At 32.6% G+C, this 67,930-nt stretch overlaps 2 protein-coding genes and 2 pseudogenes across 2 annotated transcripts; 1 reads left to right on the top strand and 3 right to left on the bottom strand.

Moving 5' to 3' along the window:
* Nucleotides 1-10,817: 10,817 nt before the first annotated feature.
* On the bottom strand, nt 10,818-12,668 carry LOC114176634 (cannabidiolic acid synthase-like 1). Its single transcript, XM_028061741.1, has one exon. It carries the CDS (start codon nt 12,634-12,636, stop codon nt 11,029-11,031), a length of 1,608 nt encoding a protein of 535 aa, XP_027917542.1. The 5' UTR covers nt 12,637-12,668; the 3' UTR covers nt 10,818-11,028.
* A 21,348-nt stretch (nt 12,669-34,016) lies between these two features.
* LOC114179235 (cannabidiolic acid synthase-like 2) lies at nt 34,017-35,700 on the bottom strand. Its single transcript, XM_028065497.1, has one exon. The coding sequence runs from the start codon at nt 35,693-35,695 to the stop codon at nt 34,082-34,084; it is 1,614 nt and encodes a 537-aa protein (XP_027921298.1). The 5' UTR covers nt 35,696-35,700; the 3' UTR covers nt 34,017-34,081.
* A 7,640-nt stretch (nt 35,701-43,340) lies between these two features.
* On the bottom strand, nt 43,341-44,903 carry LOC114175061 (annotated as a pseudogene).
* A 14,713-nt stretch (nt 44,904-59,616) lies between these two features.
* LOC114177154 lies at nt 59,617-59,942 on the top strand (annotated as a pseudogene).
* Nucleotides 59,943-67,930: the final 7,988 nt, after the last annotated feature.

Here is a 67,930-nt window from a genome sequence, read left to right as displayed (position 1 = left end):
CACTACAAGGCTAGGCTAGAAGCCATGGCAACCTTGAAGATGAGTGGATGTGTGCCGCCACTTGCTATGCAAGATAAGGCTTAAAAGTATTCACTCCCAAGGGAGGAAACTCTCACAAATGGTTGAGACACAAGAGTGTTTTTACTTCAAAATGTTCAACCCTTTTACAGGTCTAGGAGCACCCCTTATATAGAAGAGTTTAAGGGCCTCTAAGCAAATAAAAGATACCTAAGAATGTCTCTACAAAAACCTAACCCTAGCTTCTAGAAACTAGGTCAAATATAGCACAAAAGGAGACAAAGAATATGTCTCATATGTCTCCAAAAAGTGGCCAAAGTGTGCTAAAAACAAAGGAGACCAAAGGTACATAGGTACACTTGTTTTATACCTTTTACTTTATGCATTTGCTTTACTCTCTCATCCACATCATTAATGCTCCCCAATCATCATGTGCCACCTAGCATTGCTTTCTTACTCCTAATTAACCTACAAAGCAAATAAACATAGATTAGCATGTTGGCTTAAGTCAAGTCAACTATAGTTAACAAGTCAAACATAGTCAAAGGTCAACAAGTCAACTAAAGTTGATTCAACTAAGTCAACTTAGGGAATCAAAAATAACAAACACAAATGAAAGGGATGAAGGATTAGTGAACTTCCTTTCTAAACATGCTTAGTCTTCTTAAGCATGTGCCTTCATCCTTGGTTGGGGTCAATCTTTCATCAATATTCATCTTCTTCATTCATGTTCATCCTTGTCTTCTTTATTTATACTCATTTCCTAAATTCATTATAATTATGTATTTATTTATTTTCGCTTGTATTATTTTGAACGTAAATGTATTGTTTGATTTTAAATATGTCAAAAATAATTTGGTTAATAGTATACATAAATATCCAATTTTATTTTATTTTTTGTTAATGGAGTGTTTGAAATATATGAGGGTTAAATATCATTACGATGTCACTTTCATATACTTACGCGAACAGAGTTTTTTATGTAAAAAAAGAGGCCTTTGAATATAATTTGATTAAGAGAAGTGCCTAGAATATATATCCTTAGAAAAATCTATATTATTGATTTTAACATAACCATTCTCTTCCGATAAATCCCTCAAATTTGTATCAATATTCTTCCGTTGACTTGGATCATATATTTTTTTTTATTAAGAGTAGAATCATCATCTAGTCTCTCAATCTCCTCTTCGTTATCTTGAGAATTAGAATTATCATCATCATTGACTACTTTTCCTACTCTATTGTTGTTTTTGACTATATATTGTTATTATCTTGTTCATTCAAGGAGTACCCACTTGTATTTTCTAATTCATTTTTCTTATTTATTTTTATACATTTACTCATTCTCTTTTTCTGATACAATTAAAGCCTTAATTATCCTCTTCTTATTCTTTTGGATTTTTGAATAACCTATTCAAATTTTCTAATTTTCTATTTGACATCCCTAGTAGTAAGTCTTTTTTTTCCTTAAACTTGAATTATGTTTCTATAGGAAACCCAACAACTTTGAATTATACTCCAATTAATCTATTATCCACAAAAAAAAATACTAAACCTTAATCTAATTAATAGTTTGTAGAAAACTTTTACTTCCTCTTCAAAATATATGCAAAAAAAATGGATAAAAGAAAACATTTCTAATTCTAATTAATACAAATCCAGCAAATAGATAAAAACAACAATAACACAAATAGAAAGAAAAAACATACTAACCAGAAATGAGGATGAAAATATTGGTACACATGCAACATGAGATTCAAGGATTGTAATCTACCAACTAAAAAAAACTCTATAAGAGAAGAAAACATGGAGAAGCAAGATGAGTCACAAAGAGATAAAAGAAGAAAATAGAATCAAGATTGATTATAAGAATCTAAAGATAATTAATCATTCTCTTTCTCATATTCAAAATTATAATTTACCAAAATAATGTTTTAACTCATTAAATATCATTTTTAATACCAATAAAAGTCAACACATACTAATAAAAATTTAATTAAATTTTATTCTCACACACAATGGTGGAACTTGGACAAAAATTTAAGGGGATTCAAGTTATATTTTTATTTATAAGTTATTTTTCTAATTAAAAAAAAGTTTTCATTTCCTCTCATCATTTTCTCTACTCAAAACAAAACATAATAGTAGAATCCAACAAAAAATATGACAATAATATATACGAAAGTGAAACAAAGTTTATCATCAATAATAATATATTAAGAAAAGAAAAAATCACCTTTAGTCATAGTGTTGCTCTACGCTATTTGCTATTTCAATGACTTAAAATCTTCAATAATTGAATCAAAACTAAAGTTTGTTGCAATATCCCTCCACAGTCACTCCGGTCCCTCCGCAGTCATTCTTCTTCTTTTTGAAGCTGGAGAAGGAAGATATCTTAAGAGAGAAACCCTAACTCATAGATCGCCACCACGCTGTCTTGCCTCTATCATTGTTGGGGCTCTAGATTTGGGTTGGCACACGTCCTTCCGCAGTCACTTGTAAAGGAGATCTTAGGAGCAAAACCCAGGCTTGTACCAAACATTCACCTTTCTTCTTTTTCCTTACTCTTCTTGCCCCTCAGATTATTTTTCTTTTTATCTAATTGCTCTGCTCACCTTGTTTATCAGAATGGTGCTACTTACAAATGTTGATGTTGTTGTTATTTCCAAATAAACATGTGTTATTATTCATGTTCAAGTTTGTCTACCCTATTGCTTTGTGCTTCGTTTTGGTGCTGATCGGATACCATGGGATGATTGTCGGTTGTCATGAAATTAGAAGATTTTCGTGATTGACTTTTGGTTTCTCTTTCATAAGGATTTATTGTATGGGATTAATTTGATCTTCAACTTTCATTGTTCCTTTGAAAGGATTTAAGAGTGTGGATAGGAAAAATTCAGGGAAAAGTCTTCATTTTGTATATAAATTATAAGAATAATTTCCTCACTTATATGATTACTCTGTTCATGGCTCTTCCAATCAGTTATCTTCTAGGCTTGTCTTTCAATGATTATATGATATGAGTATGCTTCTTTTTTCATGTGTCTTCTTTTTTCAGGTAACCTCACTTTTATTTTGGCTTTCAAAGTTGGATCCAACTATTTTTTTTGCCTAGTTTAGAAGCATAATTGTTTATCTACTTAGTTGTACTCGTTTCTACATCAAGCTAACTGAATTGTTTTTATAGAATATCAAAACTGTTATGCCAAAGCAATTCTCTACTAATTTTCTTTTTAATTTAGTTCTTTGTTAGTTCTTGGTCCCTATTTTGATGAGCTTGGTTGGGTTACTTGAAGCCTACTCTTTTGTTTCTGTTGTTTTCAACTACAGACTATAATATATTAACTGATGAATTCATGTTTTTTATTATTACTAGATAGTGGAACTTTTGTTATATATAATTATATGGTTGAATGTATTAATCTTTGAATTTTTAAAATTGTTGATAAATTTAGATATGAACATTGTATGTTACATTTGATACTCTTAATTATATATTGTAAGTTTTGTGCATCTGTATTGGTCTTATTTTGAATTTTATGAAAAATTTTAATATGTTCAGGATTGTATTAAGTAGAACAAAAATCAATATGATCAAAAGGATATATTATTACCTACAGATATATTAGTAGGTAAATTATCTACGAATAAATCTATATGTTATTATCTACAGATTTGTCTATATGTAATTACCTACGGATAAATCTGTATGTAATTTAGCTATGACTAGTTTACCTATGAATTTTTGTCTGTATGTAATCCGTAGATAAATCAATTTTACCTACAAATTTTATGTGTTACCTACAGATTTTTACAGTAGGTAATACCACTTTTTCTTATAGTGCTAGTTATGAAATAATTTTATCGTACTATCAATATCATTTATTCTGAGTGAAAGATAGTAGCTAGAGTATGAAATATGTATGACTTTTGGGTATGAGTTATTAATGTACACCATAACCAACCAATGATACATTTCAAATAGTTCTACCTAGTGAAGTTAAACCAAAAAGGAAATATGATCTAGAAGGGAATGTGGGTAGCAATTATATGGTGTATATAGAACAAAGAAATGAAATTATATTTAGAAAAAGCAAACCTGATGTAGAGGAAATTTTATTTATGGCATAGTTGAGAATGTAGGCATATGGAGCAAAAATAACATAGTAACTTTCTCATATTCCAATTAGTATATGTTTGCCCTATGCATTGTATTAGAACTGTTAGGAACAAGGCAATAAAGGAAAGAATAAAGGAGAGAAAAATAGACACAGAGAATTTAACGTGGTTCGGCTACAATGTGTATGCCTACGTCCACGACTACACTAGGAAGTATTTGTATTTTTGGTGTATCTTAAAGCTTTACATAGAGTTTCTTATATAGTAAAATAGAGAACCACATCTCACTATTCTAAGCGATGTGGGACTAAATCAAGCACCATAATTCTAACAATTCTCCCACTAAGGGTTTGATTTACATTACCACCTAGTGTAGTGCCTTCATCATCAATCTTCTCGAAGGCCAGTCGAGGCAATGCAAAGCCTCAACTTAGTTGTTGTGACAGTCTTGGTTAACATATCAGCTGGATTCTCTGCACCAGGAATCTTCAACAAAATCAAATCTCCATCATTTATCAAGTTTCTGATAAAATGATACTTCAATTCAATGTGTTTGCATCTGGAGTGAAGAATTGGATTTTTAGCAAGACAAATGGCACTTTGACTGTCACTGAACAATGAAGGTTCATCTTGCCCTTTTCCTAATTCTTTTAGAAGATTCTTCAACCATATCATCTCTTTTGCTTTTTTGATAGCTATATATTCTGCTTCAGTGGTTGAAAGGGAGACTCTTCCTTGAAGTTTGGACTTCCAACTGATAGCCGTGCCACCCAACGTAAAAATATAACCTGTTGTGCTCTTTCTACCATCCAAATCACCTCCCAAATCTGCATCAGAAAACCCCTGTAAAGTGAGATTACTTCTTTTAAAGGACAAATGCATCTTTGAAGTGCCCTTCAAATATCTCAATATCCACTTCACGCCTTCCCAATGCTCCTTTCCGGGATTGGATAGAAACTTGTTCACAACTCCCACTGCATGTGCTATATCAGGTCTGGTGCAAACCATAGCATACATCAAGCTCCCTACTGCAGATGCATATGGCACTTTAGACATGTGATTTTCTTCTTCCTCTGTCTGAGATGATTGCCTTTTTGAGAACTTTAAGTGAGTTCCCAAAGGTGTATTCCTGGTTTTAGCATTTCCAACATTGAACCTGCTAAGCAATTTTTCAATATATTTTTCCTGAGATAAATTTAGAATACCTTTAGATCTATCCCTGGAAATTCTCATACCAAGAATTTGCTTGGCTGGACCAAGATCCTTCATTTCAAAATTTTCTGACAATTGTTTCTTCAACCTGTCAATTTCTGTCATATTAGCACCAGCAATCAACATGTCATCAACATACAAGGCAAGAATGATATAACTATCAACATATTTCTTCACATAACAACAATGATCTTCTTCACATCTGTGAAATCCTGAGTTTCTCATAAACTCATTAAACTTCTTATACCATTGTCGCGGTGCTTGTTTCAACCCATACAAACTTTTATGAAGCTTGCATACAAGATTCTCTTTGCCTTGTACTTCAAAACCTTTTGGTTGTGCCATAAAGATTTCTTTCTCAAGATCTCCATGTAGGAATGCAGTTTTCACATCTAACTGCTCCAGATGAAGATTTTCTGCAGCTACTATACTCAAGATAACTCTGATGGTAGTCATCTTGACAACAGGAGAGAAAATTTCTGTGAAGTCAATTCCTTGTCTCTGTTGGAACCCTTTCACTACGAGTCTGGCCTTATATCGTTTGCTGCCATCTGGTTCTTCTTTTAACCGATAGACCCACCTATTTTGCAAAACCTTCTTTCCTTCTGGAAGCTTGGTTAAAGACCATGTCTTATTCTTCTGAAGAGACTTTATCTCATCTTCCATTGCTAGCTCCCACTTAATAGATTCACCTCCCTGCATAGCCTCAGCAAAATGCTCTGGCTCACCAGCATCAGTCAACAACAAGTAATGCAATGAAGGGGAGTACCTTTGTGGTGCTACAATGGTTCTGCTAGACCTTCTAGTCGGTAATTCAGGAGTTACTGACTCTACTATCTGTTCAGGTTCTGACCCAAACTCTGACTCGGGCTCTGACTCAGGCTCTACATCTGTATTCTGCCTTCTGTTGGCTACATCACTTTCTGAAACTTCTTCTAATGATACCTGCTCTGGCTTTTTATTTGCATTTGCAAATTCTGCAGTCCTGTCCTTATAGAACATGTTTTCATTAAAAGTAACATTTCTACTTCTGATAATTTTCTTGTTTTGGTCATCCCAAAACCTGTAGCCATACATGTCAGATCCATAGCCAATGAAATAGCATCGCTTTGCCTTAGGGTCCAATTTATCTCTACTATTAGAGTTCAACAAAATATATGAAGCACAACCAAAAACTTTCAGATGTGAAAGGTTTACCTCATTTCCAGACCATACTTCTTCAGGTAACTGATAGCCTAAAGGAACTGATGGTCCTCTGTTTATGAGATAGGCTGCTGTGCTTATTGCATCTGCCCAAAATACCTTGGGTAATCCTGACTGGATTCTCATACATCTTGCTCTCTCATTCAAGGTTCTGTTCATTCTTTCTGCCACACCATTTTGTTCTGGTGTTCCTGGAATCGTCTTGATCATTCTGATCCCATTCTCTGAACAAAACTCCTTGAATTGATTACTGTCATATTCTCCACCATTATCAGACTTCAAACATTTAATCTTTAAACCTGTTTGAGTCTCAACCTCCTGTTTCCACCTTTTAAACACAGAAAAACACATCAGATTTATTCTTAAGAAAATAAACCCATACCTTTCTTGTAGAGTCATCAATGAAGGTTACGTAATACTGTGAACCTCTAAGAGATTTCACTGGAGCTAGCCCCCAAACATCTGTATGCAATAGTGCTAGTCTTTCAACTTTAGAGGACTTACTTGTTTTGGAGAAGCTAACCTTTTTCTGCTTTCCAAAGATACAATGTTCGCAAGGTCCAACGTCAACATGCTTCAAGTTAGGTATTTTACCTTTTGAGACCATGAGCTTCATTCCTTTCTCACTCATATGCCCAAGTCTCTGATGCCACAAAGAGGAACTGTTGCCAACTTCTGCAACTGATATCATATCCTCATCTGCAATCATGTAAAGAGATCCCCGCTTCTTTCCACGAGCAACAACAAGATTACCTTTCATTACTTTCTAGTGTCCATCTCCAAAGGTGGTGTAATGCCCCTCATCATCCAACTGCCCTATAGATATTAAGTTTCTCTTTAAGGCTGGAATATGTCTGACATTCTTCAAAGTCCACACACTTCCATTAGAGGTTCTGATATTGATATCACCTCTTCCTATAATATCAAGAGATTTTCCATCTGCAAGGTAGACCTTCCCAAACTTTCCTGGAACATAGTTAGATAATAGTTCTAAAGAAGGTGTAGTATGAAATGACGCACCTGAGTCCATAATCCATGAATCAATAGAACAATCTAGACTACATAATAGTGCATCTTCAATTTCATCAGTTGCTGCATTTGCTGATTGATCACTATCTTGCCTCTTGTTGTTGTTGTTCTTCCTTGGAGCCCTACATTGATTTGTAAAGTGACCCCTTTTCTAACAATTCCAACAAGTGATATCATTCCGGAATTTTGGTTTTGATTTCTCTCTAGACTTTGATCTGCCTCGGCCTTGATTACGACCTTTTTGGCTACTTCCTCCTCTAGTTTCAGTACTCAATGCTGAACCAGAACTAGAACTGGAAGATTCCCCTGAACTTTTCCTGCGAACATCTTCGCTTAAGATCAGGTCACGGATGTTATCAAGCTTCAACTTACTATTACTTGCAGAATTACTAACTGCAGTAACAGTTGCACTCCAACTTTCCGGAAGAGATGATAATAAAATTAATGCTTTCACCTCATCATCAAATGTTATCTGCACTGATGTCAACTGCGCAATAATTGTATTGAATTCACTAATATGATTAGTAATCGAGTTACCTTCACCCATTTTTAGGTTGACTAGTCTGCGAATCAAATACACTTTATTGGCTGCAGATGGCTTCTCATACATATTTGACAATGCCTTCATCAAATCTACGGTTGTGTTCTCGTTCATGATGTTGAACGCAACATTCTTGGCTAATGTCAATCGGATCACACCGAGTGTCTGTCGATCTAACAAATCCCATTCCGCCTGCTCCATGTCAGTTGGCTTCTGCCCTGTTAAGGGTAGATACAACTTCTTCTGATATAGGTAGTCCTCTATCTACATCTTCCAGAACCCGAAGTCACTGCCATCAAACTTCTCAATCCTCACCTTCCCTTCTTCCAATGCCATTGCTCTTGCTGCTTTGACGAAAGCTCCTGCTGCTTTTGACCAAAGCTCCTGCTGCGGCTTTTGACCAAAGCTCCTGCTGCCTTTGACCAAAGCTCCTGCTGCCTTTGACCAAAGCTTCTGCTGCCTTTGACCAAAGCTCCCACTACTTCTCTAAACTGAGATCCCCAAGAAGAAAAAAATAGAAACCAAATCTTTTCTGATGTGGAAGATCAGACAATGCTGCAACCACAGAGCATACTAAGAAAAATGGCTCTTGATACCAATTGCTAGGAACAAGGCAATAAAGGAAAGAATAAAGGAGAGAAAAATAGACACAGAGAATTTAACGTGGTTCGGCTACAATGTGTATGCCTACGTCCACGACTACACTAGGAAGTATTTGTATTTTTGGTGTATCTTAAAGCTTTACATAGAGTCTCTTATATAGTAAAATAGAGAACCACATCTCACTATTCTAAGCGATGTGGGACTAAATCAAGCACCATAATTCTAACAAGAACATTATTGTGACACGCACTAAAACACCATAGCTAGAACACTTGGTGCACTTTTACGTCAGAAAACAAACAAACAAACAAAACAAACCATCTAAAGGGACTAAATTGATTCAAATAAAGGGCAAAACATAATACATCAAGTATGTAATAACCACGCGAGATGAACTAGCTATGAAATAAAAGAATAGGGTTGATGCGAATAGGAAAATATACAATGTCGTAACCACACATAGCCTAGAGGTTTGCTTTTGCAAAAATTATTATATAGGTGCAAGGACATACACGGACAAATGTTCTACAGGTAAAGTGTATTACCTATGCCACATCAAAGACGCACACAATCACAAAGTGAAGGATCAATATTGATTCTCAACAATAACGAATCTGGAGGATGGAATGAAATGCATCATGAGAAAGGACAATATGCTTAAGTTTCAATCCATTTTAAATTGGAGTTAAACGAACTTGAACAATGGATGCAAGAAATTTTTTTGGAATGCTAACGGCTGCACCACTAAAAGTTGCATTATTGTGGGTAGCACCGCAAAGGGCTCATTAATCTTATAAGAACTTCACATACAAGGGTTACAACAAATACTACTCTTCAACTACAAAGATATAGGTTGCCTTGATATATATTAGAAATACAATTTTTATTGTTGAAATAAGAATGACTAATGCAAGGCAAATCTTATGTGAAAACAAAGAATATTTATCTTTGTTGGGATTAGAAGTGTGAGAATTTGTTGAAATTAAATGTAAAGTATCTTTTTTGAGAGCAACAAACTTTTTTAAGAGTTGAGACACTCCTAGTATTTCATATATATATATATATATATATATATATATATATATATATATATATATATTATACTTTGCTAAAAAAAATAGGTAAGCTTATTTGTTTAAACATAACTACTACAACATGTATTTGGATGAGGGTCATCATTTCCTAGACATATTCAACTTTTTGTAACGTGAGTCAAATGTTTCATGTTCTTAATGACCAATTTCCATTGTTCCAAGATGTCATGCAAAAATAAGTAATGGATAACCTTTATTTATTTTTAGGTTAGATTGTTATTTTTTATTTAACTCTTAATACAAATATTTGGGTTATTTTGTATGTATATCCGGATTAATTTTTCTCTACATTTTAAGTTAAAACCAACTGATTTTGTTTGGATATAGTCTGACAAAACTTTCTCCATAGGTATCCATATATTATACCCATTCACGTCTGCTGTAAATTAGTCCAGTGTAGAAATATGTTTATTTAGGTGAGGTGAAATATCTGACATAAAACTACATCTATGTTAAACTGTTATATGACATAATTAACTCTTAAAGTTCAACGTAAAAAAACCCTTTTGTTTTAGTCCAACGTAACCCATTCACGTCTATTATTGTTGTATCCCCTATCCACAATATTTATGTTACAGCAAAATAAAAAAGTCCTGCTTATGTTCTGAAAGCTCAATTCAGTTGCATGAGCCTGGCTTGTTAGTGTTGGCTGTCTTAGATTCATCTCTAAGGTATTACCGTAATAAAAGTAAGGAAAGGGATAAAATTATAGGAGTCATAATGATTTCCCTAAGGTTTAGGTTAATTCGGTAAGTTGATAAAATACAAAAATAAAGTTAGTTTGGTCGGGTCTTTTTTATTTGTCTCAAATTTCCTTATATAAAAATTTAATTAAAAAACTAATTAATTCTTTTACATGTTAAAATTAATTTATGTACAAATTAATTTATAAAACTTGCAAAAATACAATTTATTTCTATATTTTTATCTTTTAGCATATAAAAGCTTTTTAAATCAAAATTAGTAAAATCTTACCTACAGCTAATAATGTTTCAGTTAAAATTAAATGCTGTATTGTTTTTTATTTCAATTAAAAATGCTAAATACAATTTAGTACAATAAGTAACTTTACTCCGTATATATTAAAAGGTAAACTTTAATATATAGTAGAGTGTAATTAGTTACTTTTTATAAATTAAAAACGTAGATATACATCATTTGTTTTATTTGAAGTGTCGATAATGGAGGGTATACAACTAATTAATAATTTCATTCTTTGGACAGCGTAGGGATACTTTGCTCGTTTCTGAAAAAGTTGTGAGGATCAACCTTGGTCTTCACTGTAGCCAATCTCTTAAAATTGTTACTGAAATACTTGAGACCCCAAATGCTGGCTTGGTGGTAGCTGGTGTAGCCATTGTTATTAACCCCAATGTCAAGGTCTCTGTAATTCACATATGCAGCTCTTGGAGAGTTTGAAACATAAGGTTCCATATATTTATACAATCTTCTAATCCAATTCACGTGCCTTTGTGTAGCTTCGTCCCCTTCCTCTTGCCAAACGACCACATAGTGAATATGAAATATGTATCCAGATCTGTGTGCGAATGGAATTTCAGATTCGGAAATGTTATCCATTTTGCCTCCATAAGGAGCAAATTGAAGCTGAGAATATTGAACCTTATCGTCGTTAAGCCAGCGCCATAACCCTCGTAATCCATCAACAGGAATGGGTTTCCTCACATAATCAGATTTTCCTTTGTATTTCCCTGAACGAATTTGAGTTCTGTTCAGCAAAACTTCAGGGGCTTCATGGCCTGAAGATCCAATCAACGCACCATTCGTGAAGACTGCTGAGCCAATCCAACTCGTCTCAGTACAATCTTTTCGTTTCAAACCCAACTCTGGGAAGTTCTTTTGCATCAATGGAATAAGTTCTTCAACACCTCCTTGAAACATGGCCACAAAATTCGCTTGTAGTGCTAGCTTTCCATGTTGACTTGAATTTGCCCTTGCCAAGTCCATCCTAAGAAATATGCGCTCGTCCAATTTATTCGCTACAAGTTGCCACTTTTCAATGATCTCGGTTGCATTTTCTTCCAATATCCTTTCAACATTGAACACCGTCACGGTTGATGGAACTGGAACTAGTTTTATCTTCCAAGACACGATGACTCCAAAGCTTGCTCCGCCACCTCCTCTGATGGCCCAAAACAGATCCTCACCCATGGCTTTTCTGTCAAGAAGATTACCATTCACGTCTATTATGTGAGCATCAATGACATTATCTGCTGCAAGACCGTACTTACGCATCAAGAATCCATAGCCACCTCCACTGATGTGGCCACCAGCGCCCACACTGTAGCATACACCAGCTGGGAACCCTAGTGTTTTGCTTGCCTGGCTAATCGTGTAGTAAAGTTCACCAAGGGTTGCCCCAACTTGAACCCACGCAGTTCGGTTTTCCACGTCAACTTTGATTTCTCGGAAGTTTAAGAGGTCAAGGATGACAAACGGAACCCGGGCAACGTACGAGAGACCTTCGTAATCATGGCCTCCGCTTCGGGTTCGAATCTGCAGGCCATGGCGTTGGGAACATTTTATTGTGGCTTGAATGTGGGAAACAACCTGTGGTGTCACGATGACAAGTGGTTTTCTTGAGTCGGAGAACCTAAGATTTTGCATGGTAGCATCTAGAACAGAGAAATATGAAGAGTTTGTTTGGGTGTAAAGAACACTGGAGATTGAGTTGGTGTTATGGGGATAACTGTAAAGACATTGAAGAAAGTTTTCATGAGTATCTGCTGAAGAAGGTGTAAATGAAAATAAAAGAGCAATGACAGTAGCGAAGGTATAATAGCAGCTTAGAGTCTTCATTTTGTGGATGGTTTGTTGTTAATATGGAAAGTGAGTTTGAGAAAGTGTGATGCGGGGTCTCTAATTTATAGTAGTTTGGAGTTTAATGCAATCAGCAGTTAAGTTAACCAAATTTTGGCGTATATCCAAAAAACAAAATAAATGCATGCCTAATTCTGCCACATGGGAGGAGACAATTCAATTTTGTGATGTGGCATGAGACTATTCTACAGATTATACGTGGACAAGTTTCACACGATGACATAATAGGAAGAAAAAATGTAACGGATGACCAAACTTGCATTTCATGTATGCTCACGCAATTGAGCAGAGAATGTTGACCTTTCAATTTGAAAATCCCTCGTAAAATTGAACAATTATATTTTTAAGATGCTTTCGGTCTTAAACCTTCATAATCAAAGCAACTTTATACTCTTACTCACCTTTTCTGTCATTTTTAAATATGAAAAATGATATCTTATATTTATATATATATATATATATATATATATATATATATAATTAACCCTTCATAAAAAAATGTAATAAATTAATAATAATAATTATTGTTATTATTATTATTGTCTTACTTAGATATCTTATTATTATATTAAGATTATGAAATAATTATATACAAAATGAAAAAAGGTCAAAGTATCATTACTTTCCCACCATTTTGTTCAGGCGTTTTTTTTTTTATTACAGTGATTTGATAATATATTATTTTATTATTTAATAGTTATTAAAGAAAACTAAGCTAAAAAATATTTTTTAATAGATGTCGGTATGCAGGATTGAGCTTTTCTTAACCACGAAAAAAAGTTGCTTGCACGTAAAAGGCATTAAGGTAGAATGTTCAATAATTTTTTTTTAATTTATTTACAATATTCAAACTTTAATATTATATTTTTCTCATAAGACCCTAGTCTTTATCATTTAAACAACAGATGTTGCATCAATGAAATATTTTCTTACGATGTGAATTTTATAAATTAACAGTTATTGTCAAATCACAATCATGGAAAATATTTCAAGATAAATTTGTGATTAGTTCTTGTTGAATGAGTTGAAACTAAATAGTTTCTTAATGTACCAGCTAATTTTTAATTTCTATCAAATTCGAAAAACTAGAACTCATTACGTTTTTGTAAATTATATATAAAAGGGTGGAAAAAAATTACATGAGATACTTTTGTAAGTTAGAATTTAATAAATATATAAAATAAAAAGCCACCATTAAATCACCTTTTCGTTCCTAGAACAAAATGAAAGGATAGTTACATAGATTTGTTGCAAGGTTTAAATATATGTTTTATTTGTAAAAATAAAGCGTGTGGATCAACTAATATGAAACTAACATATTTTAATTAGTAATCTCAAAAATGATTTTAAGTATATATATATATATATATATATATATATATATATATATATATATATATATATATATATATATATATAATTTATATTGAGAGAATATATATCAAATTATATCATTATTACACCCCACAGGTTTTTTATGGCATATATTTTATTAGTTTATCATAGTTATATATTACCTCGTTGATGTCAAATTTTATTAAAAAATATGATAATAATCAAATGGTTTTTTTATATATTTTAAAAGTTATATATTATTATGTGTTTGATATATAGATAAATAAATAATATATTAAATAATTTTTTATCAAGAAAATAATTTATAAACATAATGAAGAAAAAAAAATTCAAGAGATATATTTAGGATAAATTATCCCGTTAACAATTATTAAATTATATAATAGTTTGTATAAACTACATACTTTAGCAAAAACATATAGAGTCTCATTTCAAGTGTTTTAAACGTGAGCCAAAGAGAAGTGTCTTGTTAGGCATATCTTGCGTGTTGTGTTTCTTATCCTAGGGAAAGATAAAAATTACTTACTTTTATCATGTTTGATAACAACAATCTTGTTACGAACTTCCGATGTACAACTCATACTTTGCCTCGATATCTGTTCAATAATATTTCTAATCACATTATCAAGTTTAGCTTTTTTTAAGATAAAAATAATTGATAAATATATTATATATTTTTTATTTTTATTATATATTTAATTTTCTTCTATTATTATTAAATATTTTGTTTTATTAAATTTTATTTTATTTATACGATGAGAAATTAAATTTTATATATTAAATAAGGTTTTAATAACTCATCAAAACATTTTTTTGTATATTTGTTCGCGTTTTTATATATTGTTTTGGACGTCCAGTTGTATTATTTATTTATAGGATTGTGTTTTGGAGTATATATTTTTTAATTTGAATGATGTTTTGAAATTCATAACTATTTAATTGTTGACACAATTTAATGTTAAGAGAAGAAATAATCAATATTTTTTGTCTTAATCTTATATCTTTTATTCATCTATCTATGAAATTTGGTCGAGATAGACCATCCAATAATTGTACTCCTTTTTTTTTTTCATTTTTCCTTCATTTTCTTCATTTTCTTCATAGGTCTTGACTTAAATCTCCATTGGTTTCGCATTTTTTTATTCTTTTCTTTTATATATTTTGTGGACACGTAGAATTTTATTTTTAAAATCTGGAGTTATCTTTTCGAGAACCACTATAATTTTACTAAGATGTTAAACGTTTGCTTATAAAAATAAAAATATTTAGTTATGGTTAAACTTTAAATTTATTAGAATAAAATATACTTAAATATTATATATAATTAGTTATAAGGTTTTAAGATATTTTAAATATTATATATAATTAAATATTAGTTGTATGAATGTGTTTCTTTTTTCAGTGATTTCGTTTTCTTTTACAATTTTTAACAATAATTTATTTAAATAAATAGATTATTAATTTATGTATTAATAGTCATGTTACTCCTTCTTTGTATGTTTTCAATCTTGCATTCAATCTATTCAATCTAATAGATAAGTTACTCATATACTCTTGTGTTAATCAACCTTTATTTTTGATGTAGTCATTGAGACTTTGAATTGCATTTGATTAATTCTTTGACTTGATTCTTCGGTCTGAATCTTCAACTTTATTTTTCAAGACTTTAATTTTGAATCAGTTAATAATCTTTAGAAAATTTTCTTTATTTTTGTGATTGAGCTCAGATTTGATTTTGAATTTTGCTCTCTCCAACTTCACAAATTGTCCTGTTAAGGAAACTTTGTGCAATTTGACTCTGCATTTGATCGTTAGAGCAATAATATATTTTATTCAATCAAACAGTTTATTCATAAGATATTTATCAATATTAATTTCATTCAAACTTTTGATTTAAAAACTTCCTTCTTTCAAAATTATAACATTTGTTGTAATTCATATCATTGCATCTATGTTTCAAAGACTTGTATCAAAATGTTCATTTACACGAAGAATCAGAAATCAAAAATCTGATTTAGATCATCAAAGCACGCCATAAAAGTGTCAACATTAAAGGTCGTCTTAAACTTAGCCTGTATAATGACTTAAGTTTCTTTGGGTCATTTAACACACCTTGGTCGTTTGACACATAAGCCTTCTAATGACTTAAGTTGTCTTAGATTGTCTAACCTTGGTCATCTAATGCCTTAATGGTCTAACACCTTAGTCACGCTTTACACAATGATCTAGGTTGTCTAGACACTTAGGTCGTTGACATAACACTACTAAAAAAATTCATATTTCATGCCAATTTTATTTTAAATTTTTTTTGTAGGAAATACTTATAAATTTTGTTATGGAAAAAAAATTTGCAAGAAATTGCTGCCAATTTTTTTACAAAATATTTTGTATAAAACACTTTTCGCAATAAATTTTGTAGGAAATATTTGTGAATTTTATATTTTTGTAGGAAATAATTCTTAGAGAAAATAACAAGAAAAAGTCTTTTCTTGCAAATTTTTTTGCAAAAAAATTTGCAAGAAAATTCTTATGTAATACGAGAATTTTTAGTAGTGTAACATTTTGGTCACAAAACATATTGATTAAAATTTATCAAATTAACTAAATTTAATGTAGTATAACTAACTTATGTTGAATCTCACAAGGACGCAATTGTAGAAATGTACCCATTACTAAACATCATTATCTCTAAAAAATAGTAAAGAAAATAAGTTTGTTAGACAATGGATTAATTATGAAACAAAAGAGTGATAAAATAAATTGGAACAAAATAATAAAATTTAAATAAGTAGATTTTTTTTTTAAATAATTATAAAACGAAAGCGTGATTTATAAATTGAAACAAAATAATGAAAAATTCAAATAACTAGAATTTATTAAAATAACGAAAACTCGAGTGCTTTAAACTTAAAATGAAACTGCATCGATTTATAGTGATTACGACAAATCGAATGAAACTGCAAAAGTAAATGAAAATACTAAATTCTAAAATGTTTAATTAAATTTAAACTAAGAACCATAAATAAATGAAGATGCATAGAAGTATTTTGAAAGAAAACTTAAAAATAAAAGAAAAATAACGAAATAAATATAAACTTAAATTAATTTTAAAATTTATTGAAATCCAATGATGAGAAAAGATGAATGCATACAAACAAACGATGAAAATTTTAACAAAAAAGTGAATGTAATATTAAATAAATAAAATGAAAGCAAATATATTGGATACCAATTTTAAAATGATTGCAATGTATTAAAGGTGGTAATAAATGATATGAGTGTAAAGGTTATATATGAGTGAATATTGATAATTGTGATTGAATATAATAAAATAAAATTGTGGATGTAATCGTGAAATACAAGGTAAAAAAGAAGAAGAAAGAGAATCAAGTACTGAGTTTAAATAAAATAGACCGAGAATATATATATATATATATATATATATATATATATATATATATATATATATATATATATATATATATATATATATATATATATATAAACTTTATAATCTTCACTTTATTTTTAGATTTAATAAACAAGGAACTTATCATCAATGCCTCTTATGATCTCATGCACTTTACTTCATCAAATCTATGGCCTCGGGTTCCATTGAACCGAGGCAGAAGGTGGCTCTATGGCTTCAGTTCTTAATCGAGGTCAAAAGCTATGCTCTTTTGGCCTCGCTCCAATATGCTTCGGTTCCCGAATCGGTGCAGAATATTAAAAACAACCGTTGCCAAAGTCCTTTTCTGCACTGGTGTGTGCTAACACGCTTGAGTGGCTAAGGGTGAGCCGATGTAGAAGAGGCACTCGACAAACCCGATGAAACCCCAATTATTGGTGTTGTCATTGGACAAAGCTCGTCGACGTTTGTAAGCGACGGATGAAGGAGTGAAAACTGATGTCGGTTAGGGTTGTGAGCGAAAACTGTGAGTGTTGGTCGTTGAAAATGATTAAATGGAGGATATGGGAATAATGATTGGAGAAAATGAAGAAGATTTGTGAATCTGAAGGTGATGGAGGTGGACAATTAAACTAGTCTAAGAGAATAAAAGACTAAGGGTGTGTTCTTTTGGGAGGAATGATTTGTGAGAGAGGGAAAGGATTGATTTGGGTGGATTTGAGGGTGAAGTTTATGTCATTTTTTTATAGGGATTTAGAGGTGACAACAGTGTTGATTTGAGAGTAAATTTTGTGAAAGTTTATGAAGGATTTGTAAGATTACCAAATTGTTCTTTGTGTTAAAAGTAATATAAAATGATATTTAGATAAGTTGTAATTAATTTTGAATTTTTTTCGATGATGAATAAAATTATTAATATTGTTTATTAATTTAAAAAATAAATATTATAATATATTTGATTTGAAAATTTAAATTTTTTAATTTTTAATATTAAAGCAAAAATAAAATAAAATTAAACATTTGAAATCACAACATTAATAAAGAAGTACACACATGAGAACATATAATATGATCAATAATATAATCAAAGTTAAGCTCCTCCATTCATATAATTTTGCAACCTATTTTAGTGATTTTCTCTAGCATCCCCACAAGACGTCTAGTATGAAGTGGATGTCAACAAAGAAAGTCGTAGCATTGTCTGAATAAGTTGTCATTTGAAATGTTCATGCTTCTTAGTAACTCAAAAATTTGCTCTTCTGTATATTGAGTTGAAGGGGTTCTTGGAATTAGGTTTTATTCCTTATTAAGGAGTGTGTTCGCACATTCAAGAGCTGCAACTTGACGGTTAATAGCTATATTCATTCGTCTTTCAATATTCTGGAATCCATCCGAGTTCAACACGCATAACACAAAATGAAGATAAAAATGATTAAGACATGATAGGAGATGAAATTACTTTGAATTCAATGAATAATGTAAATAAAAAAGTTGAGTTGAAAAATACAAGTTAGTGGAAAGAGTGTTGAATGTCGTCCAATTTGTTAAGGATTTCATTGATATTGAAATTGACTTCATCATAACATTTGTTCATGTCCAGGGTTAAATGTGATAAAATTCTTCCATGTGGTGCACATTTTGTTCCACTCGATGAACATTTTTCTCAATTCGTTGCATTCTTCAATCCATGTGTTCTAATCCATGCATTCTAAATTCCATGTCTTGAACTCCCCCTATATTTAACTAAGAACTTTAACATTTGGGTGGACTTCTGCTTGCTATTGTACTGCATGCAAATGACTTTGTGGTTGTGGTTGTACCTGATCCGGTTGATTTGCATGAACATGATGCCATACATCGTTTACATTAACAATGTTAATCTTTTTCAAAGAATTTGTAGAGAATTGTTGTCTCAACCCTATTGTGGTGCTAACCTCAGCAAAAAAGGCCCATTCCACTGTATTGCATGATTCTGGTTATTAAAATACTGTATGAAGAGATGCTTCACTGCTATTTCTTTTTAGCATACTTTGCATTATATGATGTGCCCAATTAATAGAAATGTTAGTTTTGAGGGCCTATATCATAAAAATGTATTCTTTCATTACTTTTGCAAAATTAGTTAGACGGGATGTCAACCAATGGACCACCACATAATGGAGGAGTCTGTCATTTATTTTTAGAGTTCCCACAATTTTTACATTTTCACCTTGCAGATTTTGTCTAATCATAGTAGCGAATGCCATGTGACGGTCATAGGGGAGGTATTTTGGTATGTTTGGATACAATAATTTTCAACCTTAATACATGAGATGTGCAATATTAAACCAATCATCAGGTTTAAGTTTAATTTTCGTCTCATTAACCTCACTTAATAAGTATTCATTGCCAGATATCTTCGAGTTTGAATATAAAGGCTTTGATGATATCAACATAGTATGGACAGTTCAAAGAAATGAAGTCCAAGTTGGCTTGGAAAGTAAGGTGGTGACGAAAATAAAGCCATGATGTTGCACAAGATTGGCAGTTCATAATTTTAGGTTCCGCAATTCTCCTTATACAGAAACGTCTTTGATCTAGAACATATTCCATTGATGGCAATGTCTGATGAGGAAGGTTTATGTCTATATCTTTATTTTTCCCTTACAACATTTAGATCTTGTTGATGAAGACGCCATATTCAAAACAAAAATGAAAATTACATTTTACATTCAAATTATTGTTATTATAAAAGTAATGTAAATATGAAGGTCCACATAAAGTCATTAACATACAAAATGATAGAAGTCTTTCAAACACAAATTAAGCAAACTTAGTCAAGAAATATAAACAACACAGTTAAGTACTCCCTGTCATCATCTTAACTAACTTATTCCAAATAATATCCGAAGGCAGGTCCATTAGCCGTTTTGTATGCACTAGATTTGCATAGAGGAAATCATAACACTATTCCATTACATTTTCATCGTATATGTTCATGTCGGCTAACGTCTCCCATATGTCGCTTTCTGAGTAATGAAAATTTGTCATGTGTTGCATCATGCCGACTTGCTCCACAAGAATATCATTGCGCTTCTCAATTGCAATGACCTGTCTTTCTATTGTAAATGATATCTTTTCGAAGCGGGAGTTACCCATTCCCATCACATCCATAAACCTATCTAGTTTTTTAGTAAGTTTCTTAAACTTTGAGTTCATAAAATCAACCATTGGTGCTTTTCTTTTAGAGCCTTGTGACGTTGAGGTCCTACATGAGAGAACTGATGGTTGTGATTGAGTAAGCCCAGGATTGTACTCATCCATAGTTGGTGGAGTTGGGTAACTACCTCCATCATGCAAAGGTGGGTCAAGCATGTACTCCATTTGATCATTAAGATTAACCTCTAACGTATGTTGCTCGCAATGACATCGTGCTTTGTAAGACCCGTGGAATTTAATTAATTAAATAAATAATTAATTAATAAAGGCAGGTAGTGGGAGCCTTTATGGCATTTAATACTGACATGTATGATGTGGAAAAGTACTAGCTCAAGTGGTTGAGAGTACTTTATTATATGAGAGGACTTGGGTTTAAGTCCTATGTATGTCATTTGTGTGTTATTTAATTATTATTATTTTAATAATATGTTTGATCAAGTTGAGTGATAATATAATCATAGAATTATATTGATCATCACGAAACATAAATTGGTTAAATGGTTGTGCTTTGATTTGACATGGGAATGGTTAGGGGTTTGAACCTTGGTTAACTCAAATTAAGCTTTCTTTTTGCTAAACTTATTTTTAGCAAAGAGGAGAAGGGTTGGGAACCCTAACAGCCACATGAAGGCAACCTAAGAGGCTGGAAAAACAACTAATGATGGACTTTGAATGACAATTATACCACTTTTAAGATAGAGTCAAAGGAAGAGCATTGGTGATCAAGGGGGAACTCACAATAATTCCAAAATAAGCTAAGAAAACCAGGTTAGGGGAGCTGGACTCCGTTATTTTTATGTGTTGTTATTTTCTTAAGATGTAAGATGAATTGGATGCACATATTCTACTTATTCATGTGATTTTTGTGTTTCTGGAATTTTTCCAGAAACCGCCTGACGGGTGATGAATTACCGCGAGGCAACACATCATTTTTTGCACTGGTTTTGGGTTCCTGAAGAGGAACCGCCTGGCGGCACCTCCCTGGCCGCCAGGCGACACATAGCTGCAACCTAGGTTCTGGGTTTTTGGTTGAATTGTCTGGCGGCAATGAACACCCACCAAGAAACACGAGTGGATTTGACCTAATTTTGGTGTTTTGGGGTTCTGAGTTGCTTCTGTTCGGGGAAAAAGACAATACTAACCATTTGGAAATTATTAGAAGCCAGAATTCGATGTAATATATATACACTAGTGGATTCAATTGAGTGAAAATTGTATGAACTTGTATATTAGGGTTGATGAATTGGGAATTTCTATAAGGGCAGGAATCTAAGGGGAAAATGTGAAGGAATTCGTGAATGGGAAGTGTTAGGGATGAATCGTAATCCTAATAACTAGGATCGTATCCTATGGAGTCTTAAATTGATGGAAATCAGAGTTGTTGCGAAGGGGGTAAGGTTCGCAGGTGCAGGAACCGCCTAGCGGCACCCAATTGGCTGCCAGACACCACACCAGAGCTGTGTGGTGTTCTGATTCATGAAAAATGATATTTTTCATATTTTCACGGAATAGGAACCGCCCGACGTTGGGTTTGTACCGCTAGGTGCCAGGTGGAGTCTGTAGTTCAGTGAATACTAAGGCGCGTGGCGCGTGGTGGCAGAGGAAGTTTCACCAGGCAATAGTTGCAGTGGCAGTGAAGACTAAGGCGCTTAGCACCTGACGGTACGTGTCACCCGCCAGGCGATCTGGAAGCGACAAGCCTGGCGATACATGTCCCCCGCCAGGTGATTTTGCTGCAGCAAATGGATGTTATGCTTGCTATGATGTGTGTGATCTACAAGGCTTCTAGGATATCTTAAAGGTGGGTTTGCTGGTGTTCCTTGAGTTGAGCTCGGAACGTATCCCTTGAGTTGTGGCTCGGGATAGGGGTTAAGCACGTGGCATTCCTTGAGTTGTGGCTCGGCATGGCGGATGAACACGAGGAACTCTTGAGTTGTGACTCGGGTTGGCGAGTGTTGCCGATGTGAGTGTGCTGGTTGTTGCCAATACGGATGGGTCCGAATAGATTGCTCTCCTTAGTAGTAATTGACGAGTTTGGTAGTCTTAGGACGTTATGAATTAAGTTCGTATATGGGAACTCCACCTGGCGTTATGGTGTATGATCTGTAGCATGGTTTCCCGCACGTGCTCTATCCGTTGTGGCCGATAGGTATGGCAGTAAGACACCTTGAGGTACTCATTAGAAAATGTAGAACACAATTAACATGGTGGTGGCCATGTGATGGGATATCAAGGGATGGATTTCCTTTGGTGTGGTTATGTGATTGTATAATTGTGTCATAGATATATATGTTTATTTTGTTAGCTCACCCTATCTGCTTGTGTTTGGCGATGATCGTGTATGCGGTACATAGGAGCAGATGATGTTGCAGATGGATCTGGTGAGGCTTAGCAGTGGAGAGGGGAAAAACTCATGGGAACAGTTTTATTGAGTTTTTATCACTTATGGTTTTGGAATAAAGTTGTAAACTATTATATGACTGTTTTTGATATTGTATTGAATTTTGAAAAATTTGAATTTAGAGTTATCTTTATTATGAAATAAATTATTTGAAATTTTCCTCATTTTTGGGAATTAATTTATAATTAATGAGATTTTATTTTCTTATTTTAATTATTATTTAAACCCGTAATATCCGATCGGGATGTTACATGCTTGACGTGTTGTGCAGATGCCACCCTTTATGGCACGATTGGCTCCCCTTAATTCCTCCATCAGATAATAGTGCCTAATAGTAATTCCCTTCAATTTATCTACAAAAGGATTTGCCTGAAATTGAAGTGAATGACCATAAATAAAAGGAAAGTCAAGTATTCCTAATACGTAAAATAATGTAATCAACAATTTCAATTACGTTTATCAAATCAGACCATACTTCATCCTCTGTTTCAAAACGCTTTGACAATGCAGAGAATAAATCATACATAATGCGCCATCTCTCTTTCAAGACTTTTTATTTCTGTTTTTGACATTGTTTTTTGTCATTCCAACAAACCCTGATTGGTGAAGATGGTGAACTATGTTATTGTATGCTTGTGTTGTCCAGTTGTCATCAACCTTGTTACCTAATTGTGATTCGTCTATCATTGCATTTAGAAGTTATTCATCCATTTCCTTAGTCCATTTTGTGAACTCTCGAGGAACCACATCAAAAGCGGCTAATACTCCCTTTCTTCTTTTCATGTGATAATACCGAGGGCAAACAAATGTTCATGACATGATAGTAATGTAATAATTCATAAACATACAAATTTTTATTGAATTAAGCCATTCTAAACGTGCTTAATTAAGTACATGTAGCTTTTTTTTTTGTAATAAAATCACATCTGATTTGCTATATCATCCCTAATATTACAACCAACCATATAATCATCATCACAGTCCAATTAAGCATTTCATGGTTCATCTAGATGTTCCATCAATCTTATCAATCACATCGCGATCAATCTTATCAGTTAAAGAGTCATCAGTGTTCAAATCTCGTAGGAAATTGTGGAGGATTCTACATGTTAAAATTATATCTGTCATTGTGTCCAAAGCGTAATGAGGCACAGTTCCACTTGCTATGATAGGAAATCGTTTCTTCAACACATCGAATGTTCTCTCAATCACATTTCTTACACACAAATGTTGGGGTGATTAAATAGTTCACATGGATTTTGTGGCCCTCTTCATGTGATATCTTACACCTCTATGCGAAGTGATTATTGTTTTTTTTAGCATGAAACCAACATCTTCAAGATTGTGTTTTTCTAGGATAATGATAACAATTAAGTTATCAATTACCGACAACGTAAACATAATAAAATAGACCAAATAAGGGTATGACCAAAGGATCATCTCTAACAAGAACATCTTTCAATACTCTTGAATTAGATGTTGTTCCCTCTCATCTAGCCAACACATAAGTGAATTTCATATCAAAATCACATACGGCGAAAATGTTTTGAGTTGGCCAGTCCTTCCTACCTTGATACCTAAGAGCCTTAGATCTTAGGACCCTTACTCAAACATGAGTTCCATCTGTGGCCTCTAGACAATCTTATTTCATCCAAATTAAAATTGTAAATGAAGATTGTTGTGTAAGTTGCTAAAAGAAAACAAAAAGTATTATGTGCAATATTACCTTAAAGTACGGGTAGAATCAACTATTGTTCAGGACATGATCTTGTACCTTTGTTCCCGACGATTGAATTAAAAACTCTGACTCCAAAGTTAAGATTGCATCCAACACATTATGAAGATGTCTGCTAACAGTCGAGCTAGAATGATGGAAGAAAAATGACACACTATGATTCTTGATATTATGCCTAATGATGTGTAGAAACTTAGCAACTTGTTCCTCCAATGTGCATCGTACAACATCTTTAACTAACCCAGCTGCCCTTAATCGTTGACATAGGTTAATAAATGTCTTTGGTCCTATTCGAATAATGTCCAGACATTGTTTGTATATACTAGGTATGACATCAACTACTCTCGGTGATAATCTATGTCCAAGACAAAATCCTTAACACTATTTCTTGAAGTAGAATATATATTCAATATATTCAATGCATGCACAACAATGCATAACTATTAAGAATGTTACGTCTAATATATATATATATATATATATATATATATATATATATATATATATATATATATTGTATTCAATTGTCACCTGCTCCTATCGAAAATAGGATTGACCACGGATTCGAGAAATAGCACATGATTTCATAAAACCATATGATTTTCCCGATCTAAATAAAGCAGGTTTTCTATGAAGAAGATTTGTCTAAGCATGTTCTATTCGATACGGGTAGGAGAAGAACCAGACTTGATTTTCTTAAAAAATAGAGAAATCAGAACCAAGTCAAGATGATACGAATCAACCCCTCCTCTTGCGTTCTTGCGCCAAAGATCTTACCATTTCCGAAGTAACTGAAGTTCTATCTATTTTTCCATTTCAATTCAAGGGTTCTTATGTGTTTTCATGCCCCTTCGAGACCCCGCAAAAATGGACAATTTGCTTTTTTTAGGAACATACATATATTCATTACCACTATATATATATATATATATATATATATATATATATATATATATATATATATATATATATATATATATATATATATATAAACAAGGAGGGGGTGAATTGGTATTTCAAGATTTTAACCTTTTTAGACAATTCTTGAAATTGTTTTCAATCTTTACCAAATGCTCTAATCAATTAACAAATGCAGTGTTAATGGACTATTTCAAACACATTAAAGATAACAATAAATGTAAGAAAAGAAAAGGTAACAATTTTTATACTGATTCGATTTAAGATGAAACTAACAACCCTAGCTAGAAGATTTCTAAGAGTTTACAAGATTTTACAAGTTCTCCTTAATAATTCTAAACCCTATGACGTCAAGAACTTGATAACTCTATCAAGAATCACTCTCTAATGCAATGCGACACCAAATTGCATCAAGAACCACTACCTAATGCAATTCTACACACAACATCGAAAAATTGTAATTGTTGGTGTAAGTGTGCAACTATATTGAAGTCGACATGAACAACATCATCTAGCACATCCTCACCATCGAAAAATGACACATATAAATCCTCTTCCATCTAAATTATCCGTATAAAAGATATAAGCATCTTACGTACAAACAAATACAATTAAAGATGAACCAAAAAATGTACATGTTTTATACCATATCAAAAGAAGAAAAAAATGTGATCAAAGTCATTCAAAATGAATACAACTATCATACAATACATATTTATTATAGACAATGAATACCATAGAACTTATACAACTTATGACTTAACTGTATAAACATCTTCACACGCTTTGCAAAAGTCAGATACCACAAACAAACCAAACACACAAACACCTCCTTCCAAGATATGACGTCTAACACCAAAAACGCACAACGAAAATATCACCCAAGACACCAAACAACAAGTGAGATCAAGTTACACACCAAACAAATGAAACACTAGGTTTAAATCAAATAGCAATATATATCATATATTTTCCAAAAATTAAAATATTCCAAGTTCATCACCTCCACATCAAGGTTTAAGTGGCCTTGCTTAAGCACACATCACCATATACCAGTCACAATAATAAACTAGTTCAACCAGTGTAGAACAACAAATAGTCACAACCAATAACCACAACACATATACCAAACACAACAACGTGCATTAAAATCATAATAACTATGAAGCACTACACCATCATACACGACCCAAAACAACTCACCACTACGACATGTCCACCGTTGACACCAAATACACCAACAAAAGCCACCACCACCAACGTCCAACAGAAGCAGACACGACGTCATAAGCCTTCAACTAAGCTGCAGTGAAATCCTTCAGTGCCCAACACAACAACAACTTTCTACAACAAAAAATGCAATCAAAATTTCGAATAGGTTCCATGAAAAAGGGAACCAGGTAAAAGAAGCATGCATGAAAAAGGGAATCGGTTCCAAATGAAAAGGGAATAGGCTTCAATTCAAACGTAATCGATTCCATTGACGTCTTCAAACCACAATCTGGTTGAACTAAACTAGATCCACTTGGCGCACTTTCTTATCTTCGAACCATGCATCTCCTCGACGAACAACAATGGTGGAAACGAGGGAAGGGGTAGGGAAGATCAAACGAAAGGAGAATGGTAAGGCATATAAAAAAAATACATAGAACATCATTTGGTGGCACAAGCACACTCATAGAACTCATCTGGTTACAACTTAAAGATAGGAGAGTGTCTCGGCCTAACGGTTGAGAAGCTTCCTTCTTCCTAGCTCAACTAATACAACACACCAACTACCTTCTTAATGGTTCATTGAATGGGGTTCATTCATGAGGCTCAACAATACATGATCAAAGAAGTCAAGAATCTTTCCTGTTTATGCATCATGAATCTCTCCTGTTGTGAATCGGGAATCTACCTTCTTTACTAACAGATCTCGAGCAATGAAAGAGTGCAACATTTATAATCGTTTCTTATACTAAAATAACGAGAGTTTGTTAGCAAAGTGGTTAGAATCATTCCCAAATCTCATGTAGCAAGCATGATGTTATAACGAGATAAATCTTACAAATCAGCGTTTTTGCCTCGCTTTGCATTTCATAAAAAAAAAATACAATATTTTTCTCAAATCAACGCTTTCAATAACCCATAATCAGGAATTCACTTCTAAAAAACACGATCTAAGGAAAAATATGAATAAAGGTACAAAAATTCATATGAAAGCGAAAGGTGAAAAGAATACGCGAGAAATCAAAATATTATGTATTTTAATTGAAATTTGATAAAGAAAATCCCTTATACTTATACTTACAGGGGTTTAGAAAACCTCTTTCAAGTATTTGTTTTCTAGAGGTTTTTATAACCTCTCTTAAAGAACCCTCGATAAAATAAAAATTTGTTGTTGTTTTGTTGCTGATTATTCTTTAATTTACAATATTCAAAATTTAATAGTATCTTTTTCTGATAAGGTCCTATACTTTTATCACCTTTTCGCTTCTAGAACAACTAAAGAATAGTGACAGAAACCCATACACTTGTTATAAGATTTAGAATATGTTTCTGTGCGGATCAACTAAGATCAAGCTAATATATTTTAGTTAGTTGCCTAAAAAATATTCTCTGTAAAAGATATATATGATTTATATGGAGAGAATGCATCAAATTATATAATTATAACACCGAAGATGGATTTTATAGCAAACTTTTTTTAATTAATCCAACTATTTTAGCATAGTTATATATTACATTGTTGAGGTCAAACTCCATATAAAATGGTAATAATTAAATGATTATTTATATATTTTAAAGCTATATATTATAATATTATAATATATATATATATATATATATATATATATATATATATATATGTGTGTGTGTGTAATAAATGAGGTATTAAATGTTTTTTTATCATTTTTTTTAAAGAAAGATAACAGAGAAAATAAACTACCAATAGATAGATATATTTAGAATAAATTCTGACGTTAAAATGATTGAATTATATAATAGTTTATGTCAGTGCATACTTTGTAGTAGGCACACATTCAATCTCATTCACGTGTTTAAACGAGAGCCTTGTTAGTATCTTGCGTGTCGTGTTTTGTATCCGAGATATAGATTCTGTAAACTTTGAGTTCAGACAATTTCGCTGTGATTAACTCAGAAGTTAAAGTTTATAAGGAAATAAAGTCTATTCGAAGAGAAGAAAAGATGAAGAATAAACTTGTGAATAACACGTTCAAAAGGTCTGAAAAGATAAAAGAGAAGGCGAAAAGAATGAGCGAGAAATTAAAATATTACCTATTTTAACTGAGGTTTAATAAAAAAAGCCTCTGTACTTATCAGGGGTTTACAAAACCTCCTGTAAGCTTGTTTATTGTTTGAGGTTATAGAACGTCTCTTAAATAATCCCTAGAAAAATGACGTTTTTTTTTGTAGTGTGTTGCCTGTCTGTATATGTCTAGGATTCATATATATATACTACGGTTATGCTAAAAACAACAGTCTATTCCTTTGTATTTTTTTTTTAATTTAAAGACTTTGTATTTTTTTTTTTAATTTAAAGACTACGGAAGAATAGGCTATTATATGGTTTGTTCATTAACCGTAGCCTATATTTTGTTATAGACTACAATTTTAGACAGGACCAGTAACCTATTCGTCTGTATTCTTTAATGAAAAGTTACATAAGAATAGACTACAGTTAGCTAACCATATCTATATTTTGTTATAGGCTATGGTTTTGTGTGTAATCAAAACCTATTACTTTGCAGTGTTTTAATAATATTTTTACATGAATTTCAAATGATAATAGGTTATAGATACATAGGGCCGTAGCCTATTTGGTATTACAGACTACTCAGTAATTATATTCTAAATGTCTTGATTTTTTGCTACAGCTTAATATACTATAGTAAGATAATCGTAACATAACGTTTTACAAAACTGTGGTCAAATACAAACATTTTTATTTATTAGGGTTAAACATAGATTTAAACAATATACATGTTTTCCATAACATAAAATTAAATTTATAAATTATGTTACGTATATCGATTTAGAAATAATTAATCTTTTTGTGACACAATACACTATAACAATTTTACATTTTAGCCAACGATAATATTTAAAAGATAATTTGATATTTTCTTATAATAATTTAATAGAAAAATGATTTGTTAATATCCAAATCTTACCACTTTAATTGGCAGCACACGTGGCTTTTTATTTGTAATTTTGTAATTTTCTTTTAAATCATCCATGCTGGTAAAGAGAATCAAAATGAACTATGAACATTTTTGAACAAAAACATTTCTCTCCTTCTCCTCTTCACTTTGCAATCCAGAACTTTGGACCAAAAACCCTTTTCTCTCCTCCTTTTCTTTGGTCTGAACTTTGGAAGCAGTAATCCAAGGTTTTGTTCTTCAATTTTTCTTGTCCTTTACGTGGGCCATATTGGGTCTTATGAAGATGAAGGTTGAAATTGATCTTCTTCCTTGCGAAAGATGGAGCTTTTGTGCCATTGCGTGTGTTTTCATCTTCTCCATCAACAATGTTTAGGGTTTGTAAACCAGGTCTAGGTGCATTTGGGGAAAACTTGTCTGACACATTGTTAAACTTAACTTGCAATTATTGACCAATTAACTTGTTATCCACCAAGGAGTTTTTGCACAAAATAAAATTAATAGATTTTGAAAGTGCAAGAAGAAACACGATTCAATCTCTAACTAAAATGGTGAACCCCACCTGGGCATACTAATACCAAACCACATACCACTTGGATCGACCAACTCTAGGTGCATTTTGTGAATAACTTGCCTAACATATTTTTAAACTTAACTTGCAACTGGAGAGCAATAGATCTATAATCCACGAAGAAATTTTTGCATAACATAAAATTGACATATTTTGAAAGTCCAAAAAGAAACACAAAAGCCCTAATCTCTCGCGAGGAAGAAGATCAATTTTAACCTGTCTCCACAAAATCCACAATGGTAAAGGACTAAAAAAATGAAGAACAAAACTTAGGCTATTGCTTCCAAAGTTTAGACCAAAGAAAAGGAGCATAGAAACGTGTTTGGTTCAACATTTTGGGTTGCAAAGTGAAGAGGAGAAGGTGATAAATGTTTTTTTTTTTTTAAAACAAGCACAATTCAATTTGATTCTCTTTATCACATGGATGACTTAAAAGAAAATTATAAATTATAAATGAAAAACCACGTTTACTGGTGGTAAAAAAAAGTAGCAAGAGTTGGATGTCAATCGTTTTCTGATTTAATAACATGTTTTTTTAGGTTAAATTTGAAACTTACATAATTCTAAAGTTTCAATATTTCGATCACTTTGAAATCATAAATAGGACATTTATTTTATTTTAATTGTAGACACTAGATGGTATATGGAGTTAATTTAATTTCCTTGGTCCGCGGATAGCGTAGGAATACTACTTTGTTCGTTTCTGAAGAAGTTGTGAGGATCGACCTTGGTCTTCACTGTAGCCAATCTCCTGAAATTGTTACCAAAATACTTCACACCCCAAATACCGGCTTGGTCGTAACTGGTGTAGCCATTGTTAGTCACCCCAATGTCATGGTCTCTGTAATTCAGATATGCAGCTCTTGGAGAGTTTGAAACATAAGGTTTCATATATTTATGCACTCTTCTAATGCAATTCATGTACCTTTGTGCAGCCTCAACTCCTTCCTCCCCCCAAACGAACACATAGTGAATATGAAATATGTATCCAGATCTATGTGCGAATGAAATTTCAAAAAAAAAATATATATATATATATATATATATTAAATTTCATGAATTTTTGTTAAATGTATTTTGCAGTCATCTTTCATCTTTAGTTGTATATTTAATTGCAGTTAATAACCACTTTTCATGTAACTTAGACCAATTTGAAATTTTGGCCAAATTTTTATGAAATTTAAGGCTTGTTGTTTAAAATTGATATCTACTAAGGAACTAAAAAAAATGAATGTTATTGAATGAGATACGGACCTTCCATTGAAAATGTGGGATAATTCATCTAGACAGTGCTGAAATTGTTTATACAATTTCATAATATACCTAGGGATTAAAATTGTACTAATAATTTGATAATTGACATTATCAAGTTTTATTTTATTTATTTTTTATATTTTATGTTTTATTTATTTTATTTTTGCATTTATTTGATATTTTAGGTTTTATTTAATAAATTTAGAAAAGATAAGTATTTGGTTTATATTTTGCAAATAAGTCGAAATCTCAAAAGTTTAAGAAGAGTCCAAATTTTAGGTCCAGTCTAACTATGAAAGTCTATAAATTGAGAGTCTGACAAAGGTCAAAACACACACTTAGAGAGAGAAGAAACCTTATCTAAATACTTTTGAGGGTAGAAGGGCATTCTGAAGGCTAAAGGCATTCAAACTTCCTCATTCACGGGGTTGAGTGTAATGTATTCTTAATTCTCTGTAATTCAAATATAATTTATTTTGATTATGAAAAAGAATTATATTTTATGAAGAATTCAGAGAGAATTAAGAATACATTACACCCAATCCCATGAACGAGGGAGTTAGCTACTTTTAGTCATATTGAATACTAGACTGATGTTGAATTTGAATGTCTCCTTCTATTAGAGTGTCTTTCTACCTTCAAGGGTAGAGATATCAAGTTTCTTTCTCTCCAAGTTTATGTCAGGTCCTCAATTTATATACTTTCATAACTGGATTGGGCCTAAGATTTGGACTTGATTTTGTAATTGAATAACTTGTAAGAGATAATCCTTTATATATATATATATATATATATATATATATATATATATATTAATATTTGGAGATTCTATATCTTTAAATTATTCTTCAATTATTCTGATTTATAATTTATGTAACCAACTTTGTGGATATCTGACTATTCAATATTCCACCCATTCTGTTGATAATCTTTCCAAATCTTTGAAATTTTTACTTATTTGTAAAATATAATCCACACATTTATACTTTCCACTTTTATTGAATAAAACTTAAATATCAAATAAAATCTAAAAATAAAATAACAATAAGATATAGAAATAGATAAAATAAAAACATGATAATGTCAATTATCAGTTGCTTATTTTTCTTTCGCAATTACTTATAATTTTGGTGGCATATTTGTAGTGTAATAATCGAACATACTCATATGATTGTGGTTATTATGTCATGTAATAGATAACAACCATCGTTTATGCTCATATTCAAATAAGTTGGACACATTTCAAAATAATAAGAAATTATGTCTTTTTATGTACAAATTAAAACTATTGTCTTTTCTTCAACATTTTAAGAATTCTCAACCATTACATCTACCATTACATCTAGATTCAATTGTGTATATAACAAACACTTATGCAAAATATATTATAACTAATAAATTAGACCAGGTAAACTATGTATCTTTCTATGTAAAATTATTGAAATACATATAATTATTCATTGCTTTGGGTTCTGGAATTATTCTGGTTGTTGTTGTTGTCTCTCTGTATATGTCTAGGATTCATAATTATGTGAAAAAAAACAACACAAAAAAATTAAAAAAAACTTATATATACTACGATTATGCCAAAAACAACCGTCTATTCCTTTGTATTTTTTTAAATTAAAAAACTACGGAAGAGTTGGCTATTATATGGTTTGTTCATTAACTCTAGCCTTCAATTTTAGACAGGACCAGTAATATTCCTGTGTATTTTTTAATTAAAAAATTACATAATAGACTACGGTTTGCTTGTCAACAATAATATATTTTGTTATGGGCTATTGTTCTGTTTGTAATCAAAACCTATTACTCTGCAGTGTTTTAAAAATATTTTTACATAATTGATTGATTTTCAAATGATAATAGGCTATAGTTACACAGGGGCCGTAGCCTATTTGGTATTACAGACTACTCAGTAATCGTATTCTAAATGTCTTTCATTTTTTACTATAGCTTAATATACTATAGTAAGATAATCGTAACATAACGTCTAAAAAAAACTGTGGCCAAAGACCTTCATTGCAATAGTGCTCAATTATCATCATCGGTTAAAACAACACTAATCTGACACTAATATAAACATTTTTATTTATTAATAGGTTAAACATAGATTTAAATAATATACATGTTTTTCATAACGTAAAATTAAATTTATAAATGATGTTACATTTATCGATTTAGAAATAATTAATCTTTTTGTGACACAGTACACTCTAATAATTTTACATTTTAGCCAACGATAATATTTAAAAGAAAACTTGATACTTTCTTATAATGATTTAATAACATGTTTTTTAGGTTAAATTTGAAACATACATAATTCTAAAATTTCAATATTTGGATCACTCTGAAATCATAAATGTAGGACATTTATTTTATTTCAATTGTAGACACTAGATGGTATAGAGTTGATTTAATTTTCTTCCTCCGCGGATAGCGTAGGAATGCTTTGTTCGTTTTTGAAAAAGTTGTGAGGATCAACCTTGGTCTTCACTGTGGCCAATCTCCTGAAATTGTTACCGAAATACTTGACACCCCAAATGCTGGCTTGGTCGTAGCTGGTGTAGCCATTGTTATTAATCCCAATGTCAAGGTCTCTGTAATTCACATATGCAGCTCTTGGAGAGTTTGAAACATAAGGTTCCATATATTTATACACTTTTCTAATCCAATTCATGTACCGTTGTGCAGCCTCATCTCCTTCCTCTTCCCAAACGACCACATAATGAATATGAAATATGTATCCAGATCTGTGCGCGAATGAAATTTCCGAGTCCGAAATCTCATCCATTCTGCCTCCATAAGGGGCGAATTGAAGCTCACCATCTGGAACCTCATAAAGCAACCGCCATAACCCTTGTAATCCTTCAACAGGAATGGGTTTCCTCACATAATCAGATTTTGCTTTGTTTATTCCTGGACGAAATCGAGTTCTGTTCAGCAAAACTTCTGGGGCTTCATTCACTGCAGATCCAACTAACACAGCATTCGCGAACACAACGGAGCCAATCCAACTCGTCTCAGTACAATCTTTTTTGTCCAAACCCAACTCCGGCAAGCTCTTTTGCATCAATGGAATAAGTTCTTCTACACCTCCTTGAAACATGGACACAAAATTCGCTTGTATTGTTTGCTTTCCATGTTCACTTGAATTTGCCTTTTTCACGTCCACCCTAATGAATATGCGCTCGTCCATTTTATTCGCCACAAGCTGCCACTTTTGAATGATCTCGGTTGCATTCTCTTCCAATGTCCTTGCAACATTGAACACTGTCACAGTTGATGGAACTGGAACTAGCTTTATCTTCCAAGCCACGATGACTCCGAAGCTTGCTCCCCCACCTCCCCTAATGGCCCAAAACAGATCTTCACCCATGGCTTTTCTGTCAAGAAGATTACCATTCACATCTATTATGTGAGCATCAATGATATTATCTGCGGCAAGACCGTACTTACGCATCAAGGATCCATAACCACCTCCACTGAAGTGGCCACCAGTGCCTACAGTGGCACACACACCCGCTGGGAACCCTAGCGTTTTGCTTTTCTGGCTAATCGTGTAGTAAAGTTCACCAAGAGTTGCCCCAGCTTGAACCCATGCAGTTCGGTTTTCTACGTCAACTGTGATCTGTTGAAGGTTAAAGAGGTCAAGGATGACAAAGGGAACCTCCGCGACGTACGATAGACCTTCGTAATCATGGCCTCCACTTCGGGTACGAATCTGCAAGCCATGGCGTTGGGAGCAGATTATGGTGGCTTGAATGTGGGAAACGTCGAGTGGCGTGACAATGACTTGGGGTTTTGAGCTTCGGTTGAAGAACCTAGAATTTCGAATGGACATGCCTAAAATAGAGGAGTAGGAAGGGTTGGTTTGTGTGTAAACAACATTGGAGATTGAGTTGGTGATATGGGGATAATTGTAAAGACATTGAACAAAGTTTTTATGAGTATCAACAGAAGGAGGTTCAAATGAAAATAAAATAGCAATGGCAGTAGCGAAGGTAAAATAGGAGCTTAAAAACTTCATTTCTGTGGGTGGTTTTGTTGTTGATATGAGAAGTGCAAAGTCTCTAATTTATACTAGTCTGAGTTTAATTTTAACATCCTTATGTTGGGGCGCCAATTATGTGTTTTGCTTTCACACCGTGAAAACGCAATAAAAGAATTAGTTCTAGTCCTTTTTCTATTTTTAGAATAATGGTATATAATAATTAAAAAAAAACAAAAACTTATAGCATAATTTATATTATTTTATCATTTCATATTTATTAGAGAAAATTCAGCAAAAAGAACTTAATTGCTGCCGTTATGTTGTCGAGCTTTTCATGCATGAAAAAATTGCTTGCAGGTGGAAGCAATTAAATAAGGGATGTTTACTCTTTATTCTTTAATTTACAATATTCAAAATTTAATAGTTTATTTTTCTGATAAGATCCTATTCTTTTATCACTTAAACAACAGATATTACATCATTCAAATATTTTCCAATAATATGAATTTTAGAAATTAACTGTTATCATTACATCACAATCACAATCATGGAAAAGTTTTTTATGATAGTTTTATCAATAATACTATTATTGAATGAGTTAAAATTAAATTAGTTCTTAACTTACCAGTTAATTTTTAATTTTTATCAAATTCGAAATAATAGACTCACTTCATAAGTATTTTTAAACTTTATAATAAAATGGTGGAAAAAAATCATGAGATATCTTTTTTTTTCATTTAGAATTTAATAAGTACATCGAATAAAAAAAAAATACCACCATTAAATCACCTTTTCGCTTCTGGAACAACTAAAGGATAGTAACATAAACTTGTTATAAGATTTAGAATATGTCTCTGTGCGGATCAACTAAGATCAATCTAATATATTTTAATTAGTTATCTAAAAAATGATTCTATGTAAAAGATATTATTTATATGGAGAGAATGTATCAGGTTATATAATTATAACACCGAAGATGGCTTTTATAGCATACTTTTTTGTATTAATCCAACTATTTTAGCATAGTTATATATTACATTCTTGATGTCAAACTCAATAAAAAAAATATGATAGTAATTAAATGGTTATTTATATATTTTACAAGCTATATATATTATAATATATATATAGATAGATATATAGATATATAGATATGTAATAAATGAGGTATTAAATGTTTTTTTATCAATTTTTTTTAAAGAAAGATAATAGAGGAAATAAACTACCAATAGATAGATATATTTAGAATAAATTCTCACGTTAAAGTGATTGAAATATATAATAGTTTATGTTAGTGCATACTTTGTAGTAGCCACACATTCAATCTCATTCACGTGTTTAAACGAGAGCCTTGTTAGTATCTTGCGTGTCGTGTTTTGTATCCGAGATATAGATTCTGTAAACTTTGAATTCAGACGATTTGGTTGTGATTGTATCAGAAGTCAAAGTTTAATAAGGCAATAAAATTATACCACATGGTTCAGTGATAGCATGGTTGTATGGATTTCTATGTCATTATAACTGACTGCATGCATACCTACTTTTGGTATGGTTGTATGGGTCCGTACGACATTATAACTAGCGCTATGCATACCTACTTTTCTAGCTTTCAATAATACAGTTTGTTATTTACAAAAGAACTTTGATTACAAAGACTTCGTATGAACTGTGGGAAAATAAAAGATCCAAAATATCATGTTTTCACCATTTTGTTGGGATACAATGTTTTGTTCTTAACACATATGATAGTTTGGGAAAATTTGAATCCATAAAAGAATTACTTGGATATTTCTAAACCGTCAAAGGTCTATAGTCAAGAAGATATGTATGTAAAATTCAATGACTATAAGCCTTTTGAAAAAAAAAAATTAGAGTAAGAGGATTCTCTTATATTTTGAAATGCAAGTATGTTTAGCAAAAGCTAATGTTGGAGAAATTTTAGACTCTTGATCCATTAACGAACTATAAATTTTTATTAATAATAAAAACTATTTTAAATATCAATAATTTTTAATTTTAAAATATAGTATTTAAATTAGTCAATATAATGACTAATTAATTATATTTTGTCTCTAGATTAATTGTTATTTAATGACTTTTTTTTAGTGTTAGGAGAAAAGAAAACTAAAAATGAAATAAACATTTTAAAAATAGCCAAATAAACTATAGTTAAGAAAAAAATTATCACTTATTTACTCTCATAGATGTCGATTTTTCACAAAATCGCCACTTAATATAATAATCATAATAATCATACTCATTCCAATTGTGTTCTATAAATATATAGATGATGGTGTTAGTATTTGATATCATGTTAGTGTCTCATACCATGTTAGTATTTGATAAAATACAAGTGAGAGAAAGTTAGAAGAGAAATATTTTATTCAAAGTATGAAATGAGTTTGCATATCAATTTATTAGAAACTTATAGAATACAATATCCCATAAGAAGAAAAATTAAAACTTAATATGTATCATCATAAAATGGAATATCTGATAGTAATATAATAGAATAAAATATATGATATCTCTATTAATAGAATTAAAATCAAAATATATATATATATATATAATATCTTCATCATATGGTTTAGACCTTAGTCTAAAATGCTTTCTTTAAATAACACATGATAGATGACGATTTTTAAATCATCAATGAAATCTTCATATAATAGTTTTTCTTTTGGGTTTGTTATTGATGAGTCATTATTTTCTCCTATTCCATTGTCTTATTGTGTCCTTTTTGAGGGTTTTTAGTGCTTAATTGTCTTTTGTTAGTGCATTTTTCTCAATTGGGCTTCATTTGACCATTATTCCGAATTTTGAGTAATTTGACATTAATTGGTCTAATTATTGTTTGTAATTATTTTTAGGTATTATGTGGAGCAAATTTTGGAGCTTGAACATTTATCTTAAGGTCAAGAGAGAGTTGCCACGTGATTTCCACATCATTGCCACGTCTACGCCATGTTAGTTAGCCTATCCACGTCATTGGGCCAGCAATTTCAGCCCATACTGGCATTTTTGTAATTCTGACGACCAGAATGACAATTTTGTAATTTTGCAGCCCTGAGTGGCACTTTTGTAATTAGGAGTGGCAGAATTGATGTGACCACGTTTTAGGTCTTCTCCTTCATGGGCAGCCACCACTCTCTCCCCCATTCTCCATTTTTAGGTTTTTGAGAGAACACCCATTTGGGGGTTTTCATTTTCACTCGTTTCCACACGTTCTTGAGCATTTTTAAACAATTTGCACATTATTGCAGTCTGTTTTCTTTTCATAATGGTGATGTATTTTCGTTTACCTTTGGTTTGTAATTCGAATTTCATGGCTTTCTAACTTAGTGTATTGACTACTTGAAGGAGATGCAATCACCAGTGCAGTAAGGGCTTTTGGCCCCGGTTATTTTCGTTATTCTGCCTCGGTTTTAGACCCGAGGCATATTTGGTCTCGGTTGCAAAGGACCGGAGCCAAATCTGGAACTGAAAATCCCCAAATCGGCTATCCTGATATACTGATTCTCGAGGGTTTAGAACCCTAAATCCAAAATGTTTCGAACTTGCTTTTGAACTCATCGCACTGCCTCTATCTGCATCCTCATACTCTGCTACCATGGTGGAGCACGCGTCTCGGGAGGGTTTTTTTTTTTTGCAGTGACACGCGACTCGCAGTGGTGATTCTGCAACGACAGCGGTAGCGACAGTGGCGGAGGTTTCTGATGGCGGTGTTGATGGTGCAGTCACGCGTGAGTCATAAGTGATGTTCCTTCAGCGACGCGACTCGTGGTGGTTGTCGGAGGTGCGAGACAGATCTGTCTCACAAGACAAAGTAATAGTGATGAGGTTGATGGCGTCGCAACAGAGGTTGTTTGCGTCTTCGCTCGCAGCAATGTCGATCTCTGTCATTGAAGTATGGCTCTGAACGCGTAGCAGCAACCTGGTTTCACGTCGTTGTTGCACACGATGGTGTGACATCGCGCTGGCTCCCGGTCTGGTTGCGTTTTAGGGGAGTTGCGCAGAGGAGAAAAAACTAGTTCGCGATTTGGGTTCGCGCAGAGAAGATGAACAGTGCAAGGTTCGCGAATTTGGAATCCTAAATAAGGTCTATGGCCTCGGTTCCATTAATAACCGAGACATAAAGTCGTATAGGCCTCGGTCCTATTCCACCCGAGGCCAAAGCCTCTGCTGCCAGTGGCAGTTTTGAAATTTTGGGGAACATTGATGAGTTATAGGCCTCAATTGAGTGATAACTGAAGCATATAAACCCTTATAGGCTTCGGTTGGAAAGGGACCCGAGACAAAAAAGTTCAAAAAATTTCAAAAATGCCACCGCGTCCTTATAGGCTTTGGTTCCGCAATAACCGAGGCCTATAAGGTGAGTTAAAAACGCGATTCTGCACTAGTGAATTGAACTTTGAGGTTTTGTTTTGAATTCGTGTTATGCCTCTCTTCATCTTGATTTTGTTATGAATGGTTACTTTTATTCTATTAATGCTTAATTACAGATTGAGTTGGTTGTTCTTGGTTGATTTCATTCATGCTTAATGAATTGGGTTGACTGCCAGAAATGAATGGATGTATGCATTGCTTAATTGCATATTGAAACATGTTTTTAACCCTCACTTAGTGGGTCTGAACAAGTGGATTGGGTGAGACCAAAACCCTAATAACGTGACCTGTGATAAGTGAAATTGCATTCGAATTCAAGGAAGTCAATACTGTTTTTAATCCGTTTTATTAACATTTGCAAAACTTTTTAAATATATTTTCATAATTCTAAAATCTGAATCTGCCACCCCCTCCCCCTTTGTGTTGAATTGCATCTGAAAAGCTCTTTGAATGAAATGTTTGGTCACTAAGAGACGACCTTGGTTGAACTATCGAGTATACTGCATTTTCATGTTTTATTTGGTCAGGTACGACCTCGATCAATTACTGTAGTTTATATATATATATATATATATATATATATATATATATATATTACTACTTTAGTGTATGTATGTGTGTATACATACTTGCATTCGTGTGTGTGTGTGTGAGAGAGAGATATATATAGATGTATAAAGGGGGTTTAATTTTTCCTATAAAAGATTTTATAAGCATAAAAAGAACTTTTAATACATTATTGACATGAGTGTCTATTTGATCGATGCTAATAAAATTTTTTTATTGACATGAGTGTCGGTCTTGTAAGTATTGAAATGGTTGAAATGCCAAGAAGGTTGAAGAGTTGAATTGGCTAATAAAGAATTAAGGTAACTTTTAAAACCTTAAAATATTTTTAAATTTAATCAAATCAGCCACGAAATGAGGATGCAAATGCTACTATAGACAATACACTTTTAACCAATAAAAAATAGAGACAATCGATTGATTTCATAATTCAAATACTGTACTGTGTAAATCAACAAATTAAATCACAAAAATAGTCGACTAAAAAACTAGAAAACTAAGCCTACCAAACATCTTCCTCCAAGGGTCAAAAACCAAACAAAAAGCTCTAAGAATGATCCAATATCAATCTTCAACAGTTGGACTTTTTTATGATCATGAAAGATAGTATACCACTGATATCAAACTATTTTCACACTGAAAATGGCAAGTGTTACCTCTCCTTCGAGAAAAACAAAACTTATATTCAAAATGTTACGAAATTAAACAGGTTGATTTTCAAATCAATCAGTTGATTTCACTTAAGTGAAATTAGTCAATTTCAAAATAAATCAACTGATTGAATATGTAACAATTAAAACTACTGCAACAAACCTTTTAATATGTTAAAAAGTCATTCAATAGATTAAAATACACCATTTAACCTATTGAAAACCAATTTAACAAATTAAAAGACACAAAAAAGACCCTATACATCTACACAATGCTAAATGGTCTACAATAAGAACTCCAATATTCAAGCTTGTTTTCTTCATGAGTAATCCAAATATAGCACACAATCACAAGACTTGATCAACACCTAAAACATCAAATCTTCACATCTTCATCAATTTAACCTTGGGTCCAACATGTTCCAATGCAATGGTTTCATATATCTTCATCAAATCTTTAAGCACAAAATCATCAAAATCATTTGTGCTAACAATTGTAACCGACACTAACTAGTATAGATAAAAAAAATACTAATAGTAGCTTCAATCCAGAAACTGATAAGTAAGATATATTTAAAAAATAAAAAACATTAATGGAAACGTTGACCTAATTGACACCAATTAATTTATCTTTTATTAATACTGGGAAAATAGCGTCAGCTTAACCAACAGTTAATAATATTATTAAAAAATTAAAATATCAATTGAAATGTTTTTGAGAAAGTTATGATCATCAAAATTTTCCATTTTTTCTTAACACACATCTATCCCAAAATTTTCAAAATGATAATATGAGAAGGTGATCGAGTAATGATAAGTGTCTGCATAACATCTATTTTGCATAACAAATTAGGCACTTATCTAAGGTACAAAAATACTTTTCTCAATGAAAATATCAACTCCTATGATTTTTGGATGATAAAATGAGAATCTTAAGATAAATGTCACTCTTTTGCAGAAAAATAAGGGAGAAAGGTGTTGAGTGGCTAAGCCATTCCAATCTAACTCAACCATAATAGTTGAAGATACAGAACACAACCATAAGTCCTGCAACTAAGCCAAAAGAAAGCTACTGAGCCATAAAATTAAAAAGGGGATCAGGAGTAAAAAGAGCTCAATGAACTCAGTAATAGAAGAATCTCAACATTGAACATGGGCTTAATTCAAAACAAAAGGGAATCCAAAACATAAAGCTCGTATGGCTAAGCTGGGAAAAGTTAGCTGAGCACCGCCCATACCAGTCTATAAAATAGTGACCCCTCCTTGATCTACAGGGGCAAGCTAGTAGAGAATAAATTTGTTGTATACCCTTTTCTCTCTAAATTCAATAGATCAATTAGGGTAGAGGGAAAGAGATGGGAAGTTGTAATGGGAGGAGATCTACAATCATCATGAGTAACTAAAAACTCAAAGAGGCAAGGTTATTGTAATTGTTTCGCCCTTCTTTTACGATACGCTTATCTGCTTTATCATTTCTTACTATTGCAATCATATAGCTGCAAATTTTTTGATTAAATTGTGATTATTTCACTGGTTTAAATTGAATTGAGAAACTAATTTGAATTGAGGTCCAACAATCTTGCCAGACCTGTACTGGTGCTAAACTAAGTATCCAGAAGGGATGTTGGGCTTGGGGCAAAGGCTCAAGCTGTAATGCAAGGATTTAGGTAGCTAAGAGTGAGAGATCACCTTGGACTTAATCTTCCTAAGTTCTAGACAACAAAGATGCTTCTAGATTTACCAAAGAGAGTGCTTCGAGAGTAAATATTCTGCACAGTTTGAGATAAAAAGAGGTAATTGTAATTTGACAAAAAGGGGAAGGCAAGAACAATTAACCTTGTCCTATGAACTAAACTTTGATTCTTGTTAAAAATGTGAAATCGCAAAAGTAAACCAATTGTGATAAAATTATTGCTAAACCTTTGCAAGTCCTTCTGGAGAGGACTTTATACAACAACGAAACAGTACACTTGATGAATATATAGGACATCTTGAGTATTTCGATTACTCCGAAAACATAAATATAGGACATCTATTTTATTTCACTTGTAGATACTAGATGGTTTCGATTTAATTTAATTTTCTTCGTCCGCCGAAAGCGTAGGAATGCTTTGTTCGTTTCTGAAAAAGTTTTCAGGATCAATCCTGGTCTTCACTATAGCCAATCTCCTGAAATTGTTACCAAAATACTTGACACCCCAAATACTGGCTTGGTCGTAGCTGGTGTAGCTCTGGGAGAGTTTGAAACATAAGGTTCCATATATTTATACAATCTTCTTATCCAATTCATGTACTTTTGTGCAGCCTCTTCCCCTTCCTCTTCCCAAACGACCACATAGTGAATATGAAATATGTATCGAAATCTGTGTGGAAATGGAAGTTCAGATTCGGAAATCTCATCCATTCTGCCTCCATAAGGCGCGAATTGAAGCTCACCATCTGGAACCTCATAAAGCAACCGCCATAACCCTTGTAATCCTTCAACAGGAATGGGTTTCCTCACATAATCAGATTTTGCTTTGTTTATTCCTGGACGAAATCGAGTTCTGTTCAGCAAAACTTCAGGGGCTTCATTCACTGAAGATCCAACTAAAACAGCATTCGCGAAGATAACTGAACCGATCCAACTAGTCTCAGTACAGTCTTTTCTATCCAAACCCAACTCCGGCAAGCTCTTTTGCATCAATGGAATAAGTTCTTCTACACCTCCTTGAAACATGGACACAAAATTCGCTTGTATTGTTTGCTTTCCATGTTCACTTGAATTTGCCTTTTTCACGTCCACCCTAATGAATATGCGCTCGTCCATTTTATTCGCCACAAGCTGCCACTTTTGAATGATCTCGGTTGCATTCTCTTCCAATGTCCTTGCAACATTGAACACTGTCACAGTTGATGGAACTGGAACTAGCTTTATCTTCCAAGCCACGATGACTCCGAAGCTTGCTCCCCCACCTCCCCTAATGGCCCAAAACAGATCTTCACCCATGGCTTTTCTGTCAAGAAGATTACCATTCACATCTATTATGTGAGCATCAATGATATTATCTGCGGCAAGACCGTACTTACGCATCAAGAATCCATAACCACCTCCACTGAAATGGCCACCAGTGCCTACAGTGGCACACACACCCTGGGAACCCTAGTGTTTTGCTTTTCTGGCTAATCGTGTAGTAAAGTTCACCAAGAGTTGCTCCAGCTTGAACCCATGCAGTTCGGTTTTCTACGTCAACTTTGATTTGTCGAAGGTTTATGAGGTCAAGGACGACAAATGGAACCTCAGCAACGTAGGAGAGACCCTCATAATCATGGCCTCCACTTCGGGTTCGAATCTGCAGGCCATGACGTTGGGAGCACATTATGGTGGCTTGAATGTGGGAAACGTCGAGTGGCGTGACAATGACTTGGGGTTTTTCACTTAAGTTGAAGAACCTAGAATTTCGAATGGACATGTCTAGTATAGAGGAGTATGAAGAGTTGGTTTGTGTGTAGACAGCATTGGAGATTGAGTCGGAGATATGGGGATAGTTGTAAAGACATTGAACAAATTTTTCACGAGTATCAAGTGAAGGAGGTTCAAATGAAAATAACAGAGTAATGGCAGTAGCGAGAGTAAAATACGAGCTTAAATGCTTCATTTTTGTGGATGGTTTGTTCTTGATATGAGAAATGCAATTTGAGAAAGAGGATTGCGGAGTCTCTAATTTATAGCAGCATGTAGTTTTCATACTTTTCTTATATTTTATTCTTTTCTTATATTTTATTAGGACTATGATATTTTAACAATTTTTAAAAAAAAAGTTTTACCTTTTTAACATATATCGATTTTTTTTTCTTCTTTCTTTAAATCGCGTCAAATTTTATGATCTTTTAACATCTTTTTTAAAAAAGTTTCACCTTTTTAACATATACCATTTTTTTTTTCTTTCTTTAAATCACATCAAATTTTTGTTTTACATTGAGGTGTATTGTCATTTGTCAACAATCGTTAAGGAATAATTTTCCATGTTTTATTATGTTAAAAGATTGCGAAATAATTATATAAAAATGGAAATGATTAAAATATCATTACTTTTCTAATACTCCATCATTGCCTTAAGAGTGTGAAAGAATTATATAAAAAATGGAAATGATTAAAATTTTATTACTTTCAAATAATCCATTATTAAATTTAGAGATCATTTGCTGGACTGGTACTGAAATTGTTGATTTTTTTTTTGTGGCCTTTTTTCTGTTTTAAGAATAATATATATAGGAATAGAAAAATAATGAAAATTTATTATATATTATTTTATTATTTCATATTACGAAGAAAAACTCGGCTAAAGAAATATTTTTTAATAGCTGTTGATATGTAGGATCGAGCTTTTTATACAAGATAAAGTTGATTGCAGGTAGAAGGAATCAAATTAAGAGGTGTTCAAAGCTTAGTTTTCTTTATTCTACAACCCAAGTACACGACTTGGGTCGGTATGGACTCAAACTCATAATTGAACGAAAGCAAAAGTAACAACAAAACGGCCAACCTAGGACAGTGTACGGCCAAGAACGACATCCGACAAGTTGAGAAGTAAACGGATTAGATCGCTCTTAAAGACTTAGTAAAAATGGAAGCTCCCGCGTTCAATAGGTCTTAAGGGCCTGGGTTAGGACCCAGGCCCACTCACAGCCCAAGCTAGAGCCCAAGTCAAGGCCCGGCCCATGGGATAATCAAACATTATTAATGCTCTATAAATACGTGTGGACCCCAGTAATTAAAGGTACGTATTCATTAATCACAGATTTGACCTTTTTGAGAGTTTTGACTCACTTGAGCTTCGGAGTCCCTTTTGCAGGTAACCCCTTCTGGGTCCAAACCGACATATACCAACAAGGAATAGGCCAACTGAGGAGACAGCGGACTACATGGTAAGGTGACGTTTGTACCTAACTCGTCTTATTTGTTCACTGTAGGAACAGTAGTATTTTTCTGATAAGATACTAGTCTTCTATGGTCATTTGACCATTATGGTATAAATATAATTGATATTAATTTTTAGGCTTAATTACTCGAATCATACCCATTTTAATTCGAAAATTTCAAAATGGTACCTACTTTGAACTTTGTCTCAATTTAGTACCCAATTTTGATTATTGCATCAATGTAGTACCCTCCGTTAAGTCTTCACAAACGATGTTAACTACCTTGCCACGTGTCAGCTTCTGGATTTTTAAATTTTTTTAATTTTTTAAAATTTTTTTTAAAATTTTTTTAAATTTTTTTAAATTTTTTTAATTTAAAAAAAAAATAAAATTTGCCACGTGTCAAATCCTTGATGTGACATGTGGCAAGGTATCGCCACGTGTCAAGGTATCGCCACGTGTCAAGGTACCTGACAAGTGTCCTTATCTTCCTTTTAACTTAGTCCCACATGTGTCTATTTGTTTCAATTTAGTACCTATATATATTTATTGGTTTCAATTTAGTACCCAATTTATTTATTTTAATTTTGTCTGAATATGTTTTTACAAAATAGAGAAATATTATGCCTTCCTTAAGACCAAATTTATTATTTATATAAATGTTATATTTATATTTGTTATTAAAAATGACTTACAAATATGTTATTCATGACTTTTACCATTAACTTTAATATAAATTTCAATAATCCCTTAATTTTATAACTCATTTTTAGTAACAAATATCAATATAACATTTATATAAATAATAAATTTTGTTTTAAAAGAGATATAATATTTCTCCATTTAAAAAAAAATATTTGAATAAAATTCAAACAAATAAATTGGATACTAAATTGAAACAAATAAACATATATGGGTACTAAATTGTAACAAATAGACACATGTGGGGACTAAGTTGAGATGAAGACAATGACACTTGCCAAGTACCTTGACACGTGGCGATACCTTGCCACGTGTCACTAACAATGCCACGTGTCACATCAAAGATTTGACACGTGGCAACTTTTTTTTTAAATTCGAAAAAAAAAATTAAAAAAAATTAAAAAATCCAGAGGCTAACACGTGGCAAGGTAGTTAACTCCGTTTGTGAAAACTTAACGGAGGGTACTACATTGATGCAATAATCAAAATTGGATATTAAATTGAGACAAAGTTCAAAGTGGATACCATTTTAAAATTTTCAAACCAAAATAAGTATAATCCGAGTAATTAAACATATTTAGAAACATTATCAATATGAACCAGACGTATTAGATTTGTAGGATATCATAAGAACAAGTAGTATGTTATGACTACGACTTTAGGACTTTATTAAGTCAGTCGTACGACTTCAGCCTGATAATAAAATTAATAGAACGGAATATTTTAATTTTTATTATAAAAACGAAGTCCTACGTGAATTGGATTTGGGATAAGAGGTTGTAATTTTTATTCATCATTTATTATATAAATCGTGGTTATTGTATATGACTAATTTGAAATGAAGTTTACAAATTAAATGTTTTCTATTTTTATCTTTTTACTTTAAATGATAGATTTAGTTTTTGTTATGACTGATGCCTATTTTTTTATATTTAATAAATTGTATTAAATTATATAAAATGAACAATGGAACATATTATTAAAAAATTAAAGAAAAAAGGAAAAAATATTATTAAAGAAAAAGAAAAGAAATATTATTAGAGAAAATGATAAAATATATTATAAATTATCATATTAATTTTAAAGTTATACCTAATTGATTAGATTTAAAACTAGTACACATAAAAACTTTGAGTAATAATATATGTAAGGCCCAATTATTTTTGTCTCAATATTTAAGAGTTTGTCTTAAATCAGTAGGCTTAGGACTGACCAATAGGGAGTCAAAGACCCTAAACTGTCCTAACACCCGCATTCATTCCACTTTCAGAAAAGCAGTCTCCCTCTCTTAGAACAACAACGTTTCTCTGCTAGGATTTGAAGTTCATTCAAGTTCAAGTTAGCTTGACCTCATTTCTGCTCATGTAAGTTGTTTGTCAAACCATACTCTTCCACTTTGGTTTAGTTTTCGTGGTCACTGTTAGGGTTCACAGTAGAAACCCTATTATTCTTTCTGTGTCGTTGTTCTCAGCCCTCAAGTATGCTCCTGGAGTTGTTGGGTTTGTTCGCTTAAGTGTTGAAGTGTTCTGCTAGCTCTTTCCAGGTAAGAGAAGCTAAAGCTTACTTATTTAATTCGATTTTTTTCTTGCCTTGCTACTGTTTCACGATTCTTGGGCTGGTGTGCTACTGTGAATGTATGGAATGCCTAGTTATGTTGTTTGGGTATGTATGTATGGCTGATGCAGGGAGAATAGTGGCGAGATTTGATGTTTTCGCCCAAGCGAGTCTGTCTCGCCTAGGCGAGACTAGCAGAACAGGCCCAGGTTCATACTCGAGCTCTCGCTCAAGCGAAGAGCTCTCGTTTTGAGCAAGGTACTATCTTGCTCAAGCGAGAGGGACTCGCCTAAGCGAGAACTCGTGGGAACTTGAGGCACATCACTAAAGTTGTAGCCTAGACGAGGAACCTCACCTTTGGGCGAGGGGTGGTCTCGCTCAAGCGAGGAGGGCTCGCCTAAGCGATAATTCACGAGTTTTGCAGGGCTCTCTGTTGGTAGTCTCGCCTAAGCGAGGACCTATAGCTTGAGCGAAAGATCTCTCTCGCATGAGCGAGGGTCCTTGGCTTGAGTAAGACTGGTGCGGGAATTTGATCCATGGCTGTTCTTTTTCATGCTTTTGGTTGTTAATTGTAAGTTTGGTTTGGATTACCCTATTTAAAGTATGAAGTACATGAATATACATGTAAGATCTGATGGTATGAGCTAGAATATATGAGTTTGGCGTGATATACGTATGAAATGTGGTTGGATGGTTGATGATATATATTGGAGAACTCCTCGTGGTCAACAGGATAATGGAGATTCCGCTACATAGCTCATCTTGGGTCGGACCCAACCTTTTTCTGAATTTACTTTAGGGTTGTAGCCCATGTATTTCTTTGCCCTTTGGGCACTTTCTGTACTATTGTTAAACTCCTTACTTGCATTTTTGTTGGCATCATAGTGTGCCTTGGTTTCTTCCCTTGTTTATTCCGGACAATTGCAAGGAGTGACGTCGATACTCCGCCACTTTTCTCTTTATATTATATTGTGTGATGTTTTGTTTAATTAAGTTTGTTTATTAAATAAGACGTTACAATATACTTTTCTTTTTTCTCTAATAATATTTTGTCCTTCTTTCTTTAATTTTTTTAATAATATATCTTTCATTATTTTATTTTATATTATTTTAATACAACTTATTTAGGATAAAAAAAATTAGACATTAGTCATAAAGAAACTAAATTCATTATTTTCCCTAAAAAATATAAAATAGAAAACATTGAATTAGTAGACTTCATTCCAAAAGAATCGTATACCACAACCACGATTTATATAAGAAGTCGTCAATGTGAATTACGACTTCTTGTCCCAAGTTGTACAACTCACATATAACTTCGTTTATTTAATAAAATATAAAATACTCCGTTCTATTAATATTAATATTTCACTAAAGTCGTATTTGGTGTGAACAACTTAGTAAAGTCCTACTCATGACATATGACTTATTCTTTTGAAATCGTATAAGTCTCATTCGACTTGCCCATATTGGTAATTTTTTTTCGGGTTAAATATGTTTTTGGTCCTTTGACTTTTAGTGAATTTTGGAATTAGTTCATTTCGAAACTTTGGACCAATTTAGTCCTTCATCTTTCAAAATACGTGGATTTAGTCCTTTTAATCAAATTTTGGTAAATTTATTTGACATTTCAAGCGCATTTCATAATAGTATTTGACTTTACATTAAAGAAAAAATGTGTTAAACAGTATAAACAACTCAAATACAATCGTGAAATGCGTACGAAACATAAAATAAATCTAACAAAATTTGATTAAAAGGACTAAATCTACATATTTCGAAAGATGAAGGACTAAATTGGTCCAAAGTTTCGAAATGGACTAATTCCAAAATTTACTAAAAGTTAAGGGACTAAAAACATATTTAACCCTTTTTTTTTTCAAATTACCCATTTCAGGAATTATCAAGTTTAAATTACACCATGGTAAAAGAACCGTCTTCTATTCCTTAAACAACAAATGTTGCATCAATGCAATCTTTTCTAGTAATATAAATTTTATAAATTATGAGTTATCATCGAATCATAATCATGGGAAAAAAAATTATGATACCTTTATCAATAATATTATTATTGAATGAGGTAAAATTAAATCATTTCTTAGTCTACCAGTTAATTTTTAATTTCTATCAAATTCGAAATAATAGAATCACTTCATAAGTATTTTTGAAATTTATAAACAAAATAGAGGAAAAACAATCATGTGAGATACTTTTGTGATTTAGAATTTAACAAGTACGTCGAATAAAAAATTACCACACCATTGAACCACCTTTTCATTTCTAGAACAATAATAAAGGATAGTAGAAATGTGTTCCAAGGTTTAAAATATCTTTTTTTCCTGATGAACTAAGAAGAAACTAATCTCAATAACTTTTTATGTGGAATATATATATATATATATATATATATATATATATATATATATATATATATATATATATATATATATATATATATATAATATATAGAGAGAGAAAATATATTAAATTATACATTTATTATACCTATGATAATTTTTATAGTTTTTTCTTATTTAATCCAACTATTTTATCTTATCGTAGTTATGGGGATTTCAACGCAATTTGGCACAAAAATTATCAAGATGGATAGATTAAAAAAGATAAAATGGACAAGTCTCATTATTAAAATTTTTTATATTATATAAGACTTTTCTTATAAATTTATTAAATATATTTGTAAGAAAATATTTTTTAACTATTTTTTTAATAATCTTAATTGTTAGGTAATTCTTTTATGGATCATTATTTTTTACAAAATTATAAAATTCGTAAATATTTTTTAAAAATTTGTTGAAAAAATGTTTTATACAAAATATTTTATAAAGAAATTTGCAACAATTTCCTGCAATTTTCTTTTTATAACAAAATTTATAAATATTTTTTAAAAGAAAAATTAAAACAAAATTGACAAAAAAATATAAATTTTGTTAATAGTGTCTTCTTTATTTAGTATGCCTTCGTATGAAAAAATTTATATTCGTTTAACATAACTTCAATTTTAACTTCATATAACACAGAAGTCATGATAGAAAAACGACTTAAGATCGAAATTGTTAAATAAAGAAGTTTGTTTGAAAAAACGACTTTGATTTCGATAATTAGATGTAGTGGTGATTGAGAAAATGACTTGCACTCTTTTTAAAAAAATAAATGGTATCTTCTGTACACGACTTATTATTAGAATGTTTTATATTTTATGATATTTTTCTTGTTATTAAATTTTGTAATAATTTTTTTATTATTTTTTAAGAGTTTTAACTGATAGATAATACTTTTTTTAATAATTATTTTTTTACAAAATTACAGATATTTTTTACAAAATTTTCAACGTAAAATAATTTTGTACAACATAATTTACAAAAAAAAATTAATAACAAATTTTTACAATTTTTATTCATAACAAAATTTACAATATTTTCAAAAAAAATTGTCAGAAAATGTTTATTTTTTAGTAATAACTTCTTATTTTTTTATTTAAAAAGTATGCGATTTTCTTTTATATTCATTAAAGTGTTGTGCTATTATTATTACCTCAAAATCAATTCTTATCCAATTGATTTATGATTAACCTGCATTGGTTTGTATCGTATGTTTGTTAAATTTCGTGAAAATCAGAAAAGGTAGTATCACATCACATGCAATCAGGTTTTGATTAAACTTATAAGGTTACATGTGCAACTTTTGTTTTTGCGTACGTGTAAGGATTAACATCAAGTGAAAATCAGAAATGTAAAGGGCTATAATTTGAACTTTTATAGGAAATGAAAAACTCTTTTCGAAAGTCTGTTAGAGGAGATTTCTTTTAAAATAAAGAGAGTGATAGTCGTTTTTTTCTCCTTTTTCGTTTGATTAACCGTGATTAATGACTTCTATATTGATAACATTTATTAAATATGTCCATTCTGAAACTTTTATACAAAATTACACTAGAATGGTAAAAAAAACACGAAAAGTTGGTATGCATGCTGTTAGTTATAATGTGATACGAACTCATCAACCATACGAAAAGTAGGTATGCACAGTGGCGGATCTTGACCAATATTATTGGGGGTGCTCAAATAATACATCCAAAATTTATACATTTCATTATTGTCACTAACATAATAAAAAATGAAGTATACGAAGAAAATTGAGAGACATAAATACCAAAAATGATTTATCAATATACCTATTTAAATAATCTATTCTTTTATTCTTCATCAATATACCTATTTAAAAAAAAATAATACTAAAAAATGATTTATCATAATCTAATAAAAAATTGAGAGACATAAATACCAAAAGAAAATTCGATGATAATCAAACCACAGTTAAAACTCAATTATAAAAAACACACAGTACAATCATTTTTTCTTCTATGTTGATAAAATAAAAAATTAATATAAAAGAAACTCATTAAATAAATTATTAAACTAATATTTCACTATCAAGTGAGACAAATGAGAATTACCTTCTTTTTTATTTCTTCGAATGGAAGAGAACAATTAGGAGATGAAAGCAAAAATAATTGATCTTTTTCTCTTCCGAAAGAAAAGAAAATAGGTAAGAATGGAAGATGAGAACAATCTGTAAGAAATTCAAGACATAGACATATAAAAGAGGCTCATTAAATAAATTATTGAATTAATATTTTACTATCAAGTGAGACCTTCTTCTTTTCTTCTTGGAGGATGGAAGAGAATAAAGGAGAAGTAAGAGAAAAAATAATAGATCTTTTTTTGTTCAGAAACAAAAGAAAACAAATAAGAATGAAATATGAGAACAATTTATGAAAAACACAATTTATAATGAAAACAAATAATAAAAAGTATCTTGATAAATCTTTTTAATCATTATTCTTTATTATATTTGATTTTATATTTTATTATTTATTAGTATTAATTATTATATTTATAAAAAAATAAAATATTTAATTTAATATTTATAACAAAATAAAATCAAAATACTTAATATCTATAATAAAAAAAATAAAAATATCTACTGTATAAAAAATTTCAAAAAATTTTTGGGGGGAGCCAAGGCCCCTCCCTGCACCCATGATAATCCGCCGCTGGGTATGCAGCTGACCCATCATACGAAAAAGTAATTATAATTTAACATTTGTTTTTATTATATATATATATATTCTTTTTTTTTTGAAGTACAAAGTTTTATGTTATAGGCTCTTCATATAATTTATTGATTGTACCTTTACATAAAAGATTCAAATATCCTTATCTAAAATCATCAAATCTAGGTTTTATACATTCAAATACTCATTCAACAGAGGATAGTAAACATTATCTTTCAGATATTATCTTTAGTTTATTTTTTTAACTTATATGACTACTTTTGCCTTTTGTATTTACATCAGTCTGTACATGGTGTCTCCATGGTTTTATTGTAATAGTGAACAACCTTTTTTCCTCTATCTTCCAATTCATCCTTCATATGTAACCACACTTGCAAACAGTACAGAAACCTGGACTATAGATATTAAAATCAGTCTCTCCTGCACACATTCCTTACATGCTTCAAGGTAGACAAGTACTTTCTAGTCTATGTAATCATGTATAGTTGTGCATGACTATGATATAAATTTGATACAATGTAAAGGGCGCACTACAAAAAAATTTTGAAATTATGCGGAAATATATTTTCGTCAGTAAATACAAATTATCGATGAATTTTAATATTTTAATTACCAACGAAAAATTCGCTGGTAATCCATATTTTAGTTATCGATAGAAAATTCGTCAAGTAAATCTTTCAATAATGCAAATTTCAATTCCTGGCGAAAATATCCATCGATAAAATTCGTTGATAATTATAAAACTTAAAATTCGCTGGTAATTTAATTTTTTTTACCAACACATTTACCAACGAATTGATCTGCCGATAAAAAAAGGGCGAGAAATTTCCCGCCTAATACTTACCTTAAGAGGGTGCATGTCAGAATATTGGTAGAGAATAGTAAAATAAGAAGAGAAGAAGAAGAAGAAAAAGAAGACAAAGAGAGGAGATGAAAAGGAAAATAAGGAGGACGTGCGATGGTGGCACGACGACAACGGTGACCAAACGATGGCACGGCGGTAGCATAATGGTTGTGCGGTAGTGGAGCAATGGAGACACAGTAGTGGCACGACGAGATCGATTAAGGAGAAAAAGAAAAGGTGGGAGAAAGAAGAAAGAGTGAGAGAAAAAAGTGGGGAAGGAGAAGAAAGAGGAGGAACTGACAACGACGGTGGTGACAATGACAAATTTAACGAGATGGAGTGGAGGAGGTTTTGGAAGCAAAAAAAAAATGGAAACATAAACCCTAAAGAGAAGAAGGAAGAGGAAGGAGAAGGAAGAAGATGAACATGTTCACACTATTTACTAATGGATTTTATACCAACGGATTTTTTCGTCGATATTATAAACAGATTTTTCTGTTGTTTTATCGATAGCCTTTTCCGTCGATAATTATCGACGAAATAGGATTTCTATCGGTAAAAATTTACCGACAAGAGTTTTATCGATAAATGTTTTACCATTGGTAATCCATTGATAATTTTGATTTCCCAACAGGTTTTAAACATTACCGATGAATTTTGACCGTCTTTAATATCAGTTTTTTTTTTGTAGTGGCATAAACACCAATCCGAAAAGGAAAAGCTTACTTTTGTACTTTTATGCTTCAACAATGCCCACGCTCTTAATTGAACTATGCTAAATATTTCTTCTTCATCGGGTTTGGCATTCCTAAACACTAAATTGTTCATGTGTTTCCATATACTTGACATGATAGCCATTTACACCCCTTTTTCCATATTATATTCCCTTTGCAGTTAAGCTCAATAAGTGAAATTGTTGAAAGTTTTCTTGAGCCTGGTTGTGTTGTACACTCAAAACCCCTACCCATCTATTGCACAAGTTCCACACTTTGTTGGCAACTTTACAACTAAAGAACAAATGACTTATGCTTTCTTCTTGATCCCCACACAGGGCACAATCATAATTGTTCAGTAAAACTCCTCTAAGCCTGAGATTGACCTTTGTATGTACACCATTTGACATGACATGCCATGCTAAATGAAGTGCAAATGGAATACCTTTAACCCGTCATAGACTATTAAAGACTACTGATTGTTCTCCAATATTGGACTACTTGCATCTTTGCATATGCCAATGTGATTGTGTATACCTTATCACCCTCTGAGTCACACTCTCCTCAAACCAAGTTTTCTCTTCACTGGATCCATATACCTTTCCAATGGAGCTTCTTTTTAACTCATCTTTTGCTATCTCTACTTCACCTACCATACTCTTATAGAAATTTACCTTTAGACCTTATCCAAGTCCAAAGCACCTTAAAATACTCTTAATGGCCACAATGTTCTTGACACCTATTTTACAAAGGAATAATGTGTCATCTACGAATTGCAGCATATTCACTTTTACCTCTTTTGTCCTTATCGATATTCCTTCCAGCACTTGCTTCTTATTAGCCTGTCTAACAATACATGTCAGTCCTTTTGTCACTATTAAAACAGTAAAGGTGTTAAAGGGTCACCTTGTCTAAGTCCTCTTGATGGTGTAAATTCTTGAGTTAGGCAACCATTAACAAGGATTGAAATTGTAGATGATTCAAGATAGACCTTAATCCAATTTATCCACTTAGAACAAAAGCCCAATTTACCCATTATATAAAATGGGAATTCCCACTTGATAGATTCATAAGCCTTTTCAAAATCCAATTTTACTATTACACATTGCTTTCTTTCTCGTCTTACCTCCTCAATCACTTCATTATCCACTAAGACACCATCAAGTAGACCTTTATCATTGAAAGCTAATTGAGTACAATCTATTATTTTTGGCAACACAAGCTTAAGTCTATTAGCCAATATTTGAGCCAGTATCTTATACATGCAGCCTACCAAGGATATAGGTATGTATTAATTCAAGCCAATGCGATTATCCTTCTTTGGTATGAGAGATATGAAGGAAGAATTACATCCCTTTGGGATTGAGCTATTTGATTGAAAATCATTTACTACTTGTAGCACATCTTGTTTTAAAACCATCCCAATGTTTCTTGATGAACCCAAAATTAAAACCATCTGGTTCATGGCTCTTAGTGTCCTCACACATCCATACCGCATCTCTAACTTTTGCCTTTGTAATGGTTTGGGTTAACATCTCATTATCTATTCATGATATGGTTTGGAATTCTACTTTCCCTAGTCTAATTTCAGTAGTAGTTGAGTCCGTTAATCTCTCTTTGAAATAATCCTTCAGAACCTCTTTTACAATGTCTAGTTTCTCACACCATTTCCCTAAGGTTTGAACTCCTTTGATCCTATTTTTGTTCCTTCTGCAATTAACCACTGAGTGGAAATATTTATAGTTAGAATACCCTTTGTCCATTCCCTAAGCTCTTGACTTTTGTCTCCAGAGTGCTTCTTGTCTATGGCTCACTACTTGTAACTCACTGAACAAGTTCTTTCTCTCCTTTTTCTTCTCATCATTCAGATTACTTTCATCACCCATCCTATCCAAATCACTTATATTCTTTATTATTTTCTACCTCTTTAAATTTAGATGTCCAAATACTTTTTTATCTCATACTTTTAGATGCCATTTAAGCCTTTTCAATTTTTCTTTTAAGGCATAGATTCCATACTAATATCAATAATTATTTATAAAAAAATTAGTTCTTTTAATAAATAATTAAATATTACATTATTATAAATTAAATTAAGTTAAATATTCATTTTATAAATAACATAATACATATAATTTATTTTTATTTAAAATGTATCATTGATAATTTATTTAATATTTAAAAAATTTAAAATAAATAAACATATAAAATAAATTGTACCATAAATATAATAAATATATAAGAATATAAATTAATTAATAATCTTTTTAATTCAAATAAATTAACATATGAAATATGAAATAAAAACATCGTAAAAGATAATAAATAGTCAAAATATAATTAATAAGAATTGTTTTAATACTTTTTTAATAACACTTAAATGGAAAATAAAAAAAATATTGTAATAGTTAAATGGTTGTTATCATTTAAAAAAGCATATATAATAAATATAATTTATAAATAAAATATTAATTTATATAATAATAATAATAATAAAGCATAAATTTGTTAATATGTTGATAGTTTTTTATTTTTTTTAAATAGTTAGGATATTGTTTATTTTTAATTAGTATTTTCTTTGTTAGTTACGGATTAGCGACAAAATTATTTCGTAACTAAATGTTTAATTTTGAGAGGGAATAACAACCTAATAGTATATTTTTTTCTTAAATCATAGCTAATTAGCTACAACTTATTTACGATATTATTTTTCACTAATCCCTCATTAATTGGTTACAATTTAATTATATCTGACAATTTAGCAACAAATTTATGAAAAATATTTTTCCTCAATTTTTCTCACAAATTAGCAAATTTGTTGTTGGAGCACTTTTGACACTACTAAAAAAACTCATATTTTTTTTGTCAATTTTGTTTTGAAATTTGTTTCGTAGGAAAAACTTGTGAAAAAAAATTGCAAGAAATTGCTACCAATTTTCTTGCAAAATATTTTGTATAAAACACTTTTCGCAACAAATTTTGTAGGAAATACTTTCAAATTTAATAATTTTGTAAGAAATGATTACCCACGAAGGAATTACCTGCCAATTAAAATTCTCAGAAAAAATGACAGAAAAAAGTCTTTTCTTGCAAACTTTTTTAATAATTTTGCAAGAAAAATCTCATGTAATATGAGAATTTTTAGTAGTGTGGTAAGGAATCAATGATTTTAACAAATAGCAAGGCTAGGATAAAATCAATGTGGTGTGATAAAAATTTGTTATAGTTTCAATTTGCTTTTAGTTGATTTTGCTTTGCGTCATTGATCTTGATAGTGGGGTATATAAGTATTGGTAGCGAACTTATCTGCCAATCTTTTAGTTTGCCTATGTAGTAGCTGCACTAAAAAGAGGTTCCATGACTTTTGAATTTTCTTATATCAATGACTTTATTAATGTGTTGTATAGGCAGTGTGACAATTTTGTTAACCTTTATATTTAGTAAATTATTAAGTATACTTTTATGTACTAGTTTTTCAATTATACCACTTGACAAATTTAGGTTCTACACCACGGGCTATCCATAGGTTCCATTACATATCCCTGTTAAGTGGTCAAGTTCATATCTGCATACTAATCTTTTCTTTGAGAGCACTACTCCTTTTGTAAATCATAGATGGTAAATCTCTTGTTCAAAATTTCATTTGCCTTTATGTACTTTTTATCAACATTACTTATAAGATTAGTTTTATATCTAGGTACTTGGATATTGTTGGCCTTTAGAGTTCCAAAATTTACATTTGGAATGACATTGCATTGTTCTTAGGGTGCTTGGTACTACTACCGTCTAATATACTCACTATATCTCGATCTATCTCCAATTCCTATGCTAAAGTAGGTTAATTATACTATCTAGTGTGAGAAAAGAAGTTCCACATCGATGGGAACTTACTTTGGAGCTTACTTTTAATGTTATAAAAGGAGCCCAGTGTTTCCTTAGGAAATCATCCCAAAGTCTCTCCCTTTCTATTTCTTTTTACTTTTGCTTGAGAGAAGAATTAAGAGAGAATATTAGTTTCTCCTTTAAGAGAGAAAGTTAGTTTCTCCTTTAAGGTTCTCCTTTTATTAGTTTTTCCTATTTCCAAGAGAGGGGTTGTCATTGTTTTCTCCTTGGGATTAGAGAGAATGATATGTAATTTTTCCTTTCCTTGAATAAATTATATTCATTGCCTATTATCTATTTTTGTTCCTTTATTTTCATCATTTATTTTAGTTGTGAGTACTTGTGCTAGTACTCTGATACCTAACAGTGGTATCAGAGCTTATGATTATATTTCGCTGCTATTATCAGAGCTATTGGTTCTATGTGCTAGTACTTTTATTTTCATCTTTTATTTTAGTTGTGATAGTGGATAAAGCGTGGTAGTGTGAAAGTGCTTGTCTAGGAAAATTCTGGCTAGGAAAGACTTGGTACTTAAGTGTGTCCATTAGTGACCCACCTCTCTTTCCTGAGAATTACCTGGTGCACTGGTTCACGGTCTGCCTCAATTGTTCCAGTAGACAGTACTATTCATAGTGAGAAGTGCATAAGTCGGTTTTAAAGCCATGGCAACAAGATACGAGATAGAGAGGTTCAATGGGAAAAATTTCTCATTGTGGAAACTGAAGATGAAGGCAATTTTGAGAAACGACAATTGTCTAGAAGCAATTAAAGAAAAACCTGAGGGCATTACAGATAAAAAGTGGAAGGAAATAGATAACAATGCTATATCAAATTTGCACTTAGCATTGGCAGATGTGGTCTTATCCAACATTGCAGAGAAGACTACAACGAAGGAGATTTGGGATACTCTCACAAGCTTGTACGAGGTTAAGTCACTTCACACAAGAATATTCTTGAAGAGAAAACTCTATACTCTTCGAATGAGTGAGTCCACATCGGTGACAGACCACATCAACAATCTAAATACATTGTTTGCCCAACTTTCAGTGGCAGATTTCAACATAATTGAAAATGAACGTGCGGAGCTTCTACTACAGAGTTTACCTGATTCGTATGATCAACTTGTTATCAACATTACAAATTACAACGTTGTTGACCTCCTACACTTTGAGGATGTTGTCGAAGCTGTTCTTGAAGAAGAATCCAGGCAAAAGAACAAAGAGGATATGGTGGAAAGTGCAAGGCAAATAGAAGCTTTGGTGATGACAAGAGGTAGATCAACAGAACATGGATCTAGTGGGAGTCAGTCTCATGATAGATGTCAAAGTAAGAAGCATCTCAAATGCTACCATTGTGGCAAAAGAGGGCATGTGAAGAAAGATTGTTAGCATTTGAATAGTGGAGGAAAGAACTCTGAGGCATCAACCTCACAAGGTTGTATGGCAAATACCTCGGAGGACGAAGATATTCTATGAAGAAGAGGAGAGAAATTGTAAGTCATGAAAACGCAAAAGATCATGGCAAATGTGTATGTGCTTTTGGGAGATATGTTGCAGGAAGCTAATGCAATGGTTGCATCGACAAGTCAAGAAGAAGCGATGTTGACGTAACATCGTAAACTTGGGTATAAGTCAGAGCGAAGTTTGCAAATCCATGCAGAACGTAATCTCTTACTCGGGCTCAAGAAGGTTGTTTTATCTCTACACGAGCACTGTGTGGTAAGCCAACAAACATAGTCATAGATCGCAGATTGCTAGTTTGACTACCAGGAAAAAAGAAAACATAAGAAGACTTGATTTATTCTGATGTAAGGGAATCACCAGGGTTATCACTAGGAGAATCAAAGTTTATTCCAGGAGATTGTGGGTGTACTACATCAAGAGAAAGTCATATGTGTTGTTACCAGTTCAAGGAATCCAAAGCACGAGTAGAGCTTGAAACTGGGGAAAATTAAGTGCTTAGGCTATGCTAACAATGTGAAGAGGTACCACTTGTGGGTCCCACTACCCACAAGGTTATTGTTAAGCAGAAATGAAATGATGCTCCAACCAGAAGGCGTTAAAAGAACAAGAAAACTTGGTTTGCATGGTTGAACAAATCTCAGTACGGTTTAAAGAGAGCGCTCAGGTGTTCGTACTAGAGATTTGATTCCTTCATAAGCCTCGGTTACAACAGAATGAGTGTTTAGACCATTGATGTTGTATGTGGATGACATGTTGGAGGTAGACCCCAAGAAAGTTCAAATCCAGGAATTGAAGGCAAAATTGGCTAAGGAGTATGAGAAGAAGGACTTAGAACCAGCAAACAACGATTTCAGGGATGCAAATTCACCGAGACAAAAAAGATAGGAAGGTTTGGCTTTCTCAGAAGAAATACTTACTGATAATCTTGCGGCGCTTCAACATGCAAGATTGCAAGCCAATTTCTACCCCATTTTCTATCAATTGTTCCTCACTATGAATCCTAGCAATGAAGCGAAGAGGATGGAGAAGTCTCGAGTACCGAGTGCATCGATGGTGGACAAACTTATGAATGCTATGATGTGTATAAGACCAGACATTGCACAAGTAGTGGGATGGTTAATAGGTTCATGGCGGGTTTGGTGGAGAGCAGTGAAATATTAACAAGAGGTCCTTAAGAGGAACCTCAGGTGTTGCATTGTGTTTCGGAGGATCAGAATTATGTGTCAATGAAGTCTACGTGGATTCGATCCTACTGAAGTTTATCAGAAGAACAAGTAGCATGAAGGCAGAGAATAAAGCATGGTGTGAAGATTTGATTAATTTCATCAAAATCTTCAAGTGGGAGATTGTGAGAAAAGAAGTCCCACATCGATGGGAACTTACTTTGGAGCTTACTTTTAATGTTATAAAAGGAGCCCAGTGTTTCCTTAGGAAATCATCCCAAAGTCTCTCCCTTTCTATTCCTTTTTGCTTTATTTGCTTGAGAGAAGAATTAAGAGAGAATATTAATTTCTCCTCTAAGAGAGAAGGTTAGTTTCTCCTTTAAGGTTCTCCTTGTCTTAGTTTTTCCTATTTCCAAGAGAGGGGTTGTCATTGTTTTCTCCTTGGGATTAGAGAGAATGATATGTAATTTTTCCTTTCCTATTATCTATTTTTGTTCCTTTATTTTCATATTTTATTTTAGTTGTGAGTACTTGTGCTAGTACTCTGATACCCAACATCTAGGACATGAATGATAAAAACTAGTTAGACCTTAATGAGTTTTTTTTCAAAGTAATTTCCAACGCTTGAAATTTCTATCCTTAATTTTTATCTATGTGGCCGGATATTAGAAACTCGAATTTTTCTCAATGTAGTTGTGCAAAGTGGAATTTTTCTTTCAATGTAGTTGTGCAATGTAGCGAGAAACTGGAATTTTTCTCAATGTAGATACACGTGCAGAACTATTATGTTACGAACCACCATCCGTAACACTAGGTGGAGTTCTCCAATACGAATCACAATTTGTATTATCAACACAAGATTCATACATCACTGGCCATTTCCCATGATTTCCTATCAAGTAGAGCCAACCCATACGAGCCACAACTCGCATACTCTCACCGATTTTCCAGTATCACCAAGCCAATACCCAAGATCGCCACGTGTTTACCCTACATTTCGAGCCACAACTCAAGGAATGCCTCAGCAAGTTCCCTACTCAAGGTATCATCCCAAGCAATGTAGACCACGCTCAATTCAAATGGAACAACCCATGTCCCTTGCACTATTGTCTGGCATTGCCTAAGCACTGCTAGGCGAAATTACGTTGCAGATCGCTTAGCAGAAACCACATGTTACCAAGTGCCATGCGCCCTAGAGGTTTCTGGTTTTGCAGGTATCGCCTGGCGAGACCACCCTCATCGCCAAGTGTCACGCGTTCCAGTGGCCATTACCCATACAGCTGTCGCCTGACGGGATCATCCTCACTACCATGCGCTACGCGCTCTAGAACCTCTATGTTTTTGTAGCTATCACCTGGCGGTTCAAACCTCACCGCTAGGCACTCTACCAGTAACCTGACTTTGTGGTTTTTATGCATCCAAGGACAATTCTAACACCCTTCCTATCATCAAGGAACCCATCAACACCAATTTGTCCATCAATATCCTTTAACATGTCACAACTTACACAATCACCCATCCATTCCTCTATATATTCAACTATAATTCCCAACTTAAAGTCATACTCTCATTCAACTTCCACTATGTGACCCGCTTATAATGAACACAAAGCATTAAAACTCACCCAGTTTAATTACCATTTTCTATACCCATTTTCTAGCACCTCACCTCTAACATAATTATCAACAGAGTAATCACCATTCATACCATGCTAGAAGTAACCTTTGACAACATTTATCCTTAAGTTCATAATAGGCTTCCTATACTTGATATGGACACTGCCTACAAATCAAATAAAACCACAACTGACGCCTATTAAGCACTACCTCGTTTTCCATTTATATCAATAGTTTGCCCTCTCCAAAGATTACTCAGTCTCACCTCTATAAGCCATATAATACTCTCACAATACCACAATTGACCATTTTTCCCATTATTACCAAGTTCATGCTAAAGTACAACTTTCTAACAAAACCCCTAAACTGCCCCTACCAAGTCAACCCCAAATCTGCTGGTCAACACTTGTCACCTGGCGACAACTTCCATGTGTAACGTCCTAGTAGGATATTACTTAATTAAATAAAACAAATAATTTATCAACAAATAAATTACTCATTTATTATCAAATCATTTCCCAAAACATGGGAAATGTAAAACTTTAAAGCAAAAAAAACGCGATATAAAGTCAACCATTCATAATCAGTCTTTACAATTCAAAAGTCAAAAGCAGTAAAAACTAATACATAAATTACATGAAAATTTTATAAAATAAATCTTTATAAATCCCCATGTAATCTGCTCCCGCTCTTCGCCACTAAGCATCTTCTTGCTCACCTGTAATATCATTTACTCCAGGATAACAAGTTACCCGATCATCGCCACACACAAAAAAATAGGGTGAGCTATGCACATAAATAAAATAAATATGAAATAAACCCACCCAAAAATCTCATAAATATTTATCTTTTAAAATAAAAACTCACTTTCCCACACTCATAACTATTATGAGTTTATGCATGTATTCTTGATCGTGGGACTTTCCCGTGCTTCCACGAACCTCCTCGCTCGTGGTCAAACCTAGAAGTCTATCTCGCTCGTAGTCCTACTTCACGGACTCCCTCGCTTGTCATCCAAACTCCTCGCTCGGACCTGGACACGCATACCCGCCTTTCCTACTATGAACTCCCTCGCTAATTGCATTCTCAAGTTTGAGCATGAACTGAACTCCCTCGCTCATTCATCCCAAACAAGAGTACCTCCAGTGAACTAAACCATTCACGTTCCGCATGCGGTCCACCCATCACGAATTCCTCGCTCACGACTCAAACCCAGCACATCCCATATCCTATGGACTTAGTCTTTCATGTTCAACATCACAAACACATTCCCATAATTCCTGTAATTTCGGAAATAAAATAGCAAGCCAGCTTAATCGGGAATCGAAAGCACAAATCTTCACTGTTCTCGCTTAGGCTAGGAGCTTTCGCTCAAGCGAGTATATCTGTCTCGCTCAAGCTAGACTCCCTCGCCTGAGCGAGTGAGTTACAGTGGCTCTCCACGAGCTCTTGCTTAGGCGAGACCTTCTCGCTTGAGCGAGATAATCTTTCGCCCAAAACAACGGTCTCTTGCCAGGGCTACGATTCAAGCAGAAACACATCTATTTTCCACAATTTCTCGCTTAGGCAAAACACGCTCGCCTGAGCAAGATAATCAGTCGCCCAAAATGTGGGCTCTTCGTTTGAGCGAGATGCTCGAGCAGAATCAGGGCCAAGTCTTTGCTACTTTCGTCTAGGCGAGGCTTGCTCGCTTGAGCTAAATTAGCATATGCCTTCCCTGTTCATGCACGCGAAAACTAGAAAACCATGCCAAACTACGATTTACTCGGTACCAAGCAATCTATATCAACAAGCAAATCACATGAACATGTTTTAAATCCATTTGAACCATCAAAACTTGAGATTTAACCATAAACAACCATACAGTACCAAAAACCCTCATCTTATTCATACAAATGCATAAAAGACTTTGCAACAACATCAAATAAACCAACTTCTCAATCACATCACATATAGCACGAAAATTCATAGCACACAGGAATCAAATGATAAGAGCAAGACTCAGAATCATAACACATCTCATTTAATTTAAACACATAAGGACAGCCCCCCTAACATGGATTTCTTGCAAAAGTAGGCAATGCTAGAATTCACTTATGATGGTGGCACTTGACTCCACTTTTTTTGGTCAGCTTTAATCCACTTCAATAAGCCTTCAATCTCCTTCTCACACACCAATTTCAGCCCACTTTGTTGTTCTACCTCAGAGACTCTCTCCCTTGTTTTTGCATTTAATCCTTAATTTTAATTCCACTTTTAATAGGTTTAAGGGCTAAAACGAAAATTACTTTTATACCTACTTAATGGTCATTGAATTTGTGGTTTATAATAGTTTTCCAGCCCCCTTGACTGCTCCTTACGCTAGGTTTTCCTTTGCCCTTTCACATTCATGCCAAAGCTAAATTTAGCAAAAATAAAGTTTAATTCATGTCTATCAAGGTTTGAACGCATAGTCATCCATTCATCAAGCCAATGCACAACCATTATGCCAATTCGTATTTCTTACTAATTCATATAATCCTAAGATTATGTGATCACTCATCATGATCCATCACATTATTAAAGTAATATAAATAAAAAACACAACCACTTGAACCCAAGTCCTCTCAACACAACCAAGTACTTTCAACCACTTGAACTAGTACTTTTTCACATCATACATGTTAGAATTGAATGCCATAAGGCTCCTACTACCCGCATTTATTAATTAATTAATTAAATTTCACAGGTCTTACACCATGTGGTCGGGTGGTGCTTCAATTTCTGGGCAGTTCCCAAAACTTTTCGCACACATATAAACCCTAATTTCCCTAATCTTAATCCATTTCCTACAATCTCATGTAATTCGCGTTTGAATCATGCTTCCACCATCTTTATATACTCAAATTAGTTTCAATTTCATAGCATATCACACCAACCCATAATCTGAAATCATCATTCACTTATTCCCAATCCCCACATGAACCCTCCTTTGAACTCATACATTGTTTCCATCAATTTGAAATCTCTAGAGAGACAATCCATATCAGAAACAATCCCAATAACATCCATTAAGATCACAAGAACCCCACATATGCACTTTCCCAGAACCCAACCAATTCCAGAAAACACACCAAACTCGCACATGTCACCTGGCGGCAATTCATCACCGCTAGGCGGTTTTTGGAAAATTTTCAAAAACACAATACAATCCAGAAAAAAAATGCATAAACAAACATCCATGCTTCTCATACAATCCACATTTATGTAATTAAAATTTAAGTACATGGTACAACTTGTAACATCCCGTCCGGATATTACGAATATACTTAATAAAATAAGATATTAATATCAAATACTCATTTATTAAGCTCCATTTAAAAAAACATGGGGAATATAAAACTTTTATTACATCAAAAGTTAACTCAAGTCCATAAAATTTAAAGCTCAACTATAATGTCAACGGGTAGTAATATGAAATGTTACAAATTCTTTAAAAACTCATAAAATATAAAGCTCTGAGAAAGTCCTCTCCCAACTAGCCCCGCTCCAGCTCTATGTCTCACCAGATCCACCTACAACATCGACTGCTCCCGCGTACCACATACACGATCATCGCCAAACACAAGCAGATAGGGTGAGCTAACAGAATAAAACCTATGCATCAATTTATATAACAAAACACACACATCAAAGGATCCTCATCCTTTGATCTCATATCACATGGCCACCACCATGTAATCCATGTTCTATGCCTTTGGTTGATAATCTCAAGCTATCGTTGGTGTCCAACCTACAAGCCACCACTTATAGAACACAAGCGGAAACACTCGCTATTCCGAGCTACAACTCAAAGAATGCTCATATAACCTCCATCTTGAGCCACAACTCCAGGAATACTCCAACATCTGACCCTTGAGATATCGTCCAAAGCCTCGTAGACCACGCACATCCAAAGCAAGAAAAACCCAATGTTTGCTTCATCAAAAATCACCTAGCGCTCCACACGAGTTGCCAAGCGAAAAAGTCTACCAGATCGCCTGGCGGGGAACACGTGCCGCCAGGCGCCAAACACCTCCAATGCTACTATTTCTACGAGTATCTCCTAGCGGGACAACCCTTATCACCAAGCGCTACACGCTTCAATTCTCTACTGGTTTTGTAGCTATCACCTAGCGGGCAAACACCACCGCTAGGCGCTACACCAGTACTTTCACAATACTGGTTTTAAGCACCCAGAACAAAGTAAAATCAATCCATTCACATTTCATATATATATATATATATATATATATATATATATATATATATATATATATATATATATTCCCCCTTTAAATCCATGCTAGCATTCCATTCTAACTTATGAATAACGCATGCTTAAACAAATATAAGCAGCAACACTCTAACAATTTCAGCACATGATCCTATGCACCAATGTAAATTAATATTAACACACATGCATTCACCAATAACCAATTCTCCACATGTGACTAACCCAAAGGAACATTCAAATTGTTAGAGACTTACCACATAATCCAATCATGCTTCATTAGAAGTTACTTGAAATTATCAAGAGTTTAATCATGTATTTCAAAGACTCCAAAATCAGCAATATTGAGTAACGTATATCTCTAGCTACTATTCTCTAAATCAAATCTCCACCGTTCAAAGTGAAGAACTACATGTTATAGACCACCTGTCCAAATTTCACCTAAATCGGACGGTTAACAAACCCGAAAATGTAATTTTACA

Source organism: Vigna unguiculata, chromosome 3 (assembly GCF_004118075.2).
Source record: "Vigna unguiculata cultivar IT97K-499-35 chromosome 3, ASM411807v1, whole genome shotgun sequence".
NCBI lineage: Eukaryota > Viridiplantae > Streptophyta > Magnoliopsida > Fabales > Fabaceae > Vigna > Vigna unguiculata.
The sequence above is the reverse complement of the archived record's forward strand: the minus strand, read 5'-3'. Positions and strand labels throughout refer to the sequence as shown.

Bases quoted from the DNA above. Each gene is read 5' to 3' on its own strand.
- LOC114176634 (XM_028061741.1), bottom strand. From the start codon at position 12,636: ATGAAGACTCTAAGCTGCTATTATACCTTCGCTACTGTCATTGCTCTT.
- LOC114179235 (XM_028065497.1), bottom strand. From the start codon at position 35,695: ATGAAGTTTTTAAGCTCCTATTTTACCTTCGCTACTGCCATTGCTATT.